General features: G+C 35.6%; 1 protein-coding gene across 1 annotated transcript; it reads left to right on the top strand.

Moving 5' to 3' along the window:
- The first annotated feature begins 15,546 nt into the window (after window positions 1-15,546).
- Window positions 15,547-56,920, top strand: RASGEF1B (RasGEF domain family member 1B). The gene is made up of 14 exons (XM_012551985.3): window positions 15,547-16,019; window positions 33,842-34,024; window positions 36,655-36,777; window positions 37,612-37,749; window positions 41,060-41,272; window positions 42,085-42,159; window positions 43,734-43,829; window positions 44,088-44,190; window positions 45,908-45,987; window positions 48,223-48,318; window positions 50,980-51,075; window positions 51,923-52,046; window positions 52,953-53,025; window positions 55,937-56,920. Exons 2-14 carry the CDS (start codon window positions 33,848-33,850, stop codon window positions 55,959-55,961), a joined length of 1,419 nt encoding a protein of 472 aa, XP_012407439.1. The 5' UTR covers window positions 15,547-16,019; window positions 33,842-33,847; the 3' UTR covers window positions 55,962-56,920.
- The last annotated feature ends 15,169 nt before the right edge of the window (window positions 56,921-72,089 follow it).

The following is a 72,089-nucleotide window of genomic DNA, read 5'->3' on the forward strand; positions in this document are numbered from 1 at the left end:
CATGTGAAAAGTTCAGACATTTCAGTTCTAGTTCTAATTGGAGTAGGTAAGCAGTGCACCAAATAGAGTACTAGACCTGGAGTCAAGAAGACTCAAATTCATGAGTTCAAATCTAACTTCAGACAATTACTGGCTGTGTGACTGGGCAGGTCACTTAATTTCATTTATCTCAGTTTCCTCATCTTGGAGAAGGGAAGGACAAACCACTCCAGTATATTTACTAAGAAAACCCCAAATAGAGTCACAGAGAGTTGAATTGAAAAATGACTCAACAATCAAAAAAGTTCCAGTTCCTCTGTGACTACCTATGGGACCTCTTGAGAGAGAGAGAGAGAGAGAGAGAGAAGGAGAAAAAGGAGGAGGAGGAGGAGGAGGAGGAGGAGGAGGAGGGGAGGAAGAAGAGGAGGAGGAGGAGGAGGAGGGAGAGAGGGGATTTGTGCTATGGGAGTGAAGTTTCATGTTAGCTGTATTTATAAGAAAATGGATTAATTAGATTCACCTTTTTTGACTCAAGGAAAATACCAGTAGAAGTTGCAAAGAATTTCATTAAAGTTCTATATTAGTAAAACCTTCCTAACCATTTGAGGTATCCCAAGGTAGAATCCCAAGGTATTACCTCTAGAGGTAATAAATTCCTTCTCATTGGAAGCCTTCCAATAGAGACTGTATCAGCACTTGTCAGGTTTGTCACTGTGAGGATCCCTTCCATGTATAGGATATACTAGATGTTCTGGAGCTTCCTTCCACCTCTCAAATTCTATAATTTTGTAAATTCTATGGGCCTATTCGTTAAAATTCCAGAGAAGAAATGACTATAGTAGACTGAATAAATATTTCTTGAATTGATTTCCTAAAAAATAACATAGAAAGAATTTCACACACACACACACACACACACACACACATGTACTTGTTGGTCCAGTGACAATGGTCTCCTTGCTGTTTCTACTCAGATGAGACATTCCATCTTGACTCCAGACATTTTCACTGGCTGTACCTCATGCCTGGAATTCTCTCCCATCAAAACACCATCATGATTGGTGTCTCAAGGGTTAAAACTAGTTAGGATTAACAGAGGATAAAGGCTAAAACCCAGACTTTGACTATGGTGACAGATTTCTCTTCTTCTGATCTCCCCTCGTCTTCCTAAACAAAAAGGTATTGAATTCTAGGGTAGCTTTGCCTTGGGTCGGTGGACAAGAATGTGTTTATTTTCTCATCAGCATAACAAGCAGTTAATCTGCCAGCTGGGTATCTCAAAGGTGCTATGTATTTCTGTATTTCTGTAATAGCTAACACTAGGGAGTTAAATACTTTGACAGGGGGGAAGCTGGATTGCCTTTTGAAAGATCCTTCTGCATCTTTGAAGTTTTCTCTCCATGAAAACATAAGCAATTATTTCTGGGATTAATATAGATTGGAATTCACCCACCTGTCCTATAGGTTCTTCCTAGAGAGTGTTTGTTTGACAGGGAAAAGTAAATAAGTTTCTTAAAAGACCACAAACAGAATTTGCTTCTTATTCCTCATTAAATTGAAGAAATTGGAGAAGCTGCATGGATCCAGAAAATTCAGATTCAAATTCCGTTTCTGATCCTTTCTTGCAGTGCAGATTTTCTGGGAGTCTTTGTTTTCAGATTTTATTTATTTTATTTTTAATTTGTGGAATAAAACAAGCATTTCCTTAACAGTATAATTTTTTAAAAAGATGACTGCACATGAAGCTGCAAATTTTTTATGTATAATTTGTTATTCCTTTCAAATATATAATCAAGTTAAGTGAATTTTTTTTTCTGTTTTAAAGAGTCTTTTAACCATTTAGCCATTTTTGGCCTGAGTTTCTCATATGTAAAATGAGGAAGTTGGAGTAGATGATCCCTAAGGTATCTTCCAGCCCAAAATTTATGATGATAATTTCCTGAGATTGAATCTCTGTATTGATTTTTTAATACTTTGCTGGAGGTTTTAAATACCTAGAGCTGGAGATTCACATACCAGAGAAGATAACTGCAAGAAGGAAACAGAAGAGAGAAAGGAAAAAGGAAAAAGAAATAAATTTTTAAAATAATAGAATAGTGACAAATGCTTCCACTGCACACCAACAATTCCATGTCTGAACTCTTGGAAATCACCTAGGGAGTTCAGAAAATCCTTCAAAAAATTTTAGAATTATAGAATCATAGCTGGAGAGTTCTTTTTTCCCCTCTTCTTGATTATTATGACAAACATTTCTTGTACTGATTTACTTAATTCTGATTTCTCTGCCCATTTTTATTGTTGTTGTCATTCAGTCCTTTTAGTCATGACCTCATTTAGGGTTTTCTTGATAAAGATACCAGAGGATTTTGCCATTTCTTTCAGCTCACTTTATACATGAGAAAATTGAGGTAAGGAGGAAACGTTTAAGTGATATGCCAGGGGTTACAGAACTAATGTCTGAAGTTGGATTTGAACTCAGGAAGATGAGTCTTTCTGACTTTAGGACCAGCATTCTATCCACTGTGCCACGTAGTTGTCCATTTTTACAATTTATTATTATAATTATAGGCCATATATTCTTCTTGTTTTTAATTTTTTTATTGATAGCTTTTGTTTTTATATTCTTTTTATTTCCCATTCTCTTTCTCTCATCCAGAAAGTCATTCCTTGCAACAGAGAATTTAAAGAGAGAAAAGAAGACAATCCTTTCTTCTTTCCTTGATCTCTTTGGTGTAGAGACTTAGTAATGGTATGATGAGATCAAAAGATATGCACTGTTAAATATCTTTTTGGATATAATCCCAACCAAATTGCTTTGCAGAATGGTTGGAGTAGTTCACAGCTCTACCAACAGTGTATTAATATGCCTATTTTCTCACAACCCCTCTAGCACATAATTTTCTATTTTTGTCAACTTTGACAATCTCATGAGTAAAATCTGAGTTGTTTTAATTTGCATATCTATTGATTTGCATATGTCTAATTATTAGATTTATGGCATTTTTCACATGATTACGAGTAGCTTAGATTGCTTTTTCCTCTGAAAATGCCTATTCATACAATTTGACCATTTGTCAATTAAGAAATAGCTTATGAATTTGAATCAATTCCCTCTAAATCTTAGAGATGAGAGTTTTATATATGAAGAAAACTTACTACAAAGATTTGATCCAATTTAGCCATTTCTCTTCTAAGTTTATTGGAATTTGTTTTGTTTGTATAGAAACATTTTTTTATTATGTAATCAAAATCACCCATTTTACCTTCTTTGATTCTTTTTATCCCTTGTTTAGTCATAAACTCTTCTATTCATAGATCTGACAGGTGATTTTTTCCTTGCTCTATTAATTTGTTTATGATGTCACCCTTTCATCTTTCTTAGTTGGCATTTGTTTTATTTAGAACTAATCCCTTCCTTAATATGTTCTCCTTCTCCTTTCCCTTTTTTCTTTTTCTTCCCTTCCTCTTCTGTTTCCCTATTTAGTAAAAGGTATTTCTGAGAGGGTATATGTGTATACACATACCTACATACTATATATAGATTTTCCTCCTTTTACTAGTTCAGATGGCAATGAAATACAAGTGTGAACTTCTACCATGTCCTCAATGTTTGTGTAATCTTCTTCTTGTGTACCCCATTTTGTGAGATAACTTACTCCTTTTCTTCCTGTTTTCCTCTTCCCTCCCTTTTCATTCTTTTAAAGTCATCAAAATGTATCAAAACCACTCCCTGTCCTTCCATCTAATTAGATTCACTTACTAACACCTAATAATAGTGTTTTGAAGGGACACATATCATTTCATCACATTAGAAAGCAAACAGGTTATCCTTTAGTCCCTTATGATTCTTAACTCATGTTTATCTTTTTATATTTCTCTTGACTCCTGTGTTTCTATTTCAGTGTTTCTACTCAGCTCTTTTCATCTACTATGAAATATTTTGCATTTTCTTTTCCTTTTTTTTATTCTTGTAATTTTGTTCTAGAATTTCTTGTTGCCTCATGGAGTCACATTATCTTCTGTTTGATCCATCCTAGTTTTCAGGGATTTTGCTTCTCAGATGAAGTTTTGTACTTCTTATTCCAAGCTATTAATTCCTCTTCTAATTTTTTCTTCCATAGATCTTATTTATTTTTCTTTTTTTTTTCCTCTAGTGCTCTCATTTAACTCTTCATTAATTCAATTCACTCTTTTTTTTAAGGCTTTTCCTTAAATTTGTATCCAACTATGCTCCTCTTTGAGGGGAGGAGAATGGGGGAAGGAACTCAACTGTACTTTTTTTTTTCTGCTATTCCATCATCTTCTACATACATGTGTATGTGTGTGTGTTTCAATTTTATTTATCTATCTGTTAGATCTGCCCAAAATTAAGGAATATTAAAGCTTCCAACTATCATTATATTTCTATCTAGATCTTATGGAAATTTATGGTTACATTAATTTTTCCTTTGTTAATTTAATTAATTTGGTCTTTATGAGTTTAACATTAATATCAGTTTGTTGTCTATGGCTTCTTTCACCATGATATCTATTTCTTTTTAAAATTTCATCGTGAATTTTTTGCATTTTCTTTGTCTGAGAGCATGCTGCAACTCTTGCATCTCTGGATTTACCTGCCACATAACAAATTTTTCCTAGGCCTTTAAATTTTTTTTTTTGCATTATTCTACTGTTAATGTAATTGCCTCAGACATCTAAAGCCTTTTCTATATCTGTTGTTGCTGTTGAAGTTCGGTCATTTTTCAGTTGTGATGTACTCTTCTTGACCTTATTTGTGATTTTCTTGGCAAAGATACTGAAGTAGTTTGCCATTTCCTTCTCCAACTCATTTTACAGATGATAAATTGAGGCAAAAAGAGTTAAGTGACTTGTCCAGAGCTACACAGCTAGTAGATGTCTGAGGATGGATTTGAACTCCTTACTCCAGGCCTGGAGTTCTATCCACTACATCACCTAGCTGCCCTTTTCATCTCTAACAACCTATAATTTGAGGTGCCTTTTACAGGCATCAAAAGTGTTTTATACTATGTTTATTCATAATGCTATGGTTAATTGACTATACAGACATTCTGGCTGTACAGCAGAAAAGCAATTGCCCATATGGCAAAATGAAAATCTTATTAACTGAACAGGTTTAAAAGTTCAGGCATTCAGACATATACCGCACTATAATTTAATTTAAGGAAATGATCCATTTTAAAAAGCTTACATCTCAACTTTGATTCTTTGTCATGAGGGCATGAGGGGTCAGAGAGGAGGAGTGGAAATGGTGGGAGAAATTTCCTCCTGAAGCAGTTTGTTCTATTTTAAGATAGATTTGATTTTTAAAAGAATCTCTCCTGCACATCAAATCATCCACTGATCCTAGTTCTACTCTCTGGAATGAATAAAAAAAGTATATTTCCTCTTTCACAAGCTAAAGACTAAAATTATGGATTTTACTGATATAGACAAGTCTCAAGTGAAGAATGTCCCTCTATCCATGCAAGCCAGCACCTTACCTTCAACTCATGGTCCTAGAACATGGAAAAGTTAAGTTCCTTGCCTGGGTCACATAGTCAGTCCATGTCAAAATCAAGATTTGAATTCAGGTCTTTCCAGTTATCATATAACAGCTCTTTGTATACATAAACATAATTTTTGTGCCTTCTCTAAATCTTTTATCAGTTGAAGAAGGAAATGACAAACCACTCAAGTATTTTTGCCAAGAAAACCCCAAATTGCTTATGAAAAATCGAACATGAATAAAAAGATTCAACAACAACAACAAAAAAAGTTTTTTCCCCCCTTTTTTTCTCTAGGACAAATATCCCCAGATACTTCTACTGATTCTCAAAGGACATGAAGTCAAGAACTTTCACCATTAAGGTGAATTCTCCAGATTGAGATGACAACTTTAATGGTTTTAGGACCTCTTTACCCTCTTAAAAATATAGATTTTATCTATCAATATTTGTCATAGTAGAAACGAATGTCTTAAACTACTGTCCCTATTTCAAGAAATTATTTGAAGGCCTGTTATGTAAAAGGGCCAGCCATTGTTTTGCTTAGTCCAAGGGAGTAGAACTAGAAATCTGAACATTGAAAAGAAAACTTGATGATGTCAAGAAAAACAATGAGAGCTGACCCAAAGGGAAATGGGCTGCTTGAAAAGGTACTATCCTTTATCTCCCAGGAGGTCTTCAAACAAAGATTGAGTGGACATTGAATAATATGTATTGGCTAGTCTCAACAACTGTTCCAACTCTCAATTTCTGTGAAATCTCTTTGGTGTTTTCATTTTTGGGAAAAGCATTTAATAGAAACTAAATGGCATCCAAGTACTTCAAGTAAATCCACATTTTCAAATTATTTGAATCATAGGTGGACTTCATTAAAATGTGAATAAACTGGTTAGGCATTTGCACAAACAAAAATACTACTTACAGAACACAGAATTAGGGAAAAATATTGATACCCTATTCTTTAGGAAATAAACTAGCCATGAGCATTAAGATCAAGAAAAACTGGCCTTGTTGGCACATACTTTAAATTGGGAGTGATTGTCAATGACATATTCTGATAAAATATTCAGGACTCATAAGTATAAACTAAACAAGTCGTTGCTTAATTTCTAAATGTGAGGTCCTTCAAAAGAAGTATGAGGGGAAATTACTAGGAAGAGAAATTCAATTCAATGAAGCAAAAATTTTTAATTTATTATTGATTGCCTTTTTTTCAATGTGCTAAAGATTTATACAAATAAACTCCAGCCAAACACAAATGTACCTTTCTGTGCATTGATATAATAAACAGTTTTCGCATTTTTTAAGGTCATTCCCAAACTCTTTGTCATTACAAAAAATTCAACTGGCACAATCAGTACAAATGTATTGAATGCCATTTTGATGTTGGCAAGGGTATTTTACCTCTCATCCTCGGTCCTCTTCCATAGGCTTCATCTGAATATTGTGAGCAATAATTTTTTCCAAGTCCAAACATAAAAGGTCATCTCGCAGAAAGGGCACCATCATATTAATGCAAATTATTGTGATTGATATATTGCCCTCAAATGCAAAGTCACTGTGTCCATGAATACAAATGCAGAGCCCCTAGATTTTTCAAGGGATATATGAAAACCCAAGAGACCTTCACATTTAAAGAAGTTGCCTTATTTTAAACTGGGGAAAACAAAATTCCACAGAAACAGAAACAGTGACACAAAATTATATGGATGCGTGAATGCACTTCCTAAGGTTGCCTTATAGTCTGTTCATCTCCTCAATGAGTCTGCATAATGATTTCAGACAGATGGGCTTTAGTTCACTCCCAAGATTTTAATATTCCCAAGATTATGGGCAGGAGGACATAGTCATTATCATTAAAAATATAATTTATAATTTATACTTTTATATTATATTGTATTTTAAATTATATTTATATTTATACTTCTAAGATTTTCAAAGTGCTTTATAAATACTATTTCTTTTGATACTCATATCAATCCCTGGGAAAGAGTTATTATTATAATTCCCATTTATAGATAAGGAAACTGAGAATGAGAATGTTTGAGGGACTTGCCTAACACAACTAGTTAAAAGCTGAGGCTGTGTTCAAATTCTACCTTAGATATTTTCCAGCTGGATGACCTTGTACAAGTTTCTTTATCTATAAAATAGGGACAATAAGAGCACCTACTTCATTTAATCATGACAATCAAATGAGACAATATTTGTAAGTGCTGTTTGTAAGTCTTAAAAACACCATAAAAATACTAGATATTATTATCACAGAAATTCCTTTAAAATTGATATTTTAAGGAAGCAGATCTAAGTAATGTACTCTATTCTTTAACTTCATGTTCCTAATTCAGTTATCACAAAGTATAATAGGTAATTTAGTGTGTCTATGAAATACATGCCCTTGGAGTCATTCAAACCTAACAAAATATTCAGATATTAAATATTTAACTTTCTTTTATGACTTCTGTAAAAGTAAATTTCTAATAATTGTTCAGGGATCCAACTCCTGATCTGTATTGCTGAAATGCCTCCTCACCATTCAGTATCTATGAGCTATACTTTGGGAAAATCAATACTGTCCTTAAGTAACTTACAGTCTACTTAGCGTTTGTCATCATTATCATCATAAAAAATATTTTTAAGTACCATTTTATGTGTGACATCATGAAGGCTTCATAACAAAATGAATTCAAATGGAACTCATCAAATACTACCAAAGGGATAAAAGTACTGAATTTATCATTAGGGGTTGGAATATAAACCACTGGGGTGACCTTGTCATATGATCATTTAATTTCAATGAACATCCGTTTCTTCATCTACAAAATTAGAAGGATGGATTTGCTGAGGTACTTTAAGAGTTAGGGAACGGACTTGTAATTTCTTTTGCAATTTATCACCTTAGAGAGTTGCCTAGAGCATTGAGAGGAGAAGTGACTTTCCCAGATTCACGTAGTTTTTATGTGATGGAGACCGAAGCTCCAAAGCCAGCAGTTAGTCCATTCCATTTTCCTGTCTCTTTGTAAGATACTTTACAATTCTGAATCTATGATCCTATTATGCCTTTCTTTAACAATCTCATTATTTAACATTGTGATTTAGCCCTCCAAGATCACATTTGCATCTGACAAAAGCCTGGCTTTTGGCAGGACTTTGAAACCCCTTTTCACCTGTCTCATCATAATGACTCTTGAATCCAATTTTCCAAATTACCTCCTTTTGTTATGGCTTGCTATACTTACTTTGATGACTGATTCATCTCAGAGATTTACTATTCAATAGATATTCTATAGTCATGAAATGTCAAAAGAAATCTCCTAAAACAAGTTGGAGCTGCCCTATCCCTTAGTGGCAGCATGAGAAAATAGCTTAACAGAGTGAGTTGGTATTTCCCAATATTACCTTTTATGTTTGTCCTATTTTTGTAATAACCAGAGATTTTGGCAAAAAAAAAAGTTGGGGAGAGCTCCTCAGGAATAAGGTGCTCCCTAAGTCACTATACTTTTTTCTAAAAGTCCCCCCTGTAATTCATCATTTAAGCCCCTTAATTTTTATTTCATGCTTGCTGGAGAATAACAGGTGAGCACAACATGATGTATCACATGAAAACTTGTCAGTCCTTTGGAGAAAAATTCATGGACTTTCCCACACTTTACCACGATATAACATTAATATCTTCACTTAGCAGATATGAAGAGCTTGTCCTAGGTGTTAGGGGCATTCAAAAATCATGACTGAGAAGTAGGAATGGCTGGGGGTCCTACTCAAACTGAGCTTACAATTTGATTTTCTTTTGAAGGTGAAGATCAGTTAACAACAAAAGATAGTAATTCTATAAGTGGTCATTTTGGAATTTATTAATATTTAATTCAAGTGAGCAAATAGTTATTAAATGCTAGGCCCAGTGCTAAGTAGCTTGAGGAACTAAAGATAAATATGACAGCGCATACTGTCATTCACTGATGGAAAAAAAAAGTCGGAATATTATAAATTCATAGAAAGGGTACAAGTTGTTACAAGAGTTCAGAAGAAGAAGGGATTACTTCTGACTGGGGCTTGGGGGATAAAGAACGACTTCACCTGAGCTTTGAATGATGGAAAGGATTTTAAAAGCTTGGGGAAAAAATGTGCAATCTTAATTCTCTTAAATTATGACTCTGTAGCCTCATACTAAGCCTCAGAGCTCATTTAAAAAAGAAACGTGCTAAACTGGAACATAGTTCTATAGTATGAATAATATTAATACCTATAAATTTTAAATGGTATATTTTCAGGAAGGAAACGAACATTTATTATAAATACTTAAGGAGGAAAAAAGCATTTAATAAGTGCCTACTATGTGCCAGGTACTGAGCTAATGCTTTACTATTATTTCATTTTATACTGGCAACAATTCTGGGAGATAGGTGCTATTGAGAAAATTGAGGGGGACAGAAGTTAAGTAATTTGCCTGAATGACTTAGGTAAGATTGAATGAATGATCCATGAGTCAACCTATGTCTGGGAAATCATTTTAAACTGCTCTATTAAATACAAAATAAGTTTGTGTGTGTACCTGCATGGTTCATGTGTGTATACAATTGGAAGTAGGGTTCCCATCTTTAAAGGAACCCTTTCTTAACCCCTCTCTATATCCTATTTATCGGGATTATGGTTTGCTTTGCATATATTTGTTTGCCTTAGATTGTGAGCTTTTTGAGGACAAGGACTGTCTTTTGCCTCTTTTTGTATCACTAGCACTCCTTTATAACAGGAGCTGGAGAAGCAAATAGCAAACCACTCCAGTATTCAATATTTATTGAATATGAATGAATGTCTTTCTGGGAGGCTACTTGCAGGATGATGTACAGTTAAGTAAAAGACTATTCCACAATAATATGTAGAAAATTAAGTGACTCTATAACCCATAACTTTCATTTACATTTATATTACATAATGTTCATAACATTCAATCACATTGTCACATTCACCTTTAAAAGTCAGAAAATACTTTAAGCTTTTGTTTTAAAAGATACTCTGGCATCTTAAATAAATGTTAGAAATATGGTTTTATAACATTAGTTATAAAGTAATGATCTAGTCTGAAGCTGGAATTGAGTAAAGGTCAGAAGTCTTTAGTTGCAGTCTGAATTGACCCACTTTACTGGCCTGTGGGAAGAGTTCTCTCTTCATAAAGTGGAGATAAAAATATATCATCTTTTTTTCTGTTCTTTCTGCCTCACAGCAATATTATAAAAACAAATGAAAGAATAAATGTCCACATGCTTGGAACTACAAAGGCAGCCAGCTAAGTAGTATAGTGCATAAAGGGCTGAACTTGAAATTTGAAAAACTTAAACTCTAATCTCAACTCTGAAACTTATTTATGACCTTGGCCAAATTACACAATCTTTGTTAAACTCAGTTTCCTTAGTCTGCAAAATAGGCATGCTAATAGTAGTGTGAACCTCACAGGGTTGAGCATCAAATGAGTCACAAAATGCTGGCTCTCATTATTACTTAGCCAAATTACTAACATTTCCATCTGTAAAAAAACAAAGTTACATAAGTTAAATTCTTCCATGAGCTTTTCAGAAATTTCTATAGAAATTCAATGACCTATATAGATCTACTTTTAAAATTCAGACTTTAAAGAAATATAGAAGAGCAAGTTACTTTAAATGAAGTCATAAACCGTGATGATGACATCTTTATCAGACAATAAACATTTATTAAGCATCTACACAATGCTAAGCATTGTGTATGTAAGATAGAACACATACTGCATTATTATGGGGTATTTTTATTCTTCTGTTTAACAAAAATTGATACTGAAATTGGGGCAGGGAGGCAGCTAGATAACATCATGGATAAAGAGCTGCACCTTAAATCAGAAAAATCTGAGTTCAAATGATGCCTTTAGACACTTCCCAGCAGTGTGATCCTGGCAAATCACTTACCCCTATCTGCCTCAGTTTCCTCATCTGTTAAATGAGCTGGAGAAAGAAGTAACAAATTACTTCAGTATCTTTGACAAGAAAATCCCAGATGGAGTCACAGAGAGTCAGACAAGACTGAACTACTGAAATTTATGTTTGTTCTAATGTACTACCCTAAATTTATAAAATGCTTCTTTGATGAATGACAAAACACAATCCCTAAACTATTTCCTACATCTCAAGGGATCCCAGGGACCCACAGGAATGTAATTTTTATTAACTTTTTATTTCAACAAGATCTATAAGCAAACTTTCCATTTTGTGTTTAAAATTGTGTCTGGTCAAGTTTTAGTATTTCTTTTGTCTGCATTTAGTAAGCCTAACTGTCTTTTACAGAGATTTAAGTGGTTAGGTCAGTCAAATTATAAGAGGAAAAATGGAATTTAAAGGAGTATGATTTTAAAAAATTAGAATTCTTTCTAAAACAAGTTATAGATTTGAAGAATTCTAAAGCTGAAACAGCTTTTAAAGGAATTTTTCAATTTACAAGGGAGGAAATTATAGCCTATAGAAGAGGAGTAGCTTAACTGGGGCAAGAGTGGAGAGAGCTCCAGACCTGGAGTCAGGAAGCCCTGAGTTCAAATGTGAGACTTGGACACTTACTGGGTGTGATCCTGGACAAGTCAACTAATCCTGTTTCCCTCAGTCTTTTGTAAAATGAGAAGAAAGAAATGTTTTTTTTTTCTGTATCATGCACCCCTTTAGCAATCTGATCAATCCTATGGACCCTTCTTAGAAAAAAAATTTTTTTAAATAATTCATAGAAAAATTCTTTTAAAAAATTTTAAATAATTCATAGAAATGCTACATTTCAGATAGAGGTCAAAGAAAAAGAAGTATGGCATTTTTTTCCCCAAAGTTCACAGGCCCATTTTGTGGGTAAGGTCTGTCCACTCTCTGAACCCTCTCCATTAAGGTTAAGTAATTCAGGATTAGAGAACCACAGCCTGAGAACTAGACAGAACATTTGAAGTCTAATTCATCAAAAATTTTTGTTCAGTTGTATTTTAATCATATTCAACACTGGGGCTTTTCTTGGCAAAGATATTAGATTCACTATTTCATTCTCAACTCATTTTACAGATAAAAAAAAAACAGTCATACAGGATTGAGTGACTTGCCTAGAGTCATAGAGTTGGTAAGCATCTGAAATCAGATTTGAATTTCCTGGCATTCTATCCACTGGGCCACCCAACTGCCCTCAATTCCATTTTACAGATGAGGAATTTGAGGCTCAAAGCAGTGAAATGTCCAAGGTCACACATGTACCAAATGGTGGAGCTATGATTTGAACATCGATCCATTAGCTTTAAATATAGCTATTTCCTCACCTACCACACAGGACTGTTGGGAGGATCAGAAGAGAAAATATTTGGCTTGGCATAGTTCCTGGCACATAGTAGGTGCTTAAGAAATGCTTGGCCTAATCTGTGCCGCCCTCTTCCCTTTCCTTTTCTACACTGCCATATTCCTTGTGCAAGTTTATTTTAGTAGTGAGAACAAACCTAGAAGCCCAGCCTTCTGACTCACTCGTATTCTCTTTCTAAGACACTACTACCTTCCAAACTGACACTTTCCAGGTTATCTAGGCTTGGGAAAAGATGTGCTCAGATCTGAATTGCAATTGAACTACCTCATATATTAGTTTTGGCTTAAATTGTGATATTGATTTAAGTTATTTAGTGACTTATTTATTGACTTAGTGACTTGAAAGAAGCTATAGTGTTCTCTCCCTCCTCCAGAAAAGGGGGAGGCGAGAAAAAAGAAAAAGAAAAAAGAGTGAGAGAAGCCAAGAAATAGAGATTTAAAAATAGGTAAAGATAATAGGAAGCTTAGATTGGGGGGATTTAGAGACAAATTAAAACTGGGCAAAATCTAAACTGTCTTTATCCATACAGCTGGGGTCATTTTACACAGATGGTCAAATAAGAATTGATGAAGTACCTACTAAGTGCAAAGTTCTAAGGATACAGATGGACTCATTCCTCAGAGAAGAGACAATTTTCTATTGTTAAATATTCACAAAATAAATTCAAGATGAGTATGCTGTATAGACAGCTGACATAGTAATTAATGGGGAAAATTCCTTTCAAGTCTGACCTCTGACACCCCTGCCTGTGTGCCAGGCTAATCTTAAGACTATAACCTGCAGACCAGGAGATCATTATACACCTCAACAACAATACTGTATGAAGATGTATTCTGATGGAAGTGGATTTCTTCAACAAAGAGATCTAACTCAGTTTCAATTGATCAATGATGGACAGAATCAGCTATGCCCAGAGAAGGAACACTGGGAAATGAGTGTAAACTGTTTGCATTTTTGTTTTTCTTTTCAGGTTATTTTTACTTTCTGAATCCAATTCTTCCTGTGCAACAAGAGAACTATACAGATCTGCACATATATATTGTATCTAGGATATACTGTGACATATTTAACATGTATAACCTCCCCTAGGGGAGGGGGTGGAGAGAGAGAAGGGAAAAATCAGAACAGAGTGCAAGGGATAATGTTTTTTAAAAAAATTACCCATGCATATGTACTGTCAATAAAAAAGTTATAATTATTTTTTAAATGGGTCACATTGAGCCCAAACTATCACTCCTAAAAAAAAAATAAAAAAAAGACTATAACCTGCAGAGCAGGTGCCAACCTACATTGATAGACAGCTGTTTCCTTATTGGGCACTCCTCATAACAATGAAGTCACAGGTAAGACCAAAAAAAAAAAAATGAAAAGGTCCATTTCTCTGCCCCATTTTCCTTTCATTTATTCTTCATTTTAAGATTACTTTTGGAACTGAGATGGTCCTTAAAGACCACCTATTTCACTCTTCTCTCATTCATAAATCAATTATAAGCAATTTAGGCCTATTAGGTGCCATGAACTATGATAAGATTCTGAGAATCTGAGGAAAATAAGACCTAAGGAAGAAGTCTAGAACAAAGATTCTTCCCAAATAGGAAAAGTAATTTCAAAACAATCAGAATTGCTAATCGTAGTCTTTCATGTTCAGTCTTCCAATTTAGAAAAGGGATCTTTTTAGAAGTAGAGTTTTGCTTTCGTTTCTGAATGATTTATAGAATCCAACCTTTACAACCTATTAAGATCAAAGTATTAACCATTAAAAGAAGAACTAAATCCGAAATCCACTCCCCCAAATATATATATATATATATTATATATATATACATACATACATACACACATGCACACACTTATTTATTTTGCGTTTTCGTTTGGAAAAGTACGAGTAAAATAACGACATTGGGCCATAAGAAATGATGAAATGGACAATTTCAGAGGAAGGCCTTTATAAAATGATGCAGAGGGAAGTGAGCAAAACCGGAACAATTTTATACCGTGATAAAAATTGATGTATTGATGAGTAAAATTTTGAAACACTTTAGAACACTATCAATGCAAAAGAATGACAGAGAAACACACCACTCCCCTCCTGACAGAGAGGTGATGAATTTAAAGAATGCAAAAAAGGCCATACATTTTTGGACCCGGCTTATATGGAAATCTGTTTTGCCAGGCTATTTAAATACTTAACGTGGTTTATTATAAAATTATTGTTTGTTGGGGGATAGGGGATATTGCGAGGGGCAGATTTTTTTTTTTTTTAACTTGTTAGATGAAAAAAAAATCAACTAAAAAAGGAAAAAGTTACAGACAAAGCTACTCTTTGGTTCCAAAATATGCTAATAGATACTGCATTACTCGTCTAGCAGGTCAGCTCAGAGTCTATATTTCTTTTCAGGTACACCCAGGCCAGCAAAAACAGCCCGAGGCAGGTATAAGGAAGAGGAAGTGCACACCTTCCCTAGCAAACCCAGCAGAAGAGGAGGTGCTTTCGGGATGCCGCAGCTGTCCAGCCCAGCCCTCAGCACCCCGGATGGAGCCCAGTCTCCCCGAATGCTCCAATGCTGGGGCAGGGCAGCAGGCAGAAGGTTTAGGGGGTGGTGTGTGTTAGGGAGAAGCTCCCTCCATTGGCTCGGCTCCGTCCAGGGGCGTGGAGGGGCGGAGGGAGCCGCGGACCTACCGGAAAGGGGGGAGGGGGTGTGCGCGCTTGGACTCCGCGGGGTTGGTGGACAGTCTGGCATCTGGCTCTTGGCCGCTCTTGGCGCGTCCGCCTCCGCGCATTGTTCTCGGGATCGGTGGCTCCGAGTGTCTGCGGCTAACCCTAACCAGGTGCCCCGGATCGGGTCTCTGTGGAGGTGGTCTCCCGGGGGGGAAGCGAAAGGAAGGACAGCCTGTGCCTTTCGCTCTAGCTGCTCCCTGCGCCCCGAGGGCCGGTGCGAATGGAGGGACTTTGGAACCAGGTCCCTAAGATTACGGTCGCTTGACACTGCAGTCTGGGATTGAAAAAGAGCAGCAGCGGGTCGAGAAAGGCGGAACGAAGAAGTAAACTGGTTTTTGCCTGGTGAAGAGCGTCACGCCCCCACTCCCTAAGAAAATCCACTCTGAAAAGAGCGGGCGATCCAGCGCGCAGACTGCGGAGCGGGCTGATACTGGTGGGAAGCACTGAGTCATCTGTCTCACCTGGGGTTTAAGGTTGGTTCAACTCTATTTGTTTTATTTCCCATCCCAACAGGTGCCAAGTGCTGCTGGCCTCGACCTAATGGGCAGAACGCAGCTTTCTGGGGTCTACCACTCTCATCTTCCCGTCCTTCCCCACTTTGATAGACCGTCCCCCTTTGGGTCCCTGGGACATCTGCACTGTTTTTGTTTTTGTTTTGGCACGACCTTCCCCTCTCCTCCCCTTCTCCTCTCCCACCCTCAGCGCAGCTGCCTACCTCTCTCCGTTCTTTCTCCTTGGTGGGTGGTTGTTTAGGTCCGGTTGCGGAAGACTCAAGTGCCATTATCTGGCAGGACAAACAACAATGAAGATGGATAGGTAGTACAGAGAACCTTGGGAATTGGGAAGCTTCCACTGTGCGGAGTGCTTTTCCCAGGAGTTAACTATTTTGTCGATTGTTGGTTTTCGTTTACGAATTCGGGTAGGGAGGAATAACCGATTTAGAGTGTCCATCTCTGACTATAACCCAGAATGTTTTTCTCATCGATTTGGACGTCTGAGGTGTCATGTGCCTCTAAGATGCCTCATAGTTCCAAGGTCTGGAAAGGATCTCAGAGACTGGCTAGTTCTTCCCAACTCCTCCCCCAACACTTTTTACCTTTCCACACACACACACACACACACTACATTTTACAATTGAGGAAAACAAGGTAACTCAGTTCCTCGACCAAGGTCACCCAGGTAATAAACATTCTAAGTGGAACTAGAGCCAAGGTCATTTCTTTTAAACTCCAGAGCTGGCGCTCCTGCCACGGTGCCAAGGCCACCTCCTATATGCCTGCTGAAGAGTGGCCCGAAAATCTAGTAGAAATCTGACTTAACTGTACAAGCAACGTAAACAATGGCTGGTACCAAAGAGAGGTAAGGAATGAAGCCCAGGAACACACGGGGCATCCTTCCAAACTCTAACACCTAAGCTGGGTGAGTTCAGGTGAACTGCAACTCTGCCCTTCTTTTAAAAAAGTCATTTCAACTAGATGCTCTTAAGTGTTGGAAGCAGGTCGAGAGAGTCCGAAGGAGAGGGCAGTGAGCTGAGTCATGCACTTACTATGCCTTGTGTGTAACATGCCCATCTCCACGAACTCCACTGGCACCTGCACAAAATAGTGTACACACGTACTTATGACTTATGTGCTGCGTATGTCTATTCTGTGGAGTCCTAGTTTCCAAGGAGCTTATCTCGTGTGTGTACATAGAGATTTAGTGCTGGATGGGATGTAAAGTGTGTGTGACCAGGGTGTTAAAAGGAAAGAAGTGGGGGGATGCTATTGTGTTCACCTTTGGATGGTGATATGTGGAGTCAGATACATTATCAACAAGCAATTTTTCCTACCTCCACAAAAATAGTGCTTAGAGCAAAGCATGTGATGATCACACTTGTTCAGAAGCTAGGGGAAGTTGGACTGTGGAGCTATTTGTGTTCAGAGAAACAGGAAATATTCTCAATTGACATAAATAAAAATATTGGAGAAAATGATTGTCATGATTTGGGAGGAAAATGACAAGCAAAAATGTGATTTACAAGTTCATGGAATCATAGGGTTGGAAGAGAGCCCAGAGGATCCCAAGCCAACTCACTACCCTGTGTATGAATTCCTTGGATATCTTGAACTACTTAGAGACTAGGTTCTCCCTCTCTGAACCCCTACCTCAGAGGCAGCCTGTTCATTACTGGAGAGTTCTATTTCAAAGTACTTCTACAATGAACTTGAGTTTCAGAAGCACTTGCTGCTTCTGCGTTTATATCATAATATGAAAGAAGTTGAATCTGGCAGATTTTGAGGGGACATTATTATAAGTTGTCCTCCTATTGATGATTTTGACCTATGAAAAGGTACAGAGCAAATCTGAGTTCCTAACTATAAGTTCTGTGAAGGCTAGGACCTGCTTCTTATTTAAGACACTCTATTTTTAGCAAGCGATGGTTGCTGGCACTGAGAAATGTTTTTTTAATTGAGTTAAGTAAATGTTTCTTTGCATGGTCTAATAACCTTTACTTTAGATTATAAAGCAAAGATCAGGAAAGTGGTCATTGATCAGTACATTTCTTATTCTCTTATTTCCCTTGGATTTGGTGACATTTCTAGTCAGTAAATTTTGAAGCTTCATTGGATTTCTGTTCATTCAGGACTAATATTATTAACTTCTTGGCATTTACTTTCCGCCACATTTTTTTTCCCATGTCCTTTCCTGTTTTAGTCACTGATCCCATTAGAATGTCATGGTATGCATATTTCCATCATAATTATAAAAGGCATTTATTAAGCTTCATTGAAGTGACAGGTAGTATGTGTAACTTGGAAGAAGGACACAAAGAGACACAAGATCTTATCTAAGAATCTGTGCTACTTGAGACAATAAGCAAAGTACACTGATGTGACCAAAAAAAGAGGAAAAAATGACATAACTTGAGAATACAATATTTTCAATATTTGACTACAGGAAAAATAGTACAGCCTGATGTGCCTAGTATTCAATCCGAGTCTGTTGTCAGGTAGAATAGAGGAGGAAAAAAGGATACTCTCATCTAATGAGATTTCTTATAAAAAATAAGATTTGAATGACAGAAATAGGAAAGATGTTGAGCAGAGGAGGATTTGTAGGAATTGAACCTTTGAGAAGAAATTAATAATTTTCTAATGACTCAACTTTTGTCTAGGTTTTTATATTTTATAAAGCACTTTCCTCACAATAATACTTTAAGGAGGGGGGTAGTTCCCACTTTAAAGTTGAGGACACTATGTGGGATATGTGTGATCAAAAAGCTCATAAGTGGGCCAGCTGCTAAGTGTCAGAGATGCTTCCGCCCTGATCTGATTCCAAATTCAGTGCTCTTACCACTGGAGTGCAAAGTCTAAATGGTGTGCAAGTCCCCCTGGTTGGAGGGCTTTAAGGTAGAGTAGGCAGGGTCTGTAACTTGATCCAGAGTACAATGAATGGAAGATATCAGTAGGAGAGTTGGTGGCTTGATTAGTTTTTGGTAGGGTCTTAGGTTAAATGAACCCTGTCTTTTTCATTTGTTTTAAAATGTATGACCTTTCATATAATTAGTGGTTGAATCCAAGAGCCTTCTCTTTCCTTCTGCTGTTCTCCCAAATATTTAAAGCATTAATATTCCCCAGTTTTAAAATTTTCAAAATGATAGATAAAATAATGATGATATCATGTAATATAGGAATGATAGACAAGAAAAGAAAACACCATACCCATTGAATCAGGCCATCTGACTTTAGAGCCTGGTCAATCAAGCAAACCATCCAAAAATATTTGCCATCCATTAATTGTATGAATAAATGACTGAACAACCACAAAAAACCTGTGTGAATTTGGGCACAGGTCACTTAACTTCTCTTCTTGTTGCTCTCCCCACTTCTTTTTGTGAAATGAGTTACTTTGGACTAAGTTAGACCCTTCTGGCTTTGTGAGCCTGGAATCCATTTTCCTTGCTGCCAACTCATACATTTAGAGGAGTTAGAGTGGGAGTCTTAGGGTTAGGGAACCCTGGTTTGTTCTGGAGAAAAGAGAGAAGGCAATAAACACTAAAAAACATAGTTGTCCAATGACTTTGTAGATGCATTATTTGTTTGGGTTTTTTTTTTAACTTATTGATTTTTTTTTATTTTTCAAATTTTATTTATCCAAATACACATAAAGATAGTTTTCAACATTCACTTTTGTAAAACTTTGAGTTCCAAATTTTTCTGCCCCCTTTATCTCCTCCTTCCTAAAGACAGCAAACAATATAATAGAGTTTAAATATGTGCAATTTTAAAAACATTTCCATATTGGCCATGTTGTACAAGAAAAATCAGATCAAAGGGGAAAAAACTATGAGAAAAAAACAAGCAAACAAACAGCATTTGTTTTGGTTTTAAATGAGTAGAAGAGGACAGAGAAAAGCAAAAATATTAATATTTTAATATGAAAGAGTTAAATATATATCAAAAATATGTAAAACTTTGGAAACATGTGCTCTTCTTAGCTACCTTCCCTCCTCCTGAACCCCCATTTTTCATTCTGTAAATACATTTAAAGAGCATCTCAAAGGTCAGATTCTTTGGAACCTAATTTTATTTTGGTTCATGAGATGTTGAAAGCATTTAACTTGAGGTGCTCTTCAGAAGACTAACCTAAATTCTTTATTCAGTGATCACTGTTGTTAAATTTAAATATGAAACAATTTCAGTAATATACTTTATATATCTCCAATATCTGGACATTATTCAACTGTTCCATGTAGAAGGATTTTTCCTTAACATTAGATTATTTAAAATATGTCTTAAAATCAGAATTCATTTGGTAAAGCATTACATTGCAGTGTTCTTTTAGAAAAGGAAAAATGTGTGATGTTTGTAAATTTTTATAAAATGTGTGAGAGCATAAAATTTAAGGGAGAGTAAACAGGGACAATTAATCTTTAATTCAAGAACCTTGTTTGGAGAATGTATTTTAAACAGGTTTCTCTGTGTTCTGGCACTATAGTAAGTATTACATAATACAGTGGAAATAGAAAATTCCACCTGCCACTAAGAGCCATTACTGAATTTTGTTTTCCTAGCATGATGAATAGTCTTTAGAGAAGAATTTGTTTTATCAAAGGGTGTCATCACTGTGTTATTTTTTTCCAACATAACTATTCTGGCTTGAACCTTTCACTGACTTTAACTGTTGTCCTCTGAAGTACTTGGACCCATTTTTAAAATCAAAAGATAAGTTATTCTCCTGAGAGAATGGAATATTCCACTCTTGTAAAAGATGGATATCCAGTGAGAACAAAGGGTTAGTGACTGTCCTCACCCAGTGTACTTTCCAAACAATATATCATGTGACTTAATTCTTTCATAAATACTCCTTAAGGGCACAGAAGGCAATTTCCAGAACATTTGATAGTGAGATATGATTACTTGTTTTTGCTTTTCTAATTAGCATGTTGCAAGAGTGAAACTCAACATTTTGAAATGATGAGGAGGCAAAGATCCACCTAGTGAAGGAGCCTGGATACTGCAATGAATTTGAAATTGCTTAAGAGATTTTAATCATCTCCTAGAGTTTGTTAGTTGAACTGAAATAAAGGATTTTACTCTTTCTTACATTGGTATGAGCAGTGGAAAGAACAGTTACTTGGAGGCATTTTTGAGTCTTGTCTTTTCCACATATATAACTTTGCTTAACTCTTAATCAATCATCAAACATTTACTAAAGCCTTACTATGTGCTAGGAGGCAGCTAGATAGTTCACTGGCCTAGAGTCAGGAAGACCTACAAATTTGTCCTCCAGAGACTTACTAGCTGTGTATCAACTCAAGTTGTTTTAATCTACTGGATTACTACTTTAGTATTTGCCAAGAAAGCCCTGTGGACAGCATGCTCCACAGGGTCATGAGGTGTTGGTCAGGAAGAATCAGACATGACTGATGGCTGAATAACAAGCAAATACCATGTGCTAAGTCTTAAATTGAGGTTACAAAGAATAAAGGAATTCCTACTCACAAGACATAGGAGGAAACAATTACATATTGCTACATAAATATAGAATCAGTAAGAAAAAAACAAATGCAAATAGATAAAAAGTAACCAGATACAGGGGTTCGGTGGATAAGAAGGCCAGGCCACAAGTCAGGAAAATCTAAGTTTAAATATTGCCTCACATACTTCCCAGCTGTGTGATCCTGGGGAAGTCACATAACTCTATTTGCTGCAGTTTCCTTATCTGTGAAATGTACTGGAGAAGGAAATGACAAAACATCCTTTGACAGAAATACCAAAATATCTGTTTTTGCTCTTGGTGACAATTGCTAATCCTACTGTGATTGTTTTCTATATGTATCACTAAAGGAAATTCTAAGCGTCAGCAAAAGAGTTTAATTAAATTAAAGATTTTTTTCCCTATCCAAGTTCATGAATCAGGACTTTTCGGACTCATTACCTCCAATATATGTCTCACTGGAGTTGTGTCTTGAAGAAAGAGTGAGACTGTGAGGTGGAGAGGAGAAAATGAGTGTGTTCCAAGTCTGGAGGATAGCCATTAGGGGACAGAGTGATAGAAGGTAAAGGGTTGCATTTTGTGCAGAAGAGATCATTTGAGCTGGATTGCAGAATAAGGGAGCAGAAATAATGTCTACTGAAGTTAGAAAGGCTAGTTGGGGCCTAGTTGTGTGGGAACAAGTAACCAGTGAAGTTGAAATTAAATGGATTGCAAGTTTATTTGTTTTTTTTTTTTTTCTGGTATAATGGCTTAAGAGTTGAAAATTACACAACCTTTTAACGGAAATCACCAAGAAAGAAATTAGACCTTCCTTAAAGACTGTAAGATTTTTGACCCCTGATGGAAACTGCCAATATTATCTGGGAAGGGGGTGAAATTTCAGAAGACCCTCATAAATTTGGAGGAGTTCCCAGAAAGTCAGGCTTAAAAGTTGACCACTCTGTTATTTATGCTACTATCATGGTGCATTTCTTTCTTAGAAGATTGACAAGGTATCACATTTCTGCAGTGCACTATATCACCAAGTATCATGGTAAAGGAAACGGGAAAATAGCATCTTTTAGAACTTCAGGTCTTCAAGGGGCTGCCTTTGGATTATGTTAGTCACTGAGTGTAGAGTGCTGAAAAGAACACTGGAGCTGGACTCCAAACTTGATTGCCACCTACTACCTGCTTACCCTTGTGAAACTTGGTTTATTTCCCTTAGCTTCAATTTCTTTCTGTAAAACTGGGGTTTTCAAATCCACCAGTATAGTTCCTTCCCAAAATAACGCCTATGAAATGGTGGCAGTCTGTTGAAGAGTAATTTGACTTTCACTTTTTTTTCCCTGATGGAAATGTGTATAAGCAGATAAAAAGTAGCATTCCTTAATATCCTTAATTAGGAATAAAGATGAACAGAGTCAAAAAAAAAAAAAAAAGGAGTATAACTAGGAGGAAAATTACAAATTACCAAGTAAAATGGTTTGATACTTCAGCGGAAAAGTGATCTCACTATTTATTGTCAAGTCAATAAGCATTTATTAAGTACCTACTATATGCTGAGCAATTAACATATAAAGAAAGGAAAAGAGCTTCCAAAGCTCCAAGGAGCTCACAATTTTTTTTTATTAAAACTTTTTATTTTCAAAATATATTCTTGGATAATTTTTCAACATTGACCCTTGCAAAATGTTCTAATTTCCCTCCCCTCCTCCCCATCTCCTCCCCTAGATGGCAAATAATCCAATATATGTTAAACGAGGTAAAAAAATGTGCTAAATTCAATATATACATATATATTTATAAAATTATCTTGCACAAAAAAATCAGATCAAAAAGGAAAAATGAGAAAGAAAATAAAATTCAAGCAAACAACAATAAGAAAAAAGAAGTGAACATGCTTTGTTGTGAACCACACTCAATTCCCACAGTCCTCTCTCTGGGTGCAGATGGCTCTCTACAATTATGAGACCATTGGAACTGTCCTGAATCATCTGAGAGCCACATCTATCAGAATTGATCATTGTATAATCTTCTTGTTGCCACGTACAATGATCTCCTGGTTCTGCTCATTTCACTTAGTATCAGTTTGTGTAAGTCTCTCCAGGCCTCTCTCAAATTATCTTGCTCATCATTTCTTATGGAATAATAATATTCCATAACATTCATATACAATAACTTATTCAGCCATTCTCCAGTCAATGGGCATCCACTCAGTTTCCAGTTTCCTGACACTACAAAAAGGGCTGCCAAAACATTTTTGCACATGCAGGTCCTTTCCCCTCCTTTAAGATCTCTTTGGGATACAAGCCCAGTAGAAATACAGCTGGATCAAAGGATATGCACAGTGTGATAACGCTTTGGGCATAGTTCCAAATTGGAGCTCACAGTCTAATGGAGGAAGAACATGCAAACTGTAAAAAAACAAAGTACAGACAAAATAAATTGGGGATGATCTCAGAAGGAAGGCACTAAGATTAAGGACTGGGAAAAATTTCTTGCAAAAGGTATGTTCATTCCAACCTATTTATGCCTTTTCAGCTACTATTGCCCTACCTTCCTCCTCCCATCAGTTTTCTACTGTCTGACCACAATGGCCAGGAAGGCCTGCTTTGGATCTGTTGGAATCATATCAATAGCATTGGGTTATCCACTGGTCTCCCTGCCTCTGAACACATGACCAGCTCACCTTTCTAGTAATACATCTTTCTGACCTACTTTAAGCTAATTCTGTTCAAAATATAGCAGACTTCTTATGTCTCTTGTGTACCTCTCCATTGCCTTTTGGACAACCATCTACCCAAGGTAGATGTCTGAAAAAAAAAGTCCAAATACTGCTATAAAAGAAGATCCCTCCCCTAAACTATGTCCCACCCCCATCAGGTTCATGGTCTTTTTGGAATCTAGCCAGGGAATTAGAAGCTAGTAATTCCAGGATGTTAGGTAGGATTTCTTTCACAAAACAAATATACTTTCAAAGTTCAATCATGATATACTGGAACTTTGTTCATTCTCTGTTTCATTCACCATTGTGACTCTTCTAGACCTTTTCCCACAAGTACCCCCCATCTCTTTCTCTTTCCCTTCCTGTTCGCCCCCCCCCCCATATTTAAAGGCTGCTGCGTGGGGTAATGAGTGCCAGATTCAGTTCTTCCTCAGATGATCCCTTTCAACCTCAGTTCTATGATCAGTCAAATAGAAATAATAAACACCTACCTTACAGGGTTGTAAAAATCAAGGATCAATATATCTAAAGTATTTTTTATAAATCTCAAAGTACTACATAAGACCGAGTTAATATTGTTATTAGCTGATAATAGCCTCCTTTTTTACTGAGAAAATTAAGGTTTTCTTTAAAAAGTTCCTTCAACCAGACTTCTCATGACTTCATTTATTCTCTTGTCTTTGTCTTAGGGGAAGAGGTTTGCCTGCCCTTTGCTAATATTTCTCTGCAGGTGCCCTCCATTCCTTGCTGTTTCCTTGGGACCCCAGTAGTCTCAGCTCCTCTAATTCATGAATCTTCCATCTGACCCTTCCTACTGGTTCCTTCTGATCTGCCTACAGATTTTCAGACATCTAATTCTGAAGGAGGTGGAGGAAGGTAGCAGGAAGAGGAGATCCTCTTTCTCTCCTTTTCTCTCCTCCCCTTTATGGCCATAATTCTTGAGAAAGTTGATTATGCTTCCTGCCTCAATTTCTTCCCTAACTGACTTTTGAGAAAAAAATGAATGAGGAAAAACCACATGTAAAACACATCCAAAGGGCCAGATATGAAGATTTTCCTTAGGTAACAGAGCAGAAAATATAATGTGCATAGATGTCTCTTTGAAATCAATCTTTTCCCCTTTTCTTAGTGGTAATCCACTCAGTTGTAGAACTCTGCCTGGAAAGAAGCGTTCCTAATTGGTGGATGATGGAAAACTCACCCACCACTAAACCTCACTGGACCCAGACCATACTTCACCTCCAAACCAAATTTCATTAATCTTAGACATCACATAGGGAAAATGTTAGTATTTGGCCCTGAGTAGGTGCGTGGTAACTGCTTTTTTCCCTTTCCATTCATGTTTTCTCAAAGATCATCAGTGACCTTTTATTCTTCACATTCAAAACCTTTTTCAGACCTCATTTTTCTTGACCCATAGTTGAAAAGGACTAAGATGTCCATAAGAAGGAAAATATCCATTAGTTATCTAATCCAAAGAGTCTCTTTTGATGAGTACTCAGTTTCTCACTGTGACTTCAGCATTCTTCAGCGTCCATGAAAGAAAGAGCAAAGGGAAAGAAATCATTGATTTTCTAAAACTTAGTCAGAAGGAATACTGTCATATAATTAGTATTTTATTTTCTACAGAATTTGACACTACTGACTACCTCTTTCTTTTTAATAATCCCTTTTTCCTTAGTTTCAGATTTACCTTCATTCTATTTTAGTTTATTTTTTATTTTATTTCTGCATGGTCCTTCTTTATCTCTACCAATTCACTGACTCATTCCTGGTTCCTTAAGGTAGACACCCCCCCCCCCAGATGCTCCTGATGGCTCCCTTTTTGCTCTCTTGGTAATTTGGTTTACTCCTACATTATCTAACCCTTCTCTGCAGTTTCTAAATCTCTATATTTAACCTTGATCTCTTCTGGGTTCCAAAGCTGCATCTCCAAATGCTAAAAAGACATCTCCTTCAAGATTACCTACCAGCTTTATATAAAAAGCTATCTTGATAATACTCTAATATTTGGGCTAGAAGCTCTTTTTAAAATCAAAAACTCTTTGAAGCAAAGACTTGAGTTGATGTTCACCAAGACTTTACAGGTAAATAAATTTTAAAAAGGAACAGAATGGGCTAGATTAGAAAATTATGACAATATTATATAGTCGGGGGACATATAGTTATGAAGCACTTTGAGGTTTATAAAGGACATTCTTCAGCACACTTCTATAAAGTAGAGTAAGCATTATCTTCATTTTATAGATGAGGAAATTCAAGTTGGGGATGTAAAGTGATTTGTCCATGTTCATACTTATTGGAAAGGGCAGCTAATGTGATGCAGTGAATAGAATGCTGGACCTGGAGTCAGGGAGATTCATTCCCCTGAGTTCAAATTCAGTGTTTGAGGCTAGCTATGTGACTCTAGCCAAGACACTTAACACTGCCTCAGTTTGCTCATCTGGAAAATGACCTGGAGAAGGAAATGAGAAAACAACTGTCCCAAAAACCTCAAATGGAGTCACAAAGAGTTGAACATGACCAAAATGACTGAACAATAAAAATACATGTTTGAAACTGGTATTTGAACCCGGGTCTTTTTACTCCTGAAGTTCTTAATGCTGAACCCACTCTGGGCAAGCATCTCATCAGAATATATACTTTCCCATATTCCTTCCAACACTGACTAGACTCTACATGATTTTAGAAAGTATGGACAGGATATTAAAATATACTTTGAATCAGCCCCCGTGTCTCTGTTTTACTCATTCTCTTGTACAATTTGAATCGCCACCTGAAACCTCCTTTTCTTTCCCTACTGCACCTGCTTGATCATAAATAACATCTTAGTCAGTGATTTAGAAGAAGGCAGCTTTTCATCTTGTTCTTCAGCTTGTCTGAAGCCATTAGGCATGGCTTTCACATCAATCTGTCCTTTGAACCACAAAAAGTTTGCCTCCATCACTCCTGAATCAATCAGGCTGAACCTAGCAAAACAGGGTCTAGAAAGGGCATGATCTCTAGCTTAGGTGCCCTTCTGAGATATTGTTTTCTACCTAAGCAAGGAATTTCTCTCCTAACCTTACCATATTGCTAATTAGAAGGAAAATTGTTTTTAGTTACCATGAGGAGAAAGTTATAGAAAGATCAATAGAGCCCTTAAAACTAGAAGAACCAGGCATGTTTGCAAAAAACAAAACGACAAAACAAAAATCTATAATTTTACCCATCCTTCTGTCTGTCTTTTCTTTGTCTCTTGGATTAAAAAAATGTATCAATTGACACAGAGCTCCTTAGGTATTCTTCAATTACAGCCCTATTAGTATCTGAGGATTTCCTTTGTCACCCTATGAATTTTATGTATTTGAAAACATGATTCTGAGGAGTCCATAGGCTTCCCTAATCTGACAAAGGGAGTTCTATGATAGCAGAAATTTAATACAAATAGATGTGTAAGTTTAATATCTTTGTCTAAAAGACAATCAATTTAGTTTTCCCCTTTTTTGAACTCTATTCAACAAACCTTTCAACCTGGATTCTTGGATGTCTCTTTGTTGGATACTGACATGTCTTGGCACCGTAGATTTTAATAGATTCATTAACATTTCCTTTATTAACATCCCACCTTACAAATGCCCTGGAAATGTCAAGAATCAGTATTCAGTTTTGCTGGGGTTCTATCCCCTGCCAAAGCCCGGAAAATAAGCATCCTCTGAAACTTTGGATATGGTATGTTCCTTTTCTGTTAATGTAGGTAATCTTTGAACTTGGGCGGGGGAAGAAAAAAAGGGGTGGGAAAAGATGTTTTTCTGTTTCTCTTTCCCTCATGAAGACTAACTATAAACAGGCTCTAATAGCTTAAAACTACACTGCAACTTTTGGGACATTGTGTATTAACAACAATAAAGTTTGACTATATGTTATATATAGGGTTTTGTGGAGTGACCTGTGAAGTTAAAAACCATTTAACTGTGGTAAAAAATGGGCTCTGGGTTTTAAGTTGTTTACAAACTTTTGAAATACAATCCATTTGTTTGGGGACTAAATATACAAGAATAGCCTCTGAAGTAGTCATTTTGAAAGTAAACCAAATGAAAGATTATCTTTTGTTATTTGTACAGTACAAATTCTCACTTTCTCCAGAAAAGATTAAGTGTAGAATCATTGTGGAAAGTGAGTATTTAACTTGATATTTTGAGCCTGTCAGGAGTTCTTAACCTGAGATCCACAGACTCCTTGGGGGTTCATAAATATATTTCAGAAAAATACATGAACTTGGAACTTTTAATATGTTGATAACTATATTTAAATATAATTCTTTCCTCTATAATCCTATTGTTTTATTTTATTTTGCTCAAAAGCATTATTCTAAGAAGGCCTTCTTAGATTTCACCAGATTAACAAAGGTGTCCTATGACCCAGAAAAAGTTATGAATCACTGATTTAATTGGAAGATTTTTTTTTTTACTCTAGGGGAAAAAAAAAGAACTAAATACATTTTTACTCTGGTGTGCCAAAGTTAAGAAAAGAGGTAACAGTATTAAAGATGGACTGGTGTAGAGAGGGATAGATATTAAAAAGTTTAAAATGGAGGATAAAGCATTTTGAAGGATGAAGAAACTGATAAAGGAAAGGAATCTAGGCCATTAGGGTATTTACTAGTTATGTTACTACAGATGCGTCCTGGGAAACCAGAGAAAGTACAGTCTTGAGAATATATTTGTGGTGACTTTTTGACAGTCTGAATTGCCAGTTTTCTAATGTATGCTATACTTGAAAATTTGAACTACACAAGCCAACATACAAGATATTTCCAGGGACACACACAACCGTGGCAAAAACCAGACCAGACCTTTCTAAGTATATTGCTGTAAGCTAAAGAAGTCTCACCTAGTTATTCTCACTTTCTTGTCACCATAATCACTAAGAAATCTCTGATTGTGCTAACATTTAAGAAATAAAGCACCAATCATAGAAACAGAGGCGAGAGGAATCAGAACACCTGAGAAAGGTTTCAAAAACTTTGCTGAGATACTCTAGAGATAGCATGATAGAGATTCCATAGTCTGGAATTCTACATACTGGTGATATGATATTGGCAAGGAGCTCTGGAAGCAGTTAAATTCCAGATTAAATTTTGATTTTCATTACTATACCAGTGAAATCACAAGTCCCTTTACTCCCACCAGAAAAAGGTGGGGGAGGGAATGGAGAAAGTCATAGAGAGTCATACCAGAATCATAGACCCACATAACATTTAATTCATTGATCTTTAATGAATGTATTAATATAGTTTCTTTTTATGAAAGAAAATTTTGATTCTTGATTTATTTTGATACCTGGAAATTAATATGAAATTTACATTAAGGCATGTTATACCTAATCATTTCTTTTAAACTCTTATCTTTAAGGAAAAAAACAGATTTTTAAAAATTCTTTCCAGGATTCTCTTTCCTGATAAAAGTTGTCCTTTTTAATTTTAGGATAAACTACCCAAAGCGTTATTTTCAGTTCTTTGAACATTAATATATTCCACAAATTCCTTAAATATTAAAATATTTATTTATAAACTAGCACCAGGCTGGTATGTAGGCTCAAGTAATACATCTAGGTTTTGTGAGTCTGGATCCATGACAGGAAGAAAAAGGCTTTATTTAAGTGGATATCCTCCAAGATTAGCTAGGTAGTTCAATAGATAAAGGATTGGGCCTAGAATCAAGAAGCTCTGAGTTTAGATCTGAGTTTATTTATTTATGTCACTGAGCAAATCACTTAACCCCTGTATATCTCAGTTTCCTCATCTGTGAAATGAGGAACATCATACTATACCTACCTTCCAAGATTGTTGAGAGGATCAAATAATTATAAAGTGTTTAGCAAAGTTCAGGACAGAAGATACTATATAAATGTTAGCTATTATTATTATCTTCTATTCACACTATTTATATTCTGTAAGTTTATTGTTCTGCCCCCAATTAGACTGTGAACTAATTAAGGACAGGGACTATGTTTTTGCCACTTTGTACCTTGATTACTTAGCTCAGTGCCTAATCCATAGAAAGCACTTAATAAATGCTTAATTGAATGAATGCTGCTGTTGGTAAAGTTAATACAGCAGTCTTTCATGATCACTACAAGTAAAGGAATCCTTTTACTTGAAAAAATAGAAAATAAATTCTCTCTTCTATGTTTTTAAGCAATCTAAGTGTTCAACAATAGAAGAATTATGAAATAATGTAATTGCATGTTAATGTAATAGAATATTATAATTCAATTAAAACTCACAAATAGTAATGCAAAAATCTTGAGGGGAAAAAAGCGGGATTATATGAACGTCATACATAATACATTCCCAAAATCCATTTCCACTTCCATTCACCAATTTGGCTGTAATGGAAGTCTAGTAGCATAGTAGAGGGATGTTCATGGGTGAGAAGGCAGCTGAGTCATGGTTGTGAAGCCCAGGAGACAACTTGGAGGTCTTGAAACATAAACTAACTGAGTACTTTATATGTGGGTTAGACCAGAGTCACTAAGATCCCTTTAATTTTGTGGTCCTCCTGTATAGACAGCTGATTATTAATAATATTTAAGGCTTAAAACCATCAGAAGTCAAATTTAGGTAAGAGGAGATTCTACCAGGGATTCTTAGGAAGAAACTGAGATCTCTTCACCTTTCCTAAATCTTCCTAAATCCCTCCCTATGTAAAGATAGAGCCAATTGCTTAAACCTTTTCTCAAAATAAGAGCTGTATTTCTTCCAAATAATTTCTAAAAGAGAGCATTGAAAGGACCACAAGATCCAATCTCTTGATTCAATGCACAAAGTTCATTATTCTTTGCCCAGGTTATCTTTCAGACTTAGAATGCTTTCTTTCTCACCTCTGCTTCCTTCAAAGTTCAAGGCAAATACTTCCTTGTTAAGAAGCTTCTCCTAATCCACCCCACCCCCCAGCTGCTAGCATTTCCCCTAAAATTATCTTATGTATATTTTGTATATAACAATAACAAATAGCATTTGTTCATAAAATATGATCATATATAAAATTATGTAATATATATGACAATAAATTATATATTACACTATAATATCATATAATATATAATCACATATTATTATATTATAATATAATAATAATAGCATTTATGCAGTATATATGATTTGGTGTCAAATTCAAATAGAAACAGCATCCACCAAACTGTAGATAAGGATATCTCTGCAGCCTACATATTGAGTTAGAAAACCACATGATAACATTATGTATGTTCTATTGCATTTTGTTCATTAAATATTTATTTATGAAATTAAACATTTTTATAATTGTTTATAATATAATAGTATATATTTTATATACTTAAATATAATGTATATTACATATATATGTATAAAATATAATATATTACATATACTATATAAATATAATGTATATTGTATCTATAATTATATGTGATATAATTATAAAATAATAATAAAATTTAAAAATTAAACATTTTAAAAATATTTCCTAATTACATTTTAATCTGATTTAGGAAGGAGTGTTGAACGGAACCAAGTATTTAACACCTCTTCTTTAAGAGGTGTTTGTGTGTGTGTGTGCGCGCACGCGCCTGCCTGCGCCTGCCTGTTGTCTCCTCCTATAGAAATTTAAGACTGTATCATTTCTGTCTGGATGTCCAGGCTTTAGGACAGTGCCTGGAGCATAAGAAGCAATAATGATAATAATATAATAAGAGACAATAATAATAATAAGCATAATAAATGCTTCTGGATTGATTCATCTGAACTGGTTTTCCTTGAAGGCACAGAATATACCAAATATTAGATCCCTTGATCATTAGACAATACTAAATATCAATAGCCCCTGTACACACCTGGTAATTTGAACTGAAAATAGAATTCTGGTTTTTAACATTGTATATTATTCAGAATAAAGTTTTTAGCAGTAGTGGATAAATACGCATATATACAGTCTAAGTGAAGTTCCCATCCACCTCCAAAGGAGGTTTCAGAGTCTATGAACTTCAATTGGGAAGTAATTACATCTTTATTTTCACTAAACTTGGGTTTCCTTTGCAATCCTCTGTGGTTTATTTTGTACATTTAAAAGCATTATTTTGAGAAGAGCTAGAATGCCAAAGGGAAGGGGGGAAGTCCATGACACACAAAAAGGTTTAGAACCTTTGGTCTTCGTGGGCTTTGAATTCCTTGCTGTTTCAGATCCTTCAGCTGTTGGAATCATCCCCAGCTGTCCCAACAATGATGACCCGGGGCCAGGCTCCTCCATGTGGGGAAATTCTCACCAAAGACTTGCCTCCCATCAGTGGTCCATTATCTCCTATTGAGTTCCACCCCAGCCTTAGTTAGCGGATGGTCAGGAAGGACAGCCCACTTAATCTTGGGTCTCCCTTTTTGCTCTCTTTATTTTTGTAAAAGGAAAGGTGTAGGGCCGGATCCTGATGGACGTTTTCATCCGCCCATTTGGCCCTCTGCTGCCTGGCTCTGCCCACCCGTGGCACGTGGTCTCACCATTCTGTTCTTTTTACCACTCTCAACCCTCATTTTCTTCTCTGTAGGGAATCAAACCCAGCTTGAACAGATGCAAGGAGTGAATTTTCAGACAAAGTCCCTTGACTTTTCTCCATTTTGATGCAAATCTATTTTGGCAATCTTGAAAGGGGGCGTTAGTACAGGTTGCATTCTCCGTGGAGCAGCCCCCTCCCCAGCTCCTCTGCCCTGCCTCCTCTCCCCACTTCTGGGCCCTGCCCGGCCCAACCACGGTGGACAGCTTCCCCACATTGTTTACCTACTCAATCGCCCGGTCTTGTGCGGCTCTGAATGTCTCCATTGTCCAGGCCTGCTGCTAGGAGCAGAGAGTCTGTGCTCTCTTTGGGCAGGGCATTATGTCCTAGGAATCTCACTAATAACTTAATAGCCCTAATTCACCCTGAGCTCTCTCTGAAAAGTGCTTTGTGAGTTTCCAGGCACACAGATGGAAAGAAGCTACTTATCTCAAAGATGTCACATTACTCCTTGTCCCTAAAATAAGATGCCTTCATAGACTGGTGTTGACTGAGGACTGGGGCTTTCAAGAGAGTTTCTTCCCAATAGGATTTGACACAAAGAAGGGAAAATCAGTAGCATCTGGTCTTCCAATGAAGACCAGAGGCATTAAATCTTTTTTGCTGCTAGACATGTAGCATCTGCCCCACTGCATGCATGGACAAATTAATTTTCTCAATTTAGTCTTTTTTTTTTTAAACCAACTAATTTGCCCAAACAACTAGAAGCTGAATCATTTTAATTGATTTTTTTTTAACTTTACAATTGGGAATATACATTTAAAATGGCATTTGCACCATTGGGTTAAATAAATATTTTCTTGTATTTGATTTAGTGAGCTTAAGTTACTAAGGGCATTTATGTGTACGTTTGTTTGTTTCTTTTTGATAAACTGGAGGAAAAAAAGTTATCTTTCTTGTACCAATCCCTTATCACACTTAAAACTCATCTTTGGAAGTGCTTTCTCCCTCCCTTCCCATTATTCAGTATGTACTAAGGGTTGTTTTCTCTTTATTGTGTATTACTGATAGTTGTTTTCCTCCCTTCTCTCTATTTGCCCTCAGGAAAAAATGCCTCAGACTCCTCCCTTTGCCGTGATGTTTGACAGCAGTGGATATAACAGGCCCCTGTATCAGTCCAAAGAAGATAGCTGTGAAGGATTGTATTACCATGACAACAATTTGCTATCAGGATCCCTGGAAGCCCTCATCCAGCACTTAGTACCTAGCATAGACTATTATCCTGATGTAAGTATCTGAACACCCTTTCCTCTCCCACCCTTCCTCCAAAGATGGGGATAGAGAAACTTCACAGATATCATAGAATTTGAATCCCTATGACTGAGAATTGTGCCACATGCATTCCTGATGATCTAATTCAATACCTTGAGGCTAAATTGGCAATATGTATTTGAGTTAATTTTTTAAATTGTATTATTCATTTAAAAATTATTCATTATTCAAAAATATTTGTTTTTATCTCTCCCACTTCTCTCTACCTCCCCAAGAAAGAAACAAAAAACCATAAAAGTATAATAAAGCAAAATATATAAATCCCCCATGGGTCATGTCTAAAAACAAAGTCTTCCCTAAAATCAGACGACTGAGTTCAAATCTAGCCTCAGACACTTCCTAGCTGTGTGACCCTGGACAACTCACTTAACCCCAATTGCCTCAGCAAAAATAAAAATAATTTTTTAAAAATATAGTCTTATTCTGCATATTGATCCCATCATCTCGTTGTCATAAGATTATCATGTTTTTGATTTATTTATCAGTCCTCTGGAATCATGGTTGATTATATAGTTAATCAATATCTTTCAAAATTGTTTTTTATAATATTAATGTTATAATATGTTATAATATGGTTTTGCTCATTTCATCCTGTATCAGTTCATCTAAATCTTTCCATGTCACTTTGAAGCTGTTTTTTTACTCATTTCTTTTAGCACAGCAGAATTTTCAGAGGTTACTATTTTTCCAATTTGTTTAATTTACTGAAGCCTTTAAAAGACCCCTAGTTCTGTTGTCATGCAAATGGAGGCTCTTCCTGACTCCTGTCAGAATGGTCCTTGTACATTCTCTATCTTAAGATTTTGGGGCTTAGACCTGTGGTGTCATTGTTATTGGGAACTTGCAAGCCCTATCCATGGACAAAACATTTTAGAGAAGTGTCTAATGAATAGTTAAATGGCTTGCCCCTGGGTTATTTGTGTTAGAGATTGGCGAGATTTAAATCCAGCTCTTTCTAATTCCAAGGTGTTCTCTCTCTCTCTCTCTCTCTCTCTCTCTCTCTCTCTCTCTCTCTCTCTCTCTCTCTCTCTTTCTCTCTCTCTCTCTCTCTCTCTCTCTCTCTCTCTCTCTCTCTTTCTCTCTCTCTCTCCATCCCTCCCTCCACATCCATTGATTCTCCATTTCATTTCTATTACCATTTCTGACTATTACCATTTCATTTCTGTTCAGTAAGTCCTAGCATTGTAACCTTATGTGTAAATATAACCTTATGTGTGAAATATAATATATATGTATCTACTTGGAGACAGAGAGAGAATGGGCTGTATGAAAAGATGGTAACTTTTAGCGTTTAGCATTTAAAAGATTCAAACTGAAGCCATATTTCATTGGTGGTTGTATGGATCTTTGGCTGTGAGCCAGCTTTTTTCTATGGCCCTCTCATTTTTTAGAATTATCCTGACTTACTGAGAAACTCTTTGTGATTTGTGGGAGGGGGTATTTGGGTAAGGAGAGGCAGGGTTATTAAGTCCTCATTAAAAAAAAAAAAAAACCACCCACCCACCCCAATTGGACATCTTGGTCATTTTCAATGCTTTTTAAAATGTGATAATCCCTAATAAAAGATTCCATGAAAAGAATAGCCTTCTTTTTTGCTGTAATGACTATTGCTAAGCTCTGTGTGTTTATGATTTCTTGTAAGGTCTTTTCAGAAATAATACCACATGGTTACTTATAATCAAAAGTAAGAAGGATTTCTTGTTCAATTCCTTAATTGTTTATGAGTTGCTTGAGGGAAAAAATGAAACTCTGTGGGGTTCCTTGGTTCATAGAAATTCTGAAAGGACTATAACAAACAGTCCTTGCCTCATTACTGGCTTCTCAGGAGACAAGAAGTTTACAGTAAAGTATACAGTGGTATGTTGTACTCAAACTCAGTTCTTGAGCAAACAAATAGATTACTTGACAGACCTGCTTTCAAATGTTCTAGCTCAAGCATTCCTTTCAGTGTGCTGCTCATAGGGTGTGTTGTTTTTTTCTTAAGTTTAAAAGGAGTTAACTTATTATATTGTAATTAAAAAAAAATCTCGGTGCACGTTGGGTTGGGTTTTTAATACAAGTCTGGTAACTTTAGAGGAATGTCACATTGCCTATTCTCACATCTTCAAGACCAAATACAAATATCTGCTGGATAACCTTAGGAGCCAAGCTCTCAACTCTCACTTCCTTTTTAAATGTGATGAGGATTTCTCATGTGATTGTGTATTTATTAATTACTACTAGGTACCAAGCACTGGAGCTACAAAGACAAAAACAAAACTGTCTGGTTCTCAAAAGAGCTTATATTCTATCCACCTAAGAATATATAGGGAAAGAAAATCCAGGGTTTAAACACAACCCTTAAAGTGTATATTGAGCTAACTTAGCTGTAATAAAATACATAACTCCATCATGCACAGTACCTCTTATTCCAGCTTGAATTCTATAGTTTAAAAATTCATACCTATATACATGATATTCATAATATATTGCAAAGTTACTACTGAATTGATGATAAATTCACTATGTAGGAGACATATATTTTGGTAGGAATGTGAACCTGCGATTTCTCTTAACTTATATTTACCTTTTTCTTTTGCCCGCAGAGAACATATATATTTACCTTTCTACTCAGTTCTCGTTTGTTCATGCATCCATTTGAACTAATGGCCAAGGTCTGCCATTTGTGCACTGAGCACCAGAGATTAAGTGATCCCACCATGGACAAGGTAAGAATGAAATCTGGAAATATTAATTCAGTTTTATTGCCAAGTCCTGTTATTTCATAGTGTGACCCTTCTGAACTTTATGTACTATTAAGAACTTAATAATTCTTAAGCTAAGTAGACATAGTATGGAATTCATTAAAAGCAAATATCATCTCATTTGATCCTCACAACAACCCTGGAAAGTAGGTGCTATTATTATTCCCATCTTACAGATGAAGAAACTGAGGTGAACAGAGGTTAAGTGACTTGCCCAGAATCACACAGCTAGGAAGTATCTGAAGCTAGATTTGAACTCAAATCTTCCTAGTTCCAGACTTAGCACTATCTTTTGTACCACCTAGATTCTCCAGTTAATTAAATTAAAATTATTAAAATAGCATTTTATGTAATTAACAAAGTGCTTTTTTACAGCAGCTTCATGAAGTGGGTAGTGCAGAAATGTTTGTCCTATTTCACAGATGAGACAGCTATCATGCCTAATCACACAGCTAGTAAAAGACAGATCTGAACTACAGTTTACAGTCCAGAGTTCATGCTACCATATTGCATCTCATCATGAGTCTGCATAGATCACAAGGAATGGTTTAAAAAAAAAAAAGTGGGCAGGGAGTAAAAAAAAAAATGCATTAGATTGTTTCTGGTTGTATTCCTTTATTTAATTATCCATTTGAGAGTGATATAACAAAGGAAACCATGGAAACAAAGACTCATCCCCTAATTTTAGTTTCCTCTCACCTACATTCCCAGCCAACAGAATTTTTATTTACATGATTATTCCTTAGTAGCCTTCTCTGGTGGAAAGCGATGATATGATTTTTCTTTTTTTCTTTTTAGAGCCAAATTCGAAAAATCGCACCCAAAATTCTTCAACTCCTAACAGAATGGACTGAGACATTTCCATATGATTTTCGAGATGAAAGAATGATGAGGAATTTGAAAGACCTCACTCATCGAATAGCCAATGGAGAGGAGGTTGGTGACCCTAGTCTGTTAATTTAGCCCAACTAGAGCAAAGAAATGTGGTAAATTGTGCTGAATGAGCATGTTGAACTCAATGAGCTATAAGGTATAGACAGGAATGTCTAGATTTTCAGTATAAGCATTTACTCTTCAATTACTACAATCAGGGCTTGATTTATTGTTTTCTTGATTATCTAGACTTAAGAAAGTGATGAGAAAATATTAATAATGCTAATTAAAAGTGTGTCATGTGTGTATCCCCAAAACCGGTTGTTAAATTTTTATTGACTCACTCTTGGGTCTAGATTCTACAGCTCTAGAATGTTTAGTCTCTGCTAAACTTGCTTTGTTTTTGATCAAGACTTGAAGTGTGTCAGAGTTTTGCCTTGTACATCCAGTGGAAAATGATTGTTTTAAGGTATTGAGACTGAACCTGAGATTTTATTGGTATAGGAAACTCCCTAGTAAGGAAATTTTTTCTGCCTTTAAGAGTTGACATCTTCATAACTTAGAGTATCAAAAATCAGCCTAAAGCATTAAAGGTTGCCCATCCGTTTAAAAAAAGAAACACACACTATTTATTAAGTGCTTATTATGTGCTAGGCACTGTGCCTAAGTGTTAGTGATTAAAAAAAAAAAGGTAAAAGGTACAGGTTCTTTTAACAAAACTTAAATAGGAGTGAAATAGATAAATTTGGGAATAAGTCAGGGCTGGACAGGCTATTATTAGTGATGGAGCAAAGGGTGTAAAAGAATTAAGGAAACTTCACTTTCTGAAATATGTAACAGAAAAAGAAAAACTTTAGCGAAACCAACCAACATGTTGGTCAACTATGACAGCATATGATTAGCTTCCCACAGTGCCTCTAACATTGACCATATAAACATTTTTCATCATCATTGTCATTATTTCCTTTTGTTTTCTAACCAATTTTTAAAAATCATATGAATTTTAATATTTTAATTCAAGTATCCATTTGAAAATATTGTAGCATTTAGTATTAAAAAAAACTCTCGTAAACATATTATACTAAACTAAAGCATGGTGAGGGCAAGGAGGAACTATAATATAATTTTTATTGAAATTCTTTCCAGAAGGAATTTCTTACTGGGTTTATCCATTGCTGACTGAGTTACTGAGTTTGGTTTTTTTGTTTTTTTTGGTTGTTGTTTTTGGGGGGAGCTGCTGATTTTTATCCTAGTTGTTCTACTGCTCTTATGTACTATTGATTAAAGCTGCATCATGAGTGGGGGGCAAAGGTGAATTGGACAGAGGGTCACACTACCACTCCATTAACTTATCATTTTATAGTTTCATTATTTTCTCTCTGTGTTGCCTCAAAGTCAATAAAAACAATGGCCTGGCTTTGTTCTTGTGCTATCCTTGATCTAATTTTGTGATCTTGGGGGTGACTATTTAACCTCCTGGACCTGATTTTTCTTCATTATAAAATGAGAATTGTGACTAAATGGTTTTCAGAGCCTCTTTCAACTCTAACATTCTAGGTATCAATCATTAGAAGGTGTCAGGTTTTTCCCTAGATTGGAGATGAGACTTTTTACTCATCAATGATGACAGTATCTTCAAATATTTTTTCCTAGTAAATTTTTCTACTAGGACAAATCTATATAATTGGACTTACTGTGTTGTTTTTTTCTCCAGTGGCATCCCTTGTAACTAAAATATGAATTGAAGCTGATATTGGTAGTTATGTGACAAATAACTCTAGATGATAGGAGTTATTTTTATATTTAAATTCTGACTTTCCAGTTAATTGCTGTCATCAGTATTTAAAATTGGGGAGGGGGAGTAAATATTTGACAGTAAAAAAATGAACATAGAAAAACATTTAACAGGGAGTTAGGCTTCTATAACTGAGCTATGTAGGAACAGTAATTATTCAGGAATGGAAATATAAAATGCTCTCTAGTTCTTTGTTCTCTGAATGGCCTTTGATGACTTTCTCCATGTGTTCACAATCCTCTTCATTTATATTCTACTTCTCTCTAAGCAGTACATTAGCATTCTTTTCCATCTTAGAACTTCATTTTACCCCCCTTGATTTGACTCTTCCCCTGACCTTTGCACAAGGATGAAAGATCCTGTCCCTAATACTATGAGTTCCCTTTTGGACCTGTTTACTGTTCATAAGAAGTGAAGGAAGCAGTAGGAGTTATTCCTAATTGAGTCCAGCTCTTTTCTTCTGGCTGTCCGTTGCCTGTCTCTTGGTACACTCAGCTGATGACCTGCTGAGAAGTTACAGTGGGCAGGTTATTCAGATTCTAATTGCCATTCCATCTGGTAGTCCTAGAAAGCTATTTCTGCAAGTGGGCAGGGGCTGGAGTATGAGCCAGAGAGGAATCCTGAAAGGACTGTTGATGACTGGAATCATCTCTTAAAGAAAGTAGCAATTACCTTTCCCTAAGAAGATAACAATAGCTCTTCTACATACCCAACATATCTGTGACCCAAGAAAGTCCTGTTTGTGGGGAAATTTCAAAATGAGTATTTTTTTAGAGACAGAAGATTAAAAAGTTTTCTCAGATAAGTAGAGTAGTACTGCAGGATTGGGTATTAACTCCTCAGAGACACTGGAAAAATAATTTAAACTCTTTATATAGACAGCACTTAGTGAGTATTTTTTGAATGAACAAACAAAGCTGTGTAAATTGTTAGATTAAATTGGTTCCTTTAATGTGAAAACAAATTAACTTCTGTATTGAAAGGAAAATTGTCTTGTGCACCTCAGGCTAGTGTATAAAAAATTCATTTTCTCTTTGTCTTGCCTTATTTGGGCTCCTTCAGAGCTGCTATGATGAACAAAGCATCTGGTTTGGTTGGGGAGAGGAGTATGTCCTGGTTTCTCATCCTAAATGTCACTAGTAATTTTGGGTGGTCACGGTAGCAAGGAGGGAATGGCAATATTTGGTGAGAAGATATATCAAATGTTACTGGTTCCCTGTTCAATACTAGAACATACTAAGGAATGAAATGAATTTACCTGTTCCATGTGTTATGTCCTCCACACTTGGGATGGCCTAGAGAGTCTACATTGAGTAACTGAATTTTTTTCCTGACAGATCTCATTGCAGACCCAGGACTAAGGACTGATGATAGAGAAGTTTCAGTTCTTTCTGCCATGTCCCTGGGGCCTTTAGCTTGCGTCAAGGTCACCAGAGAGCAGGACCAAATAAGCTCTGGTGATCAGAACAGACCTGTAATATGGATTTTGCAAGACAGCCATGTAGACGCTAACATTATGATGTTTAAAAAAAATCTGAAACTCTTTGCAATAGTTTCTCTTCTTTTGTGTCATGGCAGACATACAGAAAGACTGTTCAGCAGATGATACAGAGTCTGATCCGAAAGCTCGCTACTCTTGGCCAGTATGAGGAAGTCCTCGCAAAAATTAATGCAACGTCCACAGATCGGCTTACAGTTCTCAAGTCCAAACCGCAGTCAATACAAAGAGATATAATTACCATCTGCAGTGATCCTTACACATTGGCACAACAGTTGACTCACATAGAACTGGTAAAGTAGCTGCTTTTTCTCCACTTTACACCCAATCAATCAACAAGTATTGTTAAATGCCTACTATGTGCCAGACACTATGTTACAAAAAGTGAGGGCCCCACAGACTAATGGGACATCCACAAGTTATTATTTTACTAAATCATCATGCCTTCCATCAAACTTTTGATTATTCATAGTAATGGTAGGCACCTGAGAAGTGAATAAAATGGTAGCTAGTACAAAAACTTTTGTATTTAATTTTTATATTTGCAATCAAGAATAGGCACATGTGTCAATTTCAGTTCACCTAATCAATGAGGAACTGCAAGGTTATCCCATTTTTTTTTATTCCTTCCCAGCCAGGTAGGCTGCTTCATTCCAGACCAAAAAAGATTTTCTCCAAGATTAACGCAAAGAACTCACTAAAGAAGAGAACCACTTCCTTCCAAATAAGATTAAAACAATTGAGGGAAAGCCTTTCTCTCAGGACAACTTGAAAAACAGTATAGTTGCCAATAGTCAATGCTTTTATTTTTGAATCAGACATGGCATTGGTATAGGGAACTTCCAAGTGAGAAAACTCCCTCTACTCAATTAAATCTGCACCCATATTGCAATCTATAACCTTAGAAAACTGTGCAGGGAATCAATAGGTTAAGTGACTTGCCTAGGATGGCCATCCATATGTACGAAAGATAGACTTCACCCCAAATCATCCTGGTTCCAAGATCAGCTCTCTATCCACTGGGATACATTGCCTCTCCTGTTTTATTATGTAGTTGGGAAAATTGATGAATTGCCATGGTTTGTTTTGTTTTTAAATTTTTCAGGAGAGACTCAATTATATTGGACCAGAAGAATTTGTCCAGGCATTTTTACAGAAGGATCCTTTGGACAATGACAAGGTAAAAGACCATTGAAATTACTCTCTAAGATGCTAAAATTGCATCTGTGAGCCTATTGTACTAAACTCTATAGAATAGAATCTTGGGGCTTCTAGGAACTTCATTACCCCAGTTTTCTGTGAACAAGTTCAATAAACAATATTTGTTTTATTTTTAATTTGTGACAGTAGGTGCTTCTCCCAAGTGCCTTAGCTCATCATGGATTTTCTTTTTTTTTGCCTCTTTCCCCCTTCCTGGGGAACTTTGGTAATTATAACTTTAGATTTTGATGCTTAATTTTGATAGTGATAAATGTCATGGTTTTAGAGCTATTGTTAGAAAACAGAAGCCACTTACCTTTAGATCCAGATAAAAGGACAATGTAGGGAAACTTACCTGGCTGACAAATAGTTGTGAGAAATATTTTTCTTTCCTTAAAATGTGGTTAGATCTCCTCGTTAAATGATTGACATTGTCAGGGAGAAGCCAGCAAACATATAAAACTTTCAAATGCTTCTCTCTCTCTAAATGTGCAAGACACATTTTTGTTTATCAGACAGTATGTGAACATTCTGAACTCTCCTAGAATTCACCATCCTAAGAAAGCAAGGGTAACAGCTGCCTTTTGTCCTTATTATTCTCCTCAGTATAGGAGGCTAAAGATCAAATTCATCAATGAAAGGGTAAAAGGGGACTTTCCAGAGGGAAAGCAAAGAATAATTAACCTGATTTGGAACTTTGCGTTTGAGCTAAGTGCCTTGTGGTCTCTAATGATTGTTTGGTGAAGGCTTTTCTTTACAACCTTAGAGATCACAAATTCCAACATTTCTGCTTCTCCCTTATATTCCACCTAGCTTGTCATGTGTTCCATTCAATAAAGTTTTATACAGGGTGTTCCAAAGGTCTTAGTGGAGGTTTAATCTATTAAAATTTAACAGGTTAAAATATGGACACCCACCCTACCCCCTTTAAGAATTTTAAGCCATTAAAACTTAAAACTGCACTAAGACTTGTGGGATACCATCTGTAAGACTACATTTAAAATAATTTTAAGCTATCAAAATTTTAAACAGCATTAAAACTTTTGGGACACCCCCATGTATTCAGCACTTCCCATGTACAAGGCACTGGGAATGGAAAAAACTGCTTTACTTTTGATTGAGTCCCAGAGATGAGGAGGACATATCCTCATAGTAATGAGAGTAAGAGGCACCTTGGAATAATGGAAAAAACCATGGAGGCAGACTTCTAAACTTATATCAAATCTTACCTATGTCACCTACTAAGCAAAGTCATTTAACATCTGGGTGCCTTGATTTTATATATTATTGTATATATTATATTATATTAATATATTATATATGTATATAATATAAGAAAGTAATGGAGAGAATTTTAGTAATGCAGATTAAACCCCAAAAGTGCCATGTATTTTTTCCTCTAGAGATCTGGTTGTTAAATTTTTATCATCATACTCTTGAGTAGAGGCAAAATATTTTACTTTATCCTTTCCTCCAGGTTTTCCAATTTTAGCATTTCCTTTCCTCTAATAATTAGTAATAATAACTTCTGTTCTTTTTCTTGGGTTTCTTCAGAGTTGTTATGATGAGCCAAAAAAGACACGAAACCTTGAAGCTTATGTGGAATGGTTTAATCGACTCAGCTACTTAGTTGCCACTGAAATCTGCATGGTGAGATTCAGATCCTGTCCTGTCCTCTAGCAGCTAGCCCTCATTGATCTTCTCAGTAGTCACTGTATTGTGTTTACATCCATCCTCCAGTAGATTTGTTCAGTAGTCCTTGTGTTGCCTTTCCAGCCTTCCTTTTGTTGATCTCAGTAATCATTGCATTGGCCTTCCAGCATGCACTTGCAGGCTTCCTCCGTACTGGTTGTCTTGGCTTTCTGTCCATCCTCTGGTAGGTCACAATCCATTACCTTTTTTTTTCAGCCTGTGAAAAAGAAACATCGAGCAAGAATGATTGAATATTTCATTGATGTTGCCCGAGAGTGTTTCAACATTGGAAACTTTAACTCCTTGATGGCAATAATATGTGAGTATGTTCAGAAGGGATTTTGCCATTTTCCTCATAATGGAGATTGATAGAAAAACAACTGTCAACCAAAAATGAGCAGAAGATGAGGGTTTTATAAATCTTGCCAGAATGGAACCCTTAAGAGAAAAAATATATAAAACACCTTTTAAAGTCACAGAGAGGCAGCTTTGTAAGACACCTGGAACACCTTAATTAGCATTGGTCCATCTTGGAACTTGGCAATCCTCAGCTTGCTGGCAGTGTAATTGGGAGGGAAAGGAAAGGGAGACGATATATATCTAAAGGCAGTGCTTTCAGACTTCTCATCATTTGTCTAAGAATATTTTGACATAAGCTCTTACCATCATCTCCCATTAGCCTTGCTCCTTTTGTACAGGTACTTTGCTCTCCCTTTAGATCATCGCCTCTTTGAGAGCAAACTGTAGTTGCCTTTCTCTATATCTTCTATGACATAACACAATGTTTGTTACATAGTAGGTGCTTAATAAATGCTTGTTGAATAACTGATTTTTTAAAAAAAATAGTAATTCATTTAATTTTTAATTTATGGAATAAAACAAGCATTTCCATAACAGCATAATGAAACTGTGCATAATAGAATACATAATAGATATACAGCTTGCTATTCCTTTTAAAACTATAATGAAGTTATCATATAATTTTTTTCCTTTTTTTCCTTACTTCTTCCATGTTGACTGACTGATTTTATATAATTAAAGACAGCAGAAGCACTTCTTACAAAGGTTTGGAAAGATTATATATGAGGTGTAGGGTCTTGGACAAAAATAGAGTCCAAATAGTATTTGAAGAAGTATAGATATGGCTGACTTAGATAAATAAAATTAGAGGATTGACAAAATGAAGTTATGTCTGTAATTTGGGTCTTTTTTCTCTCTCCCCTCTGCCATTTAAAAAAATCTTTAACACATAGTGACAAAAAAATGCAACAAATTTCATTGCCACTTTAGCTGGAGAATTAAATAGAACTGAGAAAAAAAATCAAGTCACCCATTTAAACTGCAGGGGTCCTTAATAATTTTTGTTCCAGTCTGGTGAAACATATGGACCCCTAGACAGAATAATATTTTTAAATGCATGAAATAAAGTACATAGGACTATAAAATATTTGTAGTAAGGCACTGTTGTGCTAAGTGCTTTTCAAAGATTTTCTCATTTCATCTTCTACTTGTAAGTAGGTGCTATTATTATCCTCATTTTACAGATGAGGAAACTGAAGTGCAGAGAGGTTAAATGATCTATGTTCACACAGCTAAGAAGTGTCTGAGATCACATTTGAACTCAGGTCTTCCTGATTCCAGGTCTAGTCTTTACCTTTTTTTGTACCAGTCTGTAATTTTCTTTTTAATATAGGGTAATACCAGAGTACCTGTCTTTTTTTCTGAAAGTATGACTATCAGAGACCTGAAATCAGTTGGGCCATTGGGAGCAATTTTCCTGTTTAATTCTGAAGACATTTGCATTTAATTTATTAAAACTAGATTGAACTCCTGCTGTGTGCCAAATAATAGAGCAGGCACAAGGTGGGGAGTGGGGGGGAAAGGGGAATGAGGAACAGAAAGTATAGTTACTAGAGTTTACAATCTGTAGTCATTTGCAGAAACATTATTGATAATGGATACTTTTTTAGAATCAGAATTTAGAATAAAGTTCTGCATTTGATTTGTCTTTTTCTTTTTTAATTTTACATGGAAAGCTGGTATGAATATGAGCCCTGTCTCACGGCTAAAGAAAACCTGGGCCAAAGTGAAGACTGCCAAGTTTGACATTCTTGAGGTAAACATACTTGATGTTCTGAAGGGATCCCTACAAAGGGAAGCAACTTTCCCATCTTCTTGGACAGATCTGGCTTTAGACCACCCAAAGAGACCCAGAATAATCATTTTTTAAGACCCAGGATAAAGAGAGATGCAATTAGAGCAGATGGGAGCCATAAACAAGGCTCTGGATTCATCATGAGTGGGCAGTTTTCCCTTTTTAAAAAAGATATTATCAATAGAATTTGTTCAACCATATTTCGACTAGCAGCATTGGGTGTAAAACTTGGTGTGGCAGAAGGAGAGGAAGTTTGCAAAATTTGAGGACTTTGAGAGAAAAAACTCACATAACTCTCAAAAACTATACAGTTACTGTTATTAATAATATAAATCTCAAAGCATTATTTTGAAATAATGACAGGATTTTATAGCACACAACCTCAAAACAACCTTGTGGAGTAATAGTGTAGACTTTGTATATTCATTTTAATAAAACCATGTACACACATATGTATATAAACATATATATAATATTCCATATATATTCATTTTAATAATATATTTAATATTTTTAATTTTAAATTTAAATATTTAATATTTAATTAAAATTTAATAATAATAATATTTAATAATAATGAATTAATATAATTCATGAATATATATTCATTATATATTATATGCAATAGTATACACACACATAGAGACACACAAACATATGCATTTTATAGATAGGAAACTGAAACTTAGTAGAATTTCCCAAAGTCATGCAGAATGCAAATATATTAGATGGGATTAAAACCCAAGTTTTCTAATGCTCCATTCCCTTAATTTTATACTGTATTCTTCTCTTTCTCTCTCCTTCCTTCCCCCTCCTCCTTTCCCTCCCTCTCTCCATCCTTTTCTCTATCTTTCTCTCCCTCCCTCCTTCCCTCTCTCCATTCTTCATTCTCTTTCTCTCCCTCTATCTTTCCCTCTCTCCCCTTCTCTTTGTCTCTCTGTATCTTTATCCCTCTCTGTCTATTTTTCTGGGCTTTATTTCTCTGTATCTCTCTTTCTGTTTCTCCCTCTCCCACTCTCCCCAGCTCTCCCTCTCTAGACCTGTGATTTGATTTATACAGAACTTCAAGTTCACGAAAATTCTTCCCAATGCATTCTGGTAACTTTTCTGCAACTTAAGATATTAGAGAGTTATCCAGGAATATTCAAAGGTTAAATTGGCTGGTGTAAACTGTGTGAATTGGGGACAGGACTTCCTGACTTGCACACCATTCACTTCCCCATTCCATCTCTAGTCAAATATTAGATGCTGTTGTTGTTATGAATAGCTAAGAATAGGGCAGGGGACTGCCCTTGTGATTTCATGATGGGAAATTCCCATGTAAGAAAACCTTTTCTACAAGTGCAAATTCAATACCTTTTCTTCAATTTTTAGCCTTAGTGCTCAATCACCAAAAAATTCATTGCATCCAAGGGCACACAACTCATATGAGCCAGTGACACAAATTGAATCCAGTGCCTCCTAGATCCAAGGGCAATTTTCTATCCTCTTTGATAGCTGCCTTTTATGGATAGATAATCACATGAAATTACATGAGGGAACTAGTTGTTTCTTTAGCCAGGTATTTTCTCATCCTTATGATACTACTTTGGATTATTCTAGGAGATGATGATGAATGAGTCAATTCTAAAAATCTCAAGATGAAGAAATATTGTTAAGATTACTTAAGTGACTTCATATTTACTAGCATTGCTCTAATAGGTCTCATTTCATTTCTCCTTCAATGGTTTATTAGGTTTTTTTAAATAATAATAGCTTTTCATTTTTTCAAAATACACACAAAGATAGTTTTCAACATTCACCCTTGCGAAATCTTGTGTTCCAAAATTTTTTCCCTCCTCTGGACAGCAAGTAATGCAATATAAGTTAAACATGTGCAATTCTTGCTACACAAGAAAAATCAGATTAAAAAGGAATAAAAATGAGATTAAAAAAACAAGCAAATAACCACCAAAAATTTGGACTACTTAGCATTAAAGCTTATCAATTCCTACAAATATTAAAATCTGAAGACATCTGAAAAGGTTTATACTTTACCATCTATCCTCTACATTAAAAATAAACTCTACCCCTAATCTGAGTGCCTTCACTGAAACTAGCTTGCCATTTTCAAAATTATCATTTTTAGACAAAATATAATTGTCTTTTATTATCAGGAGATGCTGAGTAGCAATGCTATTTCTTTTCTGTGTGCAGCATCAGATGGACCCTTCAAGCAATTTTTATAATTACCGAACAGCTCTCCGAGCAGCAGCACAAAGGTCTTTGACAGCTCACAGCAGCAGGGAGAAGGTAGGTTGCAAAAATAGACTGATACAAGAGACTTTTTAAGTATGAGAGACCACATGTTTTGTTCCAAAATGAAAAGTAATGTCAGTCCTTTTATTGTGCTTCTCATTTTTCTTTTTGGACACACCAGAGGAACCCCACTACATTCACCTCCTTTAATACCTAGGAGGAAAAGATACAATTAAAAGAGAGGGGATAGTAAATAATACCATGAATTGACCATGAGTGGGAAGCTTTTCTATTTTTTTGTTAATAGTTAACTTGGTAACCATGCCTTGACAACTGCATTAAAGTTTTTGATATACTGCCCTGCTCTCCTTGTCTTGACCCATCTGTTTCCCTATTGCGCTTTCAAAAGAGTCCTATGTGAACATGGAAGAAGGCCCAAATCTTTGCTTTCTCCTTGGAAATAAGAACTATTTTTATTTATTGTATTTCCTGGTGTCTATTATATTTCCTCTGTTGTTTACCAAGGCAAATTAAGTTATCTTCAAAAGAATAAAATAAAAGATTGAGGAAAGATTACATTAAAAAATAACTAGTTTTAAATCAACCCTCCTGAAAATCAAAGAGGAGACTGACAAAATCGGGAACAAGAAATTGAACTGATCAATTAAACTAGAAACTGATCTTGAAAAGATTTTTAAAATAAAGGTAAATATGTCATCTGGTTAAAAACAAAAAGACAACTAAATTTTAAAAAATTCTCAACAAAAGAAAGGAAAATAAAAGGAAACTCTTATTATTATATGGCAACAAAACTTTGAAATAGGTGAATGTCTAAGATTAACTGAACAAGAAATACTTTTAATAACTCAGTTCTAGAAAAATGAATTGAGCAAGTAACAAATGAACTCTCAAAGAAAAAACCCCCAAGACCAGATCAACTTAAAAGTGAATTCTATCAACCATTCATAGAAAAATTAATTCCTAGATTACATAAACCATGTACAAAAACAATAGGAAAATAAGTCTGCCAAACTTCTGATACAAACATATATATATGACTTCATACCTAGACTAAGGAGAGACTAAACAATGAGAAAGAACTGTTAATCAGTGAATACTGTAGTTTATAGTATTATAATAATAGTGAAATAATAATGAAAGAATTATGATATAGTTTGCTAAATAGTAAAATGTTATCTAAAAGTTTGCAATAACATATTAAGAAAGAATTTGTACCAAATCTTTTGTTGTTGTTCTTTAGTCACTTTAGTCATGGCTAACTCTTCATGACCTCATTAGGGGTTTTTCTGGCAAAGATATTAGAGCCATTTTTTTCCTCCAGCTTACTTTACAGATGAGGGGCCTGAGGCAGAGAGGGTCAAGTTCTTGCCCCCAACATCATACAGTTAATAAGTGTCTGAGGTTGGATTTGAACTGAGAAGAGGAGTCTTCCTGATTCCAGGCCTGATATTCTATCCAATGTAACTCATGACGCAGATATCATGCAATAAAGTCTCCCTAATTTTTTTGTGACTGAATGGGAAAAAAATCAGTAACAACTTACCCATTGTATTTTTTTTTAGCTACAAATGTGATAACAGTCAACTCAAATTTGAATAGTCTATCAGAGCTCCTCACCAGCTTGCTGGTAGCTTCAAGGCTTCTACAAATTGTGGAGGTCTGTCATTCCACAATTACAAAGGAAATGCTTAAAGCAACAACCTTTGCTTAAGATAACTAATTCAATGACACTAGAGAAGTAATCAGCAAAACTGTGACCTGCAGGGCTGCCTGTTTTTGTATGGCCTGAAAGCTAAGAACAGTTCCTGTTTGTGGCCTTTGGACCATGTTTGCTGACCCCTACATGAGAACATAATCGATATCAGATGTTTTCCTGTTTGCTTATGGAATAGGAAGACACTAATCACGTGGCAAATGGGGTGAAGGAGGAGACCCCAAGATGGAAAGGAGAGGATAAAGGCAAAATAACCCTCTCCTCTTTTGTATATTTCTCCTGGTATCTATACAATGGTATTTGTATGATTTTTATTTAAATTATGTAAAATATAAATCATATTTTCTCACCAGAAAGCAGCAGCTGGCCCTGGAAATTCTGGGCTATTCCAATGTTTTACCTTCTCAATGGGCAAAGGTTTTTGGAGGTGGAAGAAGATAGGGTTTCCACAGATGCTTATTCATATTAAAATAGTATGTACCCTGGACCTGGAATTGATAACATACTATTAAATACATTGTATATAATAAAGAAGGTGAAAATAGTTAGATTTTGTGTGAGATTTTGTTCTAATTTTCATCTGTGGAATTGGGAATAAACCTATCACGAGCTTCTTTTCCATTCCCACTAGGATATTTCAATCATTTCTCCCCTGACCCCAACTCATTCCCATCTTCAAAATTCCCCATCACTTTCCTTAGGGATTCCTTGATGGCTTCTAATTGTAAAATGGAATTACTGACTTGTCTCTTTTACTAGAATTGTTTAGAATTATTACTAGAATTTATTAGAATCCTTCAAGGAGGAAACTGAAGCAGTTTCCTCCCACTGAATGAAAATCTCTTGCCTAGTAATATCCTATGACATTGCCTAGGAAAATTGTTGCTATTATTCTATAATTACTGTTAAGATCTTGATCTTTTTTCATTATTGGACACATTTCTTTACATAAAAAACCCAAAATTTTGTGTTTTCTTTAGATTGTGATACCCTTCTTCAGTCTTTTTATCAAAGATATCTATTTCCTCAATGAGGGCTGTGCAAATCGCCTTCCAAATGGTCATATTAACTTTGAGGTGAGTCGATTAAATATTCACTTTATATTTATTCACACAGCTAGTAAGTGTCTTAGGTATGGTTTGAATTCAGGTCTTCCTGACTCTTATCACTTCCATCACTTTCTCCACCAAACCACCTAATTCCTTAAGTGTTCTTTTGCTTAATTCCATGTTCTTGAGTTACTACCAAATAAATACAAAGTGATTAATCCATGGCACCACCTAGTTGCCTAGTATACAAAAAGCAATTTATTAAAAAGCAGGGTAATGCAGCATCTTATCAACCAACTTATGTGTCTCTCCTATAAAGTCATATTCATATTCACAGTGGTGCCCCTGAGAGATACATCAACATCAGGCTTTTCCATGCCTTCTGAATAATAAAAAGAAAGACTGAATTTTCTTTTGAGGTACTTTTATTGTTGACTTTATTTCCTTGTACCTCAAAACTTTGAAAATGTGTTATATGTCTACCGTGGGTAATTAAAGCTTTCCCCAAATATGGAAAGGTCTGTTATTTGGAAGAGAAATTAGATTTTTTTTCTGTAGGACTACATATATAATGAATTGATTGTCTTGAAGGTGACAGAGAAGGAAGTTAAGGATATTAGAAACACAAAGTGACAAAACTAATATACAGGTCCTACAATTCAGGAGTTTGATTCTTACAGAATTCTTTATGGGTAGAGATAGAACCTTTATGGTAATGGATAAGAACCACTGGGAAATCTCACAACACTATTTTGAAGTAAAGAAAGAATGATAACACTCACACTGATAAAATACTTTAAATAGAATTGTTTCCTTCTTATATTAGTGAGGACCTTTCAGATTTGATTTATGTATTTCCTCCTTTATCTTTCAGAAATTCTGGGAACTGGCCAAACAAGTGAGTGAATTTATGATATGGAAACAAGTAGAGTGTCCCTTTGAGAGAGAGCGGAAAACATTGCAGTATCTGCTCACTGTTCCAGTCTTCAGTGAGGATGGTGAGCATCACATTCGGTTGAAGATCTCTCTGACATTGCTCTTAGAATTATCAGAATGGCTGCACATGGTCCTTGGTTCCTCCTGTCCTCTGATTACCTGTTCCCTTTATGATCTTCAGCATGACCAAGAGTTTATTCTAGTTTCTGTTTTTTCAGTTCAGTGAGCAGTAATTTTGGGATTTGTGTTATTCAGAGTTAGCTGGTCCTTTTGAACTTTGTCTAAAAGAGATAACTCTGGATAATGTCTGATGAGTGAAGTGAGAGCAATGAGTGATGAAATTTACAAAACTGAAAAGTCAGCCCAGTAATGTTATTTGCTTAGTAGTTTAAAGAAATTAAAGTAATTTAAAGAAAGAAAAAACAGCGTTGTTGTTTTTGGTTTTTTTATGTTGATATGTTTCTTGTTATTTGTTTTTTTTTTTATTTTAATAGTACTTTATTTTTCTAAATACATGCAAAAATAGTTCTCAACATTCACCACTGCAAAATGTTATGTTCCCAAAAAAATCTTATGTTCCAAATTTTTCTCCCTCTCTTCCCTCTTTCCCCCTCCCCTAGAGAGCAAATGATCTGATATAGATTAAACATGTGCAATTCTTCTAGTTTAAAAAAGTTTTGGAAAATCAAGAAATGGTTTTTCTCTTTTCCTCTTGGCTCTGATTCTTTGATGTCTTTGGGTATGCATGCAGCATGAATTCTCTCCTAAGCATTTTAATGAGTTCTGTTATGAAAAAGCTTTTCATTCTGAACTCAGTTATCATATTATCAGAAATGAGTGATACCTATGGAATTGAGCATCCATAAATCCATATTTAGTGTTTATCATATAGTGGTGCAGCTGGATAATTGAATATCAGCAATGAGCACAGTCTCCTTTGCTAATATCTCTCTTTTTCCTAATTGCAGCTCTTTACTTGGCTTCCTATGAAAGTGAAGGCCCAGAAAATAACACAGAAAAGGACAGATGGAAGTCTCTAAGGTATGTGCCAAAGGTTGTTGCTTATCAACAAATCTAAGAGAGATGATGGTCTAACTATAGTCCCTCAATCAAAGACAAAAATGAAATGGTCTGTCACTCTTTGTGGTTCTGCTAAATCTCCTAAAATTTTCACTGTGTCCCACATGAACTCCCTTCTCAATATTGCCTCCCTTACAATGAACTCTTCTCCATAGTGCATGGAAAGCCCATGTAGATTCACTATTATCCTAAGTGTTGGAACACTTCTGTCACTTTATTTATTTTTGAAACTGACAGTTAAATAACTATATTTCTGAGTTTTATTTTTTCCTCTCACTTATTTCATATTCTGAAATGAATTATTCTTAACCCATGGTATAGTGAAATGAACTTTGGACAAGGAGGCAGGACTTTGGGGTCTGGGGATGATTTTACCCACTCTTCCCTTTTCTACCCTTCCTGGCTAAGCTAATTGTATAATCTTGATCTGGTTGCAAACCTCTAGACTTCAATTTCTTTCATTAAAATGAGGGGACAATTTGGACTAGAACATCTCCAAGGTCACTTCCAGCTCTGTGATCTGTGATCATGCTATTTGTGAAAGAATGTTTATCAAGCAAAGTCAAGAAAGGAGGTTTTTTTCAAAGGGTTAACATAAGTAAATTTGTTGTTGAAAGACACTATAATCTTGTTTTTATTTGCATTCTTAGTACAAAAATATTCAGGAATTTTAAATCTTTGCACTAGAATATTTTTATCCAAATTTTAGAGGCTCTGAAGCTAGTCTTCCTTCAGCTTTTTGGGGAGACCGTTAATCAAACCTATTTTAAGTTAGATGTATAGTTAGGAATGAGTCAGGATAAAAGATAGCTCTTGTCTAAATTTGCCAAAATTTTCCACTGAAAGATACTAAAAATTCAATATTCACACTATGAATTATCCCTCACCTTACTGGAAAATGAAATGAGAATTCTGAAGAAATTGTTTAATAATTAATTTTCCAATTACAGGAGAGGAAACAGAAACATTAGACACTATTCACCCAACATTCAGAAACTCATACTTTCACTCTCTATAGTTACATATCTCAGAAACTGACCACTGGCCTGTAATTATGGAGGTGTAACTAGCCAGATACTTAGTCTAATTTTTGTAGGGAAATATCTGCTAGTGCTTTTTTCAATATGTAAAATACTGTGATTGTACAATGTCTTAGGAATAGGGGTATAATTTAAATTCAGTGTAACTTCCCATTCTAATTAACATTATAGGGAAAAGACACAAAAGACAGAACTGGAATCTTTCCTGGTTTTGCTTGTTGGTTGCCTTTAAAAGCTTAAGGTTCTGATTGCCTTTAAAAAAAAAAAAAAGTATTGAAGTCCTCCAAGCCATTTGTCTTTTTTTAAAGTCTGAATAGTTTGGTCAGATGAAAAAGATGATAGTTGGGCACATTGTCACTTGATCAGCTCAATGACCATGTGAGCTGGGTAGTACAATTATTATTTTTCCCATTTTACAGATGAAGTTACTGAAGGCTATCCTTACTATTAAGTGACCTGTCCAAGGCCACACAGCTGATATGTAACTGTCAGAAAATTTAAGCCAGGTTTTCTGATTCAGTCCGAGTCAACTAGCATGTATTAAATATTTACTGTGTACCAGGCTTTATGCTAAGCAATGGGATATAAATACAAATAGAAAGAAAGATAATCCCTACCCTCAGAGAACTTACATTCTAATGGGGGAAGAAAGTGTATTATAAAAGGAGAAGAAAATTGGAAATAAAGGTATCCTTCACAAGTCATACAAAGTAGCAGAAAAAGTTCTAAGTATAATCTGGAAAAGAATGAGACAAGAATACCTTCTGTAAATGGAGGTTCTAGGAGGAGCCATCTGCTCAGAATCCAGAAACCAGAATGTAGAATGACATTTCATGTGTATGAATTCCCAGAAGTGGAATGAACTGAAGAATGGTAGAGTAAGTCCAGAGTACGTCCTAAAGAAGAATAAGTTCAGTGTTTCAAAACTGCAGAGTTTGAAGGTACCTCAGTGGCCATAGTAGTCTAGCTTATACCTTAAGAAAATCTCCAGTACGATGTCACATGGCAGCTAATTGATCATCTAACTTCTCTGCTTGAAATCCTCATGAGGGACTTAAGTGACTTAATCTGAGTTTTCTAATTGACTAAAAAGATTTAAAGGCACAGAATTGGGTGGAGGAGTGGAGTTATAAAAAAAAACTTTGGAAGGAGAGATATTGTAATGGATATAAAGACCCCCAACAGGAACCAGAAACCACTAAATAAACTCCTTGGCCAATTAACTATTTTTTCTATCTTAACTCGTGTGTGTGTGTGTGTGTGTGTGTGTGTGTGTGTGTATGTGTGTGTGTTTGTGTATTAGATAAATCAATAGGAAATGACAAACTACTTATCAATGGAATTCATCCAGGTTAAAGCAACCCCATTTAGCTTAAAAATTCTTCCCCCCCAAAAAAAAATTGGGTTTTTAAAAATAATAATTCTATTAATTATTACCTCATATTTTCAGAGTTAAAAGCTAAGTAACAAGAAATTAAGGAGCTTGTAAATTCTTTAATGTATTCTCAATTGGTAGGTGCCATATTTCAATCATTATTTTCCTTTAGATCATAGAAAAAGTCTGTCTCTGTTCAGTTTCTGACATGGAACTGCATGAAGTAGCCTCTCTTGAAGATTAGTTTAATTCTCCTTCATCTAAATTCATTTGCCTTTCAACTCATGAAGGAAAGCATCATCTAATATCCAGAATAGAGTGATTTTAAAAAACACAATCCTAGGACCTTTTCTTTCATTTTCTAAGTATGTAAAAACAAGTTACAGAACAAGTATAAATCAAGCTCACCCCTATGATCCATGATATTCTCTAATGGATGGTTTAATTTCTTTTTCAGGTCCAACTTCTTAGGCAGAGCATAATGTGAGAGATGTCCATTGCTGTAGCTAACACCATCGCTGCTGTGTATTAGCTCCTTCAGCAACATATCATGTCATCATTGTTGTTTTCAGCATTCAGTGGTAGGAAAGTGATGGGCGCCCTGAACCCAGCAGATGGAAGGAGAGCTTATGTGAATCTGGAAAGCAAATTTATTTGAGAACAAATGGAGGACAGACTTCCCACAGATGACAGATTAAGTCATCATGTATAAGACTCAGACACTGACTGAGGACAGCTTTGACAGAATCCATTTAAGCTATTGGAACTGCCATGTAATCCATCTTTCTTGGACTCTCCGTGAGAATGAGTCACTTTGTATCTGAAGAAAAGAGAAAAAGAGAGAGAGAGAATTTCTGTCCATGTGTACATGCATCCTTTTGCATTATTTGGGCTGGAGATTTGCTGCTAATGGGACATGCTAAGACTCAGTGCTGACTCATAGAAAGTTGTTCACTTAGAAACAAAAGAGGACAAATCCTCCAGTTAGAAGACTTTGCTCAATAATCCAAAAAGCGCAGCTTAATCAGTATTGGCAGAAAAAGACTGATCCAGTGCTGTCTACTGAATTTGTTTTAATTGAGTGTATGATGTGATATGTTTTCCCAGTCCCATAAGGTACTGAGTTGGCTGCTGGTTAGCAAACTCATTTTTACTAATATAAATTATTTAAAATAATTATGAAGTTTAATACTGTGGCATGAAAGATGGCCACTAGAAAACCATCATTTGAAGCTGGACTATTTGATGTGCTAGAAAGTAGTTTTATTTTCTTCTGAGCTGTTTACAAATCACCATTGTGTTCTACTGTTATTTCTTCAATAGTCTTTTGTTCATCATTATTTTCCATGATAGCTATTTCTTTTCCGGTGTAAATTCAAGCAATTTTGCTTTTTTGGAAGATTCTCCTGGAATACTCAATACATCTAAGATATCTATTATATCACTTTTCTTGGTTATTTTAAGGGTAATATTCACATAATCAGCATGTGATGTATATAGCATCAATATATTATGCTCATATGATCTAGCGACATAATGTGTAAGTACATGATCAGCCCATGATGTGCACATGTGTAAGAGTTAGCCTAATGCCCCACTCTCAGTTCAAGTTCAGTTTGAAGACAAACTCATAGTCACTGAACAGTTAACAAAGAGAAGATCGATTCTGTCCCATGCATCAAGGATACAGAGGCCCTGAGCTGCAGCTTTGGTAAATGTATCCTCCTCCTACAAAACCTTAAAAACTCATCTGGTCAGCATCAAGATAAACACGGGGCCCTGGGGAGCTGCTTTGTTGTCCTTGGGAAAAGTTAATCCCAGTCCTAAAAGATAAACCCAGGTCCACATCTGCCATGTTGTGGGAAAACTGATAAGACATTAGTTCCATCACATAGCACCCTCTGGTGGCAAGGTTCTTAGGATCTTCAGTGGGACCTTCCATCACTGAAATGCTATTAGGGCTTTTAGAAGACAGTATTCTTGACATGGGCTGTACTAAGGAGAAAAGGGCAGGGGCGGGGGGGAGGAATATATATATATATATATATATATATATATATATATATATGTGTGTGTATATATGTATGTGTATATATGTTTATATGTACATGACTATATATGTGTGTACATATATACATGTATGTATACCTACATTACACATATGTGTATATATACACACCAAAAAAAAAAATAATAATAACAGTTCCAAAGAAATTACCTTAATTAGGGAGAAAAGGTTAAAAAGGGAGGTGAAAGAGTAGAGGAGAACCAAAACCAGAGATCCAAGGCTTTTCCTCCTTCCAAAGGACCAATCCTCACGTCTCACAGCAGACCCATGTAGTGGGTGATGGCCAAGTCTTTGCTGTTCACATAAGTTCTTCTAATTCAAGATGGTGAAGATGAACCAAAGCAATACAAGGAACATCAGCACCACAAGACAGAGAGTGGTTCTGATACCATCACAGATTTCTTCACCTAGTGGGGTACTCATGATGAGCTCGAGAAACATGAGAACCACAGTGTGGACACTTCCAGCAGTGATGTCAGAGACATGGTTGACATCTCTACTGAAGTGCCTAAGGAGACACAAGCCTCTTACAAACAGCCTATCCTGGAATCTCTTTATTAAGGTTCTATTTATATCACTCCTTCCCACTCAGTATTCCCAACCAAAATTTCTCCGTTTTGGGGGCGCAGGGGATAGAGCACCAGCCCTGAAGTCAGGAGGACCTGAGTTCAAATTTGATCTCAGACACTTAACACTTCCTAGCTTTGTAACTCTGGGCAAGTCACTTAACCCCAATTACCTCAGAAAAAAAAAAAAAACTTCCCCCTTTCCTATAAGGACATGATACCACGAGATAGCTTAATGGATAGAGTGACGAACCTAGAATCAGGAAGTCTTGAGTTCAAATTTAATGTCAGACATTTAGACCTATGTGACCCTGGACTTAACCTTGATTTGCCTTAATTCACTGGAAAAGAAAATGGCAAACCACTCCAGTATCTCTGCCAAAAATCAACAACTCATAAACAGTATTGGTATATTTTGGTCCATGGGGTCATGAAGAATTAGACATGACTGAATGCCCAAGCAAAAACAACCTTTAGAGGTTCCCCAGAAGTGAGTGCAAGGGATAATGTTGTAAAAAAATTACCCTGGCATGGATTCTGTCAATAAAAAGTTACTATAAAAAAAAACCTTTAGAGGTTCCCCTTTGGAGACCTCTTTCAAAAGGGCTGGATAGAGACCCTTTCGCTTTCATCCAAGGACTCGTGATTGCCAATAAGCAGGCTAAGTTATCTCATTTTCTTCCATGAAAATTCAGTCACCCAGAGTTATATAAAGACAATTTCACATTTCCCATATCATTAGAAAGCAGGTGACTTTTCAATAAGTTCATTCAATAGATCTCCTAAACCCTGTGGGAAGAATCGTCTAAACTATCACTGGGGGAAAGGAAATCTGAAGCTGTTTCCCCAGAGTGTATTAGAGAATCCTGAGGGAGCAGTGATTTTGAGATTCAGCAAATTCAGTGCCAAAAGTGCTCATAAAGGTATTGACTTACAGCACCTCATAATGTCCATTTGTACAATAAACCCTGATTAGCCACTATTACTCCCCATCTCAGCCACCTAAAAAGGAATAAAGTGTGATCACTGTCTGAACTCGAATTGATTTAGTTGACTTCTCAGAGAGTTCCCCAAGTCTGAAATTCCACTGCAGAAAATTTCTTCATTGGCTCCCTTAGACTTCACCTTCAGGTAGCAATTGCCCTAGCCACTCATCAGGGTACTAACTGAACTTTCCTAACTCCAGAAATTTCCATTTTACTGCCCATTTCCAACCTCTGCTCCACACAGACTCTACCCAGTGGAGGAAATCATACTCTGGGGTGTAGTTATAAAGAAACCTGGGGCTGTATTCTCTGAGGTCACAATACCTACATCTTCCTCATTGCTACTATCATTCAGGTTGTTTCTGCTTTCATAATTGGGCTGTAAGACTTCTGGGTCAAAGACTATTTCCATCCCTGGGACTGTGTATTCTGACTACATACAATTGGTCCTTACCCCTTTCAGGTGAGATCAACTCCATTAATTATCCCCCAGACCTTGGTGGATGGTCTTTGAAAGCTTCAAAAACCGAGAGTTGTCTCTAGTTGCTCAAGTGCACTGGCCAGTTACCTTTCACTCTTAATTTTGCAGGCAGTTGAATAGACTGCAAACCCATAGAAGGGTCAACAATGCTGAACCCAACACTTAATACCCTCCCTGTCATCCCCCTCTACTATCCACTGGACTAACTTCCCTGTATCAATGGGAATCGAGATTCCCCACACATAACCAAAAAGAACAAATAAGCCAGGAGGCCATCTCATCCCAATTTGCTAACTATTCCAATGTGAGAAGGTGGCCCAAAATTACCATTCTCTTGCTTCTAGTTCAATATTTGGACAAAATAAGGCATTCATAGGTAAGTCATTGACCTATTAACAAAAAGTAGGTTGACTTTGCCTTAACACATCAAGCATATGCCAGAATGATACAATGGCCCTTAGTTGAAGCTTTAGTGGACTTGATTCACCTCATCTCCTTAAGAAAACATGTCTGGTCAACCGGTCAGCAAGGTATATAGTGAGAAATTCACATATCTCAGGTATCCACAGAGTTAAAAGAGGCCTAGAAACCACATGGCTTTTACTTCATGTTTTTAGGTGACCAAGAAACAGATAGGCTCTGGCAATTCCAACAAGGAAGCAAAAGGCCCCTAAATCTTAACTGTGGAAAAATGTTGGTAGATATCCAGCAGGGCAAAAGAGAGTCTGAAATTCAGACCTACTGTTTTCTAGGAAGGAATCTTCTCCCACCTCTGTCCATCCTGGAAGACAGAGGCCAGAACAGGTGTAGAACCCATGTGGGGGATCCATGGAGCCCAACAAAGGGGGCAGAAGGAAATAGACAAGCCAGAGGCACTTACTGAGGGCTTCCTCTAGGTCCAAACCCAAAGACTCAGGATGACTGGAATCCTAGAGATGTGCTATATTAGTGACACTATATGGACTGGGTTGCATGCTAAGGTTAACGTCACATCTGAATTAGTAATAGCATCAGCATAGACAGATGGACAGGGCTCCAAGTGACTGCACTTGCCAGGAAGGGATGTTCCTCTTTAAATGTCATTGGTGCTTTGAGATCTGCCCAGTCCTGTTGTCCAAGTGTCTGAGGAAGGCTGGTGCTAGGGTCCATGTCAATAGATGGAAACTCAGTAGAATGAGTAGGTTTCCAGAGACTGTGAATATATTCCTGGGCAGAGGTCAGCAGGTATGTGAGGTTCCAAGAGGCTCAGTTCAGGTATTAGTAGTTCAATAGGTGGGTAGTGGGCCCAGTGGCTACCCTGGGGGCAGAGTCTAGAGTATCCCTGGTTCTGCTCACTTCACTTTGCATCAGCTCAAAAAAGTCTTTCTAAGTTTTTCCAAAATCATTGTGCTTGGCATTTCTTATAACACAATAATATGCCCCAGCTTTTTATCCATTCCCCAAGTAATATACATCACGGCAATTTCCAAATCTTAACCATCAACACAGGAGTTGTTATAAATATTTTTGTATATGTGGGTCCTTTTCCCTTTTTTAATGTCTTTGGCATATAGACTTATCTATGGTATTATTGGATCAAAGGGCATGCACCATTTATAGCCCTTTGGTATTCCAAATTGTTCTCCAGAATGGTTAGATCAATTCATAATTCCACCAACAATGCATAAGTGTCACAGTTTTCTCTCATATCCTCTCTAGCATTTATTTTTTCCTTTTCTGTCATGTTAGCTTAACTGATGGGTATGAGGTGTGGTACCTTAGAGTTGTTTTCATTTCCATTTCTCTAATCAATAGCGATTCAGGTCTTTTTTTTTTAATATGACTTTTGAGAAATGTCACCTTTATCAGAGAAATTTACCAACTTTTCCTTAGTTTCCTGCTTTCCTTTTTCATTTTTCTAAGATGAATTTATTTAAGTTTTCTATTTCCTCTTCTATTATTCTGAGCACTTAATATGTTTATAAATATTCATTCATTTCACTTAGATTGTCAGTTCTACTAGCATAATTGGTCAAAATAACTCCTAATAATTACATTGATATCATCTTCATTGGTGCTGCATTCACCTTTTTCATTTTTGATAATGGTAATTTGGTTTTCTTCTTTCATTTCTGTATTAAATTAACCAATATTTTATTCACTTATTCCATTTTCCCCATAAAAATAGCTCCTGACTTTATTAATTAGTACACTTTTCTTTTACTTTTAATATTACTAATCTCTCCTTTGATTTTCATCCAGGATTTCCATTTTGGTATTTAATTAGGTATTTTTAATTTATTCTTTTTCTAGTTGGTTTTTTTTTAGTTGCATAGCCAATTTGTTGCACTTCACTTTCTCTTTTGTTGATATAAACATTTAGAGATATAAACTTTCTTCCAAGCATGGCTTTGGCTGTATGACATGAATGTTGGCATATTGTTCATTGTTGTCATTATCTTTGGTGAAATTATTGGTTGTTCTTATGATTTGTTCTTTGATTCATTCATTCTTTAGGATTATTTAGTGTCCAATTTATTTTAATCTATGCTTCCATGTCCCTTTATTTATACATTATGATCCCAAAAGGGCATATTTAATATTTCTGCTTTTTTGCATTTGTTTATGCTCTAATACAGTGGTCCTCAAATTTTTTAAATAGAGGGCCAGTTCACTGTCCCTCAGACTGTTGGAGGGCCGGACTATAGTAAAAACAAAAACTTTGTTTTGTGGGCCTTTAAATAAAGAAACTTCATAGCCCTGGGTGAGGGGGATAATTGTCCTCAGCTGCCACATCTGGTCCGCAGGCCATAGTTTGAGGACCCCTGCCTAATACATGGTCAGGTGCCATATACAGATAAGAAAAGGTATGTTTCTTCTATTCCCATTTAATTTTATTCAGAAGTCTATCATGGGAAATTTTTCTAAAATTTTATTCATCTCCTTAACTTCTTTGTTATTTATTTTATGGATAGATTTATCTAAGTCTGTGAGAGTAAATTTAGTATTGCTATCACTTCATTATGTGTGATATCTCTCAGCAAGATTCCTTCCTAGAAAAGACTAGGTTTGAATTTTGGAATCTTTCCTTGCCTGCTGGATAGCTAATAACATTTTTCCATAATAGGGTTAGGGGCCTTCTATTATCTCTTTGGACAGAAATTAATTTTCACTAAAATGAAATCATGATTGCTACCCCTGACTTTGATTTACTTGAGCTAAATCTTAATAAGTTCTGATCTAGTTTCTTATTTTAACTCTGTATTTTTCTGTTTCAAGTGTATTTCTTATAAAAATATTGTTGGATTCAAACTTCTAATTCATTCAGTTATTCATTTTCATTTTATGGGTGAATTCATCCCATTTACATTCATAGTTATGATTGCTAACTATGTATTTCTATCATTTTCTCTTCTATATATCCTTCTCTTTTTTTAAATCTTGTATTCTATTGAAAAGTCTTTTAATCATAGCTTCCCTTAATTTATTCTCCTTTTTATCACTCTGTCCTTTCTCTTAGTCCTTCTCCACTTTCTTTCCTATTGGGTAAGATGAATTTCTAATTCCAACTGTGTATTTGTGTGTGTGTGTGTGTGTGTGTGTGTGTGTGTGTGTTGTGTGTGGGTGTGGGTGTGTGTGTGTGTGAACAGGCACACACATATACATATCTATGGATAGATAGATATAGATAGATAGGTAGATTCTTTTCTCTTTGAAACAGCTTAGATGGGAGTGAGGTTCAAGTGTCATGTACCCTTCCTTTCATTTTCTCCTCTGTTTTTAAAAAATCTTCCTACACATCTCTTTTATGAGAGATAATTTTCCCCATCCATCCGCTCCTTTCCCCCTTTTCTCGATGTATACTTCTTTCTCATCTTTCCATTTTTCCTTTGAGATCATTCCAACATAATAGTCTCCCAGGACTTCTAAGTAGATTCTTTTTAACTGCTCTAATGATGATAAAGTTCTTAGCTTACATGTATTCTCATGTATACATATTCCCATTTGAAAATGTAAACAGCCTAATCTTATTAATTTCCTTATGATTTATTAATCATGTTTAACTTTTTATGCTTCTCTTGAATCATGCATTTTAATATAAAATTTTCTATTTAATTCTGGTCTTTTCATCAGAAATGTTTGGTAGTTCTCTACTTCAATAAATATCCATTTTTCTGCTTTAGGATTGCACTCAGTTTTGTGGGGTAGATTATTGTTCATATATAATTTTAGCTCCGTTGTCTTCTGGATTATATTCCAAATTCTCCTATCCTTTAATGTGGAGGCTGATAAATCTTTGATCTTGACTATGGCTCCACAATATTTGAATGGTTTCTTTCTGATTGCTTGCAATATTTTCCTCTTGAACTGAGAGCTCTGGAATTTGCTTATAATATTTCTGGGAGTTTGTGTGTGTGTGGAGTCTCTTCCAGAAGGTTATTAGTGGATTTGTTTTCCAATTTCTATTTTGCTTTCTGGTTCTAAAATATCTGGGCAGTTTTCATTTTAAAATTTCTCAAATTATGTTGTGTATACTCTTTTTAAAATTTTTCCAGTACTTCAATAATTTTTAAATTATCTTTTCTCAATCTACTACATTTTCTTCTTTGTATTATTGTTTTTGGTTGTTTCATGGAGTCATTAGCTTCCACTGGCCTAATTCTAATTTTTAAGGAATCATTCTCTTGACAAGGTTTTGTATGTCTTTCACCATTTGCCCAATTCTGATTTTTAAAGTTTTTTTCAATATATCTTGTGCAGCTTTTACCAAGATATCAATTCTCTTTTCATAATTTTCTTGCATTGTTCTCAATTCTTTTCCCAATTTTCCTTCCGCAACTCTGATTCATTCATTACTTTCCTCCTTTTTAATCTCTTTTTTAAACTCTTCTGGAAATTCTTATTGGGCTTGTGCCCAATGTGCATTTCCTTTGAGTCTGCTTATAAATGTTTTCAAATAATTTTCTTCTTTTGAGTTTTTCTTAAGCTTCATTTTCACCACCTTAGCTCTTTATGGTCAGTTGTCTTTTGTTATTTGCTTATTTTTCCAGCCTATTTCTTCACTTTGGACATTATATTTGAGTTGGGCTCTGCTTACCTTTGAAAGTGAAGGATGGTGACTATCCTAAGCTTTAAGTTTTTATGTCTTACTGTTTTCACAGTTATATGTAGGGGCCTGCAACTTTTCAGTGTTTCTAAGGTGCTATGACCTGGGAGAGTTCTGATTCCTGCCTTCCTGGTCTGTTCTCTAGTCCTTACCCAGATAGGGTCTCTACTCCCTTAGATCACAACTCCTCTCCACTGTGGAACTGCAACCCACACAATGGTGGAGCCCCCTGTTCTCTTGAAACTGTATTTGTTAAATAGGGCCCTTCCAGCCAAGATGCTGTCAAACTTCTACATTATATTTTATATGAACTAATAAAATGGTATGGATGAAGACATGACAAACAGTTCCTTGATAGAGGTATTTCATCAGCAAAAATGGAGACTTCTTACCAATAAGTGATACTTGAAAGGTTTGGTGGAGAACAGCCCTGGATTCATTTTATTAGTCCTTTTTAGCCTAAGATTCTTTAGAGGTTAATAACAGAAGCAGCTAAAGGAAGGCAAAGGTTTGGAGGAATCCTACTAAGAAAAATATGACTATTACTGCCTTATCTGTCCTCTGGGAAATTAATAGAAACTGAAAAATGATCATAGAGTAAGCTTTTTGAATTAGCACAAGGAACAAAGGAAGGTACTTGAAAAAAACAGGATCTTTCTGTCCAAGTGGTTCACTGTAGTCATTCACATGACATTTTTTTTTAATTACAAAAATAAAAATTTTATACCAGTTTCTTAATTTTTTTGGTGGGGAGAGAGGAGAGAGGAGGGAGGGAATATCATGCACCTTTCCTCAGAAACATATTTTTAAATTCATAAAATGGAATACATAGCATTACCAAAAAATGAAACAAAAACAAAAAAAAATCAATGATACTAAATGATAAAATAAATGGTAATTGATATGATAAAATGATAAAAATCATTTAAAATTTTTTGATATGATAAAATTTTAAATGGTGAAATAAAAAATAAATGAGAAATTATTTTTAAATGAAATAAAGATGTAATTTTTTTTATCCAAGTCCATAGAAATCCTTAAATCTATCTATGTGCCCCAGATGAAGAATTTTTGCTATATAAGACCTCAATACATCACTTTGTTGGGCAGACAAAAGACTCAATCTGGAAAAAAACCTCACAAATAATTAAAGTGAGCAAGACCGTGAGAAGACTGTTAGGAAAGTGGTCCAATCCCAATTGGGTGGTCAGCCTTATTAGGTCATATTAAGATAGAGGAGGCAGCTTTGGCTCCCTGTGCCTGAGATTTAAAAAAAAAAGGGACTGGAAAATAGGTCATTGTTGTGTGGGAAGAAAACACCTGCCCTTTGCAGAAATAAAGGAAAGAAAAAAAGGAGAGGAAGCTTTCCAGCAGTTTTCATTATTTTAGTGAGACAGAGAAATATGTTGTGTTATCCTAGTATAAATTAAAGTGAAAGTAGTTTAAAAATACAATCCTCATTGCAATCCCACCCGCAAATTCAATTCAATAAACATTTATTAAATATTTACTATGTGTGTAACAACAGCTAGGTGGGGCAGTAAATAGAGTTCTGGGCCTGGAGTTGGGAAGACTTATCATATGTTCAACATTGATCTCAGACACCTTCTAGCTGTGTGACCCTGAGTAAAACCACTTAACCTTGTTTGCCCTAGTTTCCTCATCTCTAATACGAGCTGGAGAAAGAAATGGCAAACCCTTTAGTGAAAATCCCAAATGGAGTCAGTCATGATAAAATGACTGAATCATAGCAACATATCTATTGAAAAACATAATTCACAAGTTCCTGCAAATGTTAACTAATCAATCAGAGGTCATGATTAATTCAATTAAGAACATTTAATGAAATAATATAATAAGAAAAGAGAAAAAATTTCACTTATAAACTTGGAGTATACTACCACAAATATATTCTAAGTGTGAATATGCACATATGAATGTGTATTTGTGTGTACATATAGACATATCTAAATACATATCATATATCTATGTGTGTAGTATGTACATATATGTGTTTATATGTCTGTTCACTATGCTGTTCTTCTATTTGTACAAGTAATTAAGTATGGTATTTATGTAAAAAATGCAATGTACTGAGTCCATTTACAATACTGGTAAATATGCATATATATATATGTATATTAATATCCCAATCACACCCTAGCACTGAATACTATTAACTGTATCTCCACTAGCCTTCTAATTTTGTACTTTCATTTCTCACCATTTTATTACACACCTTTCCCCATTTCTCAGTCAGTTCAGCACCACGCTCAATTTGTCCTTCATTTTCTTAATTCTGTTGTAAGACTAAGTTGGTCAGCCTTACTTAGCTTCCTCAGATGAAGAACATGGCTATGAGATTGCTTTTGTATATATACAACCCTTTCTTTGAAAAAAAAGTAATAGAGTGTGTAAGCTATTCCAGAAATTCAATATCCTGAGTCATTTCTTTAACCCTGGTAAAGAAAAACCCAGTAATATTCTCTTTCAATTCAAACTCAAATAATTGTTTCAAGAGACTATCAGAAAGTTATAGTCTTTGGCTATGAGATAGCTTCACTAATTGTTTTTAATGTTCCTCAATTATTTCTAGCTGAATTAAACATTAGAGCTACTGTGACTTCTTGGACTGTTTTGGGGGGAGCAAAACTTTTATGGACTAGAGTCTTCCAAAAGAGAAAGAGCTACAAAGGGACCTTTAAACACAGTGTCTGGCAAATAGTAAGGACTTAATAAAAGTTTCTTGACTTTTCAAGTGGACCTAACAAAAAGCTGTCAGGCATAATTAACTATAAAGAGTACACTCTGACTTCACTCCCCCAAAACTGAGACCTGACATATCTTAGGGTTCTAAGGGTACCCCTGAGGAGTTTGCAGTTTCCTGTAATTATAGCCATTGATTTGAACCTCCAACAGTTTATGTTCCCCCAACTATTAGGTCCCAGTAACTAAATAGTATACAATTCTACTTAATCACCTAACATCAATTAACCATATATATAAAGGGCTAATTGCTTCAAAGATATACAATTGCAAAATCTAAATATTTTCTCCCTCTCCCCAATTCAACAGTCTCAGAAGCCCATTCTCTTCTATATCACTTTGGTCTTTGAGAAGAATGGGCTAGATAATATTATCTTACCAAATTTAGATCCAAAAGCACATTGTTAGTAAATAAATCTTTATCTAAGCTGCCACTAGGTTGGGTTCCAAAAGTTAGTCAGAGAAAACTTCTTATTGCTTGGGACATCAATGAAGGGCTAATTAGGAAAAAAAAAAAAAAACCACAAAGTCAGATTCCCATAATCCTAAATTCTTAAGAGAGGTTTACACTTTTGATCATAGGAAACACAAAGTTGGAGCTCCCAGATTAAATCTCATCACCTAAAACAGCAAGACAAAGTCCTGAGGTCTATTTTCATGGGGCCACATGCTGCTTCAGAGGAGAGACAGAAAATTTCTTCCCTTCCAGCATTCTCTCTCTCTCTTGAAAAAAGAGTCAAACCAAGATAGACATGCACCTCCAAAAGAACAGCTGGAAGGAGACTGATTGAAGCTTTAGCCGGCTTGAGGGCACCCAGCTGCAGTCTAACAAAGAGGCTGTCATTCACCATCTTGGTACCAGCAACAGACCATATGAATGCTCCAATATCTCTCCAAAGTTCTACCATTACCCCTCATCCTGGCTCTTCCCCAAAGCAGGAAAATTTCCATCCTCTTCTTGAGGAGAGTTACTGTCAAGAGGCTCTATTCACATGTCCAAGACAGTCATTAATGACAGTTGCAACATGTCAAGTGCATTTTGATTCTCTAAATATAAAAATATAACTTGAAAAGAAGAAAGCAAGGAAAGAATATCAAATTGGAATTAGAAGGTGTAGATTCTAATCCTTCCTCTTTTGATAAATATATTTTATTTTTTCCCAATTACTTGTTGAAACAATTTTAATATTTAGGTTTTCTTTTTTTGTTTTGAGTTCCAAATTCTTTCCATTCCTCCTTTTTTTCCTTTCTTGAGACAGTAAGCAATCAGATATGTTATACATGTGCAATCATATAAAAGATTTATACGTTAGTCATTTTGTATAAGAAGACTCAAAAGAAAAAGAATGAAAGTGAAAAATAGCATGCTTCCGTCTCTACTCAGAAAATATCAGCTCTTTTTTTGGAAGTAGATAGTATACTTTATCATTTGTCCTTTGGGATTGTCTTGGATCATTATATTGCTGAGAATATCTAAATTGTTCACAGTCATTCTATAGACAATATCACTGGTACTGTGTATAATGTCCTGGTTCTGTTCACTTCACTTTACATTAATTCATGTAAGTTTTTCCAGGTTTTTCTGAAATCTCTTCTTGTCATTTCCTATATCACAATAATATTCCATCATCATATGTTACAGCTTGTTTAGCCATTTCCCACTTGATGGGCAGCATCTCTTTGATTTATAATTTTTAATCACTATAAAGAGTTGCTATAAATACTTTTTTGTATATATGTCCTTTTCCCTTTTTTGATAACTTTGGTAATTCCTCCTCTTTTATTCATTTTACTAATCTATACATTAGAAAGATTGATTCTAAATAAAATGTTAAGATTCCTTTCAGATCATATATCCAATGATGGACTCACTGGCCTTGATTCTTTGGGCAACTTTTCTGAAACTTAATTTCTGAACTTTAAGACTAGAAATAATAATGTTTGCCTGCATATCTCACAGGGCTAGTTTAAAAATCAAATGAGATACAATATCCAAAAGAGAAGGATTAAGTATTAGAGATATTTTAAAACCCAATAATATTCAGATTTTCATTTTCTTATATTGACTTAAGCAACTATTGGTTTAGGGGTCTACCAGTCAAGCAAAAAGCAGTTTATAAACCTCCTACTGTATGCCTGACACTATTTTAGATGCTAGTGTTAAAAAGTTTCTGCCCTCAAGGAAGTTATATTTTATAAGGGAAGACAATGTACATATATGTAAGTATAAGCAAAATATATAGAAAATAAATGTAAGGGGAGGGAAACAATAATAAATATAAGGAAATAAAGGTAACAAATATGCATTAACATCTGAAGAAAATACAGTATAATTGATTATAAGTATTTTTTCTTTTTTTCTATTTTATGTCTTTTTTTCCAGGCACAATTCTCCTGATAGATTTTTTTCCCCAATCAATTAATTAAGCAATAAGTATTTATTAAGGGCCTTGAGGATTCCAGGATTCGTGAGACTAGGGATACAGACAAAAAAATAATAATTCTTGCCCTTATAGATGTTCCATTCTATTATGTAGGGAAACAAATGCACATATAAACAAATAGAAAAGACATACAGATTAAATACTTTGCAATTTCCAGATCCACTAGTCTCTGGGGAGAAAAGAAAAGGCCTCAGAAAGGAGTTGACTTCAGATCTGAGCTTTGAAGAGAGATAGGGATTCTAAGAGGTCTCTATTTTTTAGGGGAAGCATAGGAACCAGCCTATAAAAGGCATAAAGATAGAAAATCTAATGTTAGATATAAAGATTTGTAAGTAGGACAATCCAAGTGGAACAAAAGGTGCATGACAGGGAATATTGTGTAATAAGTTGAGAAAGGAAAGCCAGAGCCAGCTTGGGAAGCCCTTTGAATGCCAGGAGAGTGGGTATTTTTATCCCCGAGGCCATAGGGAGACACTGAAGTTTTTTTGAACAGAGGGCATGATGTGATCAATCTTGTGCTTAAGAACATAGCTGTGGTAGCAGCATGAAGAAGAATTGAAGAAGAGGGAGACTGGAGGCAGGCCCACAAATTAGGAGGCAGGCAAGAGGGGTGGAGAGCCTGAATTGGTGTGGTGATTACATGAGCAGAGAGAAGGGAAAGTACATCAGTGCTGTTGTGGAAATGAAACTCGGTGTGTTGTCTAGCTAGATATATGGCATGAGAGTGTAGAATTGAAGATGACTCTAGGGTTGAGAACCTGGGTGACTAGAAGTATGATGATTTCTGCAAAAGAAAAGGGAAGTTTAGAAAATAAGTAGGTAGCAGGGAGATGGAAGGAGAAAATAATGAGTTTTTCTACTGATGTAATTCAAGGGAAAATATTTTCCATGATACCCAAATATTTCCCATGATGTCCTAAATCATGGAAACACTATCATTTCAAAAGTCAAAACTAGATGTACAAAGGGCAATGGAAAGACACATTTGGGACACAAGTACACTGCAACATAATAGCACTGATAAATATTGTATGAAAAGTAATTTTACTTTTTTAGATTTTTTATTTTTTCAGTACTTTATTTTTTATAAAGCTTTTTATTTTCAAAACACATGTATAGTTTTCAACATTCACTCTTGCAAAACTTTTGTGTTCCAAATTTTTTTCTCCTTCCCTTTCCCCATCCTCTCCCTTAGATGGCAAGTAATTAAATATATATTAAACATGTGCAATTCTTCTATACATATTTCCATAATTATCAAGCTATACAAAATCAGAAAAATCAGATCAAAAAGGGGAAAAAATGAGAAAAAATAAAATGCAAGCAAACAACAACAAAAAAGTGAAAATGCTATGTTGTGATCCACACTCAGTCCGCACAGTCCTTTCTCTTCATCACAAAACCACTGGAACTGGCCTAAATCATCTCATTGTTGAAAAGAGCCATGTCTATCAGAATTGATCATTGTATAATCTTATTGTGGTAGTGTACAATGTTTTCTTGTTTCTACTTGAGAAGTGATTTAAAAAAAAAAAAAGACATTGTAAAGGATATGTATGATTGGGGAAAATGGCGGATCAGCGATGGAACAAAAGGAAAATTTAAATCTTACTCTTCTTGACTACCAAATGGTGTTAGAGGCAATTTCTAATTTAAAAAGAAGTGCCAGAACTAGCCTTCATATACTTATTTCCAACCAGTTACTGGCTGGAAGCACCAACTTTTCTGGTTTTCAGGGATGGAATGACATTCTATTCCTACGCTTTACTTCCCTCTCTCTGCAAGGCAGCATGACCTCACTATGTTGGAAACTATTTTTTGACAGAAAGTTTGTGGATTTACCAAATCAGAGTCAGCTTTTGAGCTCTCCTCAGTTCTAGCAACCCCCACTCACCTCTACCCTGAACTGTCCAGTTACACTAAGCTCTGGTCCTATGATCCTGACATGATGGAGTCAATTCCGAAGAAACAGGCAAACATGAATAACTATAATGAATACTTTCCTCCTGTCATAAATTTAATTAAAAATCTAGTGTTTGTTACCTCTCCCAGACTCCTACAGTAATAGTATTATGTTATTTATGTTAGTTTGGAAAGTACTTTGCATATAATCTCCTTTGATACTTATAACAATGTTAGAAGGTTGATGTTATTAATATAGCTACTTTATAAATGAGGAAACTGAGGCAGATAGAGGATAAGTTATTTGCTCA

Source organism: Sarcophilus harrisii, chromosome 6 (genome assembly GCF_902635505.1).
Source record: "Sarcophilus harrisii chromosome 6, mSarHar1.11, whole genome shotgun sequence".
NCBI classification, from domain to species: domain Eukaryota; kingdom Metazoa; phylum Chordata; class Mammalia; order Dasyuromorphia; family Dasyuridae; genus Sarcophilus; species Sarcophilus harrisii.

Excerpts from the sequence above, each read along its gene's own strand:
- RASGEF1B (XM_012551985.3), top strand. The coding sequence starts at position 33,848 with ATGCCTCAGACTCCTCCCTTTGCCGTGATGTTTGACAGCAGTGGATAT. Across the intron at positions 44,191-45,907 it reads CTCCTTGATGGCAATAATAT|CTGGTATGAATATGAGCCCT; the intron begins GTGAGTATGTTC and ends TTACATGGAAAG. Across the intron at positions 53,026-55,936 it reads GACAGATGGAAGTCTCTAAG|GTCCAACTTCTTAGGCAGAG; the intron begins GTATGTGCCAAA and ends TTTCTTTTTCAG.